The sequence below is a fragment of the Physella acuta genome, unplaced genomic scaffold (assembly GCF_028476545.2).
Source record: "Physella acuta isolate Inbredline_101_S28 unplaced genomic scaffold, ASM2847654v3 ptg000311l, whole genome shotgun sequence".
NCBI lineage: Eukaryota > Metazoa > Mollusca > Gastropoda > Physidae > Physella > Physella acuta.
In genome coordinates, this window is record NW_026731830.1 from 243496 (window position 1) to 315584 (window position 72089).

Here is a 72089-nt window from a genome sequence, read left to right on the forward strand (position 1 = left end):
GCCGACCCGCAGCGTATCATACGCCGCTATTTAGTTGTTTTATTTTCCACTTTTCAGTAATTCATAATTTGTGAATTCAACAGTACCAATGCTGCCACTGAAAATATTTGCTTTAAAACACTACCCCCCCCCCCCTTTCCCCTAAACCCCCCCCCCACCCCCCCACCCCCCCACACCCCCCCCCCCCCCCCCCCCCGTGAAAGCAGCCTCCTCTTAGTTATTTCTTAGTTACCTCCTGTAAGTTTAAAATCGAACTAAAGTATCTGCCCCTAATAGAAACCCGACTCTACGGCTCTACGATTTGTAAACATTTAGCTTTGTAAACATTTAGAGTGAACACCGCTCACCAGATAATGTGGGGGTGGGGTGGGGGTGGTAGTGATAGTGATAGAGAGAAAGAGAGGGGACTGCAAGGAGGCGCTTGCAGCTTGTTTTCTAACGGCTCCCAGAAGATAATTATATATATAGATGGTTACCCTCACTTGTTATTTTTGAGAGACACACAGGTACTTCTTACCTTTTTGTCTTAAGGTGTAGAGAGTTACATTTACAGTAAAAAAGTGGCATTTATGAGAACACAATAGATGTTTTATGTAATAAAATAAAATTGAATATGTGGCTCTTGATGGATGTCATCTTCATCTAATTTGTTGTCATCTCTATATTATTTCGGTAATAAGTTTGCTAGTGTGACTTAGTAGTAGATATCATCGTAATGGCCGTCGTCTCATACTTCAATGTACATTTCCACACTGTGTAGATTGGGCTTTTAGTTTGTAAAGAGACATGTATTGTAAAGTATGCTCTTGAATATCACAATGTCCTCGTGATGTATCACGTGATGAATAACCACTTTTAAATCATACTTTTCAATGTGAGAGCATTTTGTGCCTTTTGAATTAGCTTTGTTTTTGTATGTTACGTTGCCGTCTTGAAAAAAAAAAAACTTTTTTGCAACAAAACCAGCGATTTTTTTTTTCTACTAACGGTTGTTGGATTTGGTTGATGCTTATTTCGTTAGATGTTGTCGGTTTCACTGTGGTCGCCGCTGTTATTTTATACTGTATCTGGTTGTGTAGTTAAGGGAGCCGCTTTGTCTGGGGTTCATGTGTTGGCTGTGGTAATTTTAGACGTTATGGCTGTGCCGTCGTTGAGGTTTGACGTCAGTGCACTTGTGGTAGTTTTTTTTTTCTTTTTTCGTATACGAAGTTTAAAGGAGTATTGTAATCGTGCAAAATATCGAAATCGAGATTTTTACAAATATCGATGTTTAAGTCCTCCCTGTGTCGGAGAAAAATAATTTTGCAATCTTTTTAGTATGTCTGTGTTTGTGTGTGTGTGTGTGTGTATGTGTCTGTGTGTATATGTGTGTGTGTGTCTGTGTGTCTGTGATCACGCTAACTGGAGTACCCTTATTGATAGGTTGATGAAATGTCATACATAAGTATTACATCACACCTTAAGTACTGTATCAACTTTTCAGCGGTTTCCGGTAACAGAAGTGGAACTTAACTCTACTTTAGGTTGATGAAATGTCATACATAAGTATTACATCACATCTTAAGTACTGTATCAACTTTTCAGCGGTTTCCGGTAACAGAAGTGGAACTTAACTCTACTTTAGGTTGATGAAATGTCATACATAAGTATTACATCACATCTTAAGTACTGTATCAACTTTTCAGCGGTTTCCGGTAACAGAAGTGGAACTTAATTCTACTTTAGGTTGATGAAATGTCATACATAAGTATTACATCACATCTTAAGTACTGTATCAACTTTTCAGCGGTTTCCGGTAACAGAAGTGGAACTTAACTCTACTTTAGGTTGATGAAATGTCATACATAAGTATTACATCACATCTTAAGTACTGTATCAACTTTTCAGCGGTTTCCGGTAACAGAAGTGGAACTTAACTCTACTTTAGGTTGATGAAATGTCATACATAAGTATTACATCACATCTTAAGTACTGTATCAACTTTTCAGCGGTTTCCGGTAACAGAAGTGGAACTTAACTCTACTTTAGGTTGATGAAATGTCATACATAAGTATTATATCACATCTTAAGTATTGTATAAACTTTTCAGCGGTTTCCGGTAACAGAAGAGGAATTTAACCTTACTTTAGTTTTTTTTTCAAAAGCCTCTAACATGAGTCATGTTGCAGATAAAGACGAAATTTCACAAATGGGTAGAAGGAGTATATCTTTGCTTTCTTTCAATATTTGAGTAATTTAATCTCCTCTATAGGGGCACAAAAACAAACAATGATCAGATTATGGCTAGAGTAAAAAAAAAAAGAATAGAGTGGGACAAATACTTTTTACGTTACACATGCGATTTCAACTATTTCTTGAAAATGACGAAAAAGTTATAGATAGTTATCAAATACTAATACAACTCCCTTGAGTTAGACTCAAAACCTGCATATCTTTTTATTTGAATACAAAGCGCCTAATAATGTTTTGATTGCGCCATAGACGTGTTCTAATGTTATGTAAGACAGACAGTTTGAGATAAACATACATTCACTTATTGACAAAACAGCCATACACACTGGATACATCTACAGCTTTTCTACAGTACACGGTGTTTAGATTTTAATATACCCAACAACAGATTATACACATGTACATATTATATGTATGGAAGCTTATTAGGCTAGTTCGGAGTTTTCGCAATTACCTGCGTGGATGTGTAGGTTGTTAAAGCTGCAAACGTCCTTCTTCTTTTTTTTGTTCTTAATATTTAGTGTTGGGAGGGATCGAGCCTTATCTGCAAGAGGGTTGAATTCGAGACTTTTATTTTCGAATTTATCAACCATGAGCTTTTGCCGACATCACATTTAAGGATACGTGTCAAATGGTTATGCGCCATTGAGGCCATTGACTCCGATTTCAGCCTGCTTTTCTTTTTGGATTTGCTTCCATAGCCTTTGTTCAACCAAGAACAACCTACAAGGCAGCAGTTGTTTGATTTTGGAGTTGTCTCGCCTAGAAGAGTTGCTGTCCCCAGCTATCGAGCCTCATCTGCCCGAGGGTTGCAAACGTCCGAATGAGTTGATTTAAATGGAATTGTTTGTGTTAGGTACAGACGGGGGGAGTACACCTAGATGTGTAACGTAGAGATGGCTTCAAATGTGGCTTTCATTAACCTGCCCCTGATCTAGCACAACATTTGCTAGAGATAAGGAAGGTAGGCGTTACCAATGTTGACGTTCTTTACTATTACTTGCGATCGTTAAATAAGTACATGTATGTACGTTGCCCATGTTTTTTATAACTTCCAACTGCTCTACCTAACACATAGCAGATTGCGGTCATTATATACATTTGTTGAATCGTTTATATTAAACATACAATTACGTACAAAGAAATCAAAGAGTGACATAATTATTGTAGACACAAATAAGATTTCATGAAGGCGTGTTATTCGACCTTTGTTTTAATCAATGCTTTTTTTTTGTATGGTATTTAAAGTAGTTTGAGATTTCTTTTTATCAAAAATACAATAATCTTCACAACAAGAAGTGGACCCTCCCAATACAATCAAATTGACGAAATTTAAATTGAACAAATTTAATGTTATGTTTTATTTTGCGTCTGTCTAAAACAATAAGGATAATATAATAAAAAAAATACATTTTGTGCAAATTATTTATAACTTTAATTTTTTAAAATTATAATTAAAGTATAACAGTTAGTCTATTTATTGTTTACTTTTCTGACTTTTACGTGTACCTTACTTTTCTAATTATTTTAGACACTTTTTACTAGTTTGCTCCCTTGACAGGTTTACATTTTTTTATACAAACAGAAGTTTCTCGTTTGTCCTTTAACATGGGTTTTATATAACTTTTAATTCAGTGTAACAAACATTCATCTGGGATCTGTCCATTCTTTTCAGTATCTGCATTTTCACAAACCCTATTACGGCTTGAACCTTTTTAATAATTAGGTTAATTCTACCTATATATCATCCTCTCGAGTTTATCACTTTTTACTAATCTTATCTCTGAAAGATAAAGCTGTAATATTTTGCCTAGCAATTGAGCGTCTAGACTCGTATCTGCGTTAAAATTTTAGAATTCGTCAAAAGATTAGTCTTTGTAGTCGGCTTGTTTACAGTACATGCATGTCTACTTTAAATCCATAGTTTTATGTTTTGATTATTTTCATAGCAATGATATTAGTTTCCAGTTCCTACACCTTTATAGAGGTGCCAATATATGTTACAATCTACAGTTTTTGTTTGGTAGCTGTTGGTGGGGAAGGCGGCCTCAACGAGAGTCGGGACGCCAACAATGTAAACATTACATCCAGGCCCTATTAAGTGACAATCCAATGCACGCAGTTTGTGTTCTGTAATACAATTATAAGGTTAACTCCAAGAGTAGGCACTGTATTTGTAAAACTTAAAATGAATATATGACTTTTTATCTAAATAAGTACATAACAAATTAACCATTTAAGAAATATATCCAGAGAACTTATTGATAATAACCTATTGTCTTGAACCTTCGATCTAAAACCAGATAGTGGTGTAAAGCTAGGGGCTAGATGAAAGTGATATTATACTGTTCTGTTACTGGCTATTTATGATGGACTACCTGTTTCTAAATATATATATATATATATATATATATATATATATATATATATATATATATATATATATATATATATATATATGCATATATATATATATATATGTACATGTATACAATATACATGTACATATATGTATACACTAAATTATGATATACCGCATACACTATGCTCATTTATGCCTAATATCTACATTCGTACTCTTTGGCATTTTTATTTTTTTTTATTTTTTAATCAATATAAATAACAGCACCTATTTCAGATATATTGTGTAATAAGAAGTAAAAGTAAAAATATAAAAAAAAAACAACTGAACAACGCCTTTAGATTCTCAAACAAAACTTTAGGGAAGGCAACTTTGGTGTTCTTTTTGGTTGGTCAGCTGTTTGATTTTTTTTTTCCTTTACGGCCCTTTCACGTCTACATTAAAAAGATAAAATTCAGCTTTATTTAGATTTTCAAAACACTCAGGTTTGAGTAAAAGAGTTTTACAATGTAAGTAAGATAGGAAAATATGGGATACTTGCTTAAAAATGTTTGTAATGAAATTAGACAGGTTTTGGGGACTTAAAAAATGTGATAATTATTTGTTTTTCAAGTTAACAAAATATTAAAAAACACATTATATAAGTCAAATTGGCGCTCAGTCGGGCCGCAATGCTGACCAACTTTTACCTTATATGTACTGAATATTTTAACTTACATGCGTAATATTGGCTCTATGTAGAACAGTGTTGAAACTTCAAACAGTAAGTTATATTTAAATTTTCAACAAAATTCGTTCACCCACCAATATAAAGTATAATCCAATGAGCAATTCAACAATCCCGCTGCTGTCAGTAAATTAGCAAAACTGTTCTGGCGAAACATAAGAATGCACGTGTCTAAGATAATTAAATCAATGAATCGCTTCGATTATGTAATTAAATTGGCGATGTATTAAATATTTATAAATGGTCTAATTTCGACTGCACACAGTTAACTCCCATATAAATTCAATGTAAAAACAAACGCTTTTAAGGGGAATTAATTTAAGATTAAATTATCTAATCAATAAAATGTGTAAGCCTGTAGAAAGAATACAACGCAAAACAATTTAAATTTAGCTATTGTTAACGTTATAACAGTTTAAAATAAAGATTTTTTTTTTTTACTTTTACTTAAATATCAATATTACATTTGTAATATATTTTTTAAAGACACTATAGAAAATTTGAACAATTTTTTTGTATAAGTTAAATACCGACTTAATTTCTTTTGATTATACTGAAAAAAGCTGTTCTCGTTAAGTTAACGCATATTGTCTGTTCAGTTAAACCAGGGGTCGGCAACCTTTTGAGGCGGAATAGCCAAAAGTTACAATTTACAAAATTTCCCAGTTTTTAAAGAGCCACAAACATTTTTATTTCAATAATATATTTGATGAAGATTATATATATATATATATATATATATATATATATATATATATATATATATATATATATATATATATATATATATATATATATATAACATTTTAAATAAATAGCTTTAAATATGAAATATTATTTATTCATATCAAAACATACACATGTTTTGCAGAAAAAAGTATTTTATCTAGCTCTGCTAAAATAATAAAATCAGTAATCACATTATATAACTATAATTATTGAATTATATTTACAATAGTTTTGGCCTTGCGTGCCGTTTGAAAGTTCATTTAAACCTGGCTCATAACTTGTTTTCAATTTCAAACACCCATCTAGATTTTTATTTGTTGGCTTTTTACTTGTATGCAAGAAAACGCATGCTCGCATGAATATGTTGACCCGAAGATCATCAGCACTTCAAATGCCAACTTCTTCACCTTACTGTAGCATCATGGGAGACTATTCCATGCGTCACATAATAGGGCCTCAACTCGCGGCATTTATTTTAGAGCGTTTCAGTTGTGCAGCAAAACGTGCATGTTTTACTGGACCGCCAAATCTTTTAACTTGCTCTTGAATTCTGTGAAATGACCTCAACATGAAGTTGAATGTTTCAAATTGGGAAGGCAACTTTAATAGGAAGTCCATTGAAATAGGGAGTAGCTAAATATTCTGATACAATAGCAAGAGTTTATTATTTATGTTTATTATTATATCTTTCATTATCGAGTGCTGCAGAACAATATTTTTATGAGTTTTGGGGACTCTCCGTAAAAAAGAAGCCATCCTTTCGTAAAATATTTCTCACCAACAACGCAGCTTCACTATCTACACTGACAAGCCAGCAACCATCCCACGTTACATTGAACTATTACAATAAAGCAGTAAATATTCTAATCGCAAAAGCCTGGAGAAGAAAATCGCGTAAGACCTGCTCTTCCATTTTACACTGGACGAACCGCCACCATCTAACACACCCATCTATACAAAACATGGCATATCGACATCAATAACAACTGTAAACGTACCACCCACTCAAGAGAAATTTCTCTCAGAAAAGACAACTACAACAGGAACATGAAGTGCACTGAAGTCAAACCTCATTGACGGCAGAGACACAACGGTTCAAATAACCATAGCAAACACATAAACCCCAGATGAAGCGGCTCCCTTAATCACGCAACCACATACGGAAAAAATTAAAAGCAGTCACTACAGTGAAACTGACATCATCTAACGAAATTGGCATCAACCAAATCCACTAACCCTCAGCATAAATAATTGAGATCTGCAGGTTTTGTTACAAAATATTTAGAAATAACCGCGACTTCGTAACAAACAAAAACAAAGCTAATTAAAAAAGAACAAGATACACAGACTAATTTGTTGTCATCTCTGTATCATATCGGTTTTAAGTTTTCTGGTGTGACGTAGTAGTAATATTGACTGTCGTCGCCTACGTTATTGTACATTTCCACCCTGTGAAAATTCGGCACGTCCTTGTAAAAAGACATGCCGTGGTGCAAATTTAGCTCTTATGTATCACAATTTCTGTGTGCTTTATCACTTGATGCAGGAACATTCTATTTTGATTATATTTTTATGGTCATAACACGTTATGTTTATTTGTGTTTGTCAAAATAAAATAAAATATTATAATTTTTTTTTAAATAAAATATTATTATTTTTTTTTTAATTTTTTATGTGCTTTCATTAATTTTATTCAGTAAGTTTAAGTATACATAATGGGTGAAAATATTCTATAAACAATTTTTTATTAACGTGTGTACAAATTTCAGTTTAAAGTTCAAAATATTTGATTTTGGACAATTAGAAAGCTAGTGAAAAAACTCTATCAACTAAAATAGATGGGTATGCTCTCATTCGTAGCTTGTACAATCGTAGAGAAAATTGGTTTTTAAAATGCTACAACAAATTTCCAGCAGTTTGTGAGGTCAAAATAAAAATTATTTTATAACACTATTTAGTATTTGAGTGAAATATTTTAAATTCCAACTTTATTATAAACATATACTAAAAGAATAATTTTAAAAACTCGAATTACTTAAAAAGAACTTGCAGCAAATTAAAGCCTGTTTTGTGTGACAGTATGAGAACTGTGTATGCTTCGTTCAATTGATTCTGAGTATCTTGCATTGGACACTAAATAGATGTCAGATTTATAAAATATACCTTGCATTAAAAAACAACTTTACTTAAAATTCTGGAGAGCTAAAAAACTGAATATGATCTCAATACTTATTTGTAATCTGAAAAGCTAAGTTAATATAATTTCAAAACTAGAAGGTTCAATATTTGTATACACATATATAATGACTGTGATTTAAACCAGCAGAAAGTCAGTTACAAAATAAAGATAAATAAATGTCAACAAACTGCAAATGCCCAGTTGCATATGGGCTGTGGTTAATCAAGCATAATTACACTGCTGCTCGGGATATTTCTTGACTATCCCTAGCTTTCTTGGCATCATCTTCATTGTACCTATTACAGTTATACCAAGAGGATCCATGGGGTTCCCAGGGTCCAAGACAAACCCAGCAGAATACTGCCCTACAGTTCTGATTTTTACAGACCATGTGGTTGCAGCCGCCATCTTTCTCCATCGTAACGTGACATTTTGGGCATTCCTTTGTGTTTGCCGCTATCCAATTTGACGTTTCACTATCATCATCACATGTTTTAATCCATTGTTTTAGCCACTTGCAACGCACAGGATCATGCCAGTTTTCTCCGCACGAAAAACAAAAGGTATGGCTACATACACAGGTCACCGGCTTTGCATCATGGTGGGCCACCTTGACTGCATGTCCGCAGTCCGGGGCTGGACACCATCTCAATAACCTGTTACACTCTACAAAACCATTTGTTATTATTTGTTGATATTTCAATTTAACTTTTTGGTCTTTTAGTAACTCCATTACACTTTTGTCATCTACAAGAATATCACAGCCATAGGCAGCACAAGAAATGGTTTGTCCCATACCTTCATCCATTATTTTTGATGTGAGGTACTCAGCCCAACAATTGGCACAAAAACGATGACCACATTCAAGACCCTTCATATCATCCAATGCCTCAGAAAAGTAGCATATTTCGCAAAGAACGTTGTCTTCTTGAACACTGTTTCACACTTGACGCTTAGCACCCTTCCCCATATCACGCCGATGAGGACTAACAACATGAGCTTCAGAAAATAACTTGTCTTGATCACCATCATAATATCTTTCCATTTTTTTTTTTTTTTTTTTTTTTTTTTGCCGTCTGGCGTTTAATAGATTTCCTCACTTGCTGTCTACCCTGTTCGCGCAGGGAGGCAGCAAGAGTAGGTTGCATGATTATGTACATACATGAAATATTATACATATTTAAAACAATTTAATCCTTGCTTGTGTTATTTTTCTGTTTTCTTGATTCACTTCTGGTTTCGTATTTTCCATGTTTTCCTGTTTTCATTGATTCGCTTGTTTTTACTTCCGGTTTCTTAGTTCCTTTTTAAAATGACATAAAGTACATGAAAAAACATGATCGCTTCTCCGTTTTTGGTCGTGCTTCTTGTGATTAATACACTCTTGGTTTGATAGTGGTTGATTCTTAGTTGGTAGTTGTACTTGGTGAGAGTGAGTTTGGTGTCTTGTCGTTGATGGTGGAGTTGGTCGAATGGTGTAGAACTTGGAGAGGGTGGTTGAGGTAGTGTCCTTGCGTTAAGATGAGGTATGATGCGCTTGGTGGAAGGGCAAGTTTCGTATATTGTTGTTGGTAGTAGAGTTGTTCGATGACGTGAAGCTTGGAGAGAATAGTTGAGTTGAGGGGGTTCTTGTGTTGAGAGATCTTTCGAAGTGAGTTGCTTTGAAATATTGTTCATTGTGGTTTTGAAGAGGAGTAAAGTTGTGACGTAGTTAAGTAATTGAGTTGGGCGAGGTGACGTTGAAGAGTGAAGTTTTGCTGATGTTGCTGAGTCGAGGATTTTGAGCTTGGTGAAGTAGTTGAAGCGGTCGTTGGCGAGATTTGCGTGAGTTAGAGTAGTAGATTTGACCGCTCTCGGCCCCGGCAGCCAGCCCTAAAAAGGGCTGACCAACCAAATGGCTAAGAACCATGTAGATCCATAACAGATACTACACTTTGATCTTAGCCAAAAGGCCGAGAAGCCTTTCCATTAAATAATTATTTTTTTTTTTTTTTTTTTTTTCTTTTTTTGTCTGGCGTTTAATAGTCTTCCTTCCACACGTGGATAGGTTGCATGTTAAAACAATTACGATGTAATACATGGTATTGCATTAAAAAAGATTTACAATGTCTTAATATCCCTTCTGATTTCTTTGTTCCATGTTTCTTTGATTTCTTTGTTCCGATTTCTTGGTTCCATTTGTTTCTTTTGATTTCTTGATTTTGTTTCCGGTTTGCTATGACATAAAGTACAGGACAATACAACATGATCGCTTCTCTGTTTTTGGCCGTGCTTCTTGTGATTAATACAGTCTTGGTTGGGTAGTGGTAGATTCTTAGTTGGTAGTTGTAGTTTGAGAATGTCAATGGGAGATAATCTGTTGTTGAAAGGGCGAGCTTGTGTCTTGTCGTTGATCGAATGTTGTAGAACTTGGCAAAGGTTGACGAGAGTTTATGGATGATTACACGTGAGATGTTTTGAGTATTTGATCGTTGAGGGATGAAGAGATGACTTGGTACTGGATGTCGTTAATGGAGAGGAGCTTGAAGTGGGCGAGATGACGTAGAGGAATGATTAGTTTTCGTGGTATTGCTAAGTCGAGGCTTTGAGCTTGGTCTAGTAGTTGAAGTGGGTAGAGTGAAGGTGTTGATGATTGTTTGTTTGGGGCAGGGGTCGGCAACCTGCGGCTCGTGAGCCGCATGCGGCTCTTTTGATATCAAGATGCGGCTCTCCAGCTCCTTGCCCAAATACTAATAATCTTAATAAAAAATAAAATATTTGAAATAAAAAAAAATGTTAGTGGCTCTTTAAAACCAGGGAAATTTGTAAAATTGTAACTTTTGGCTCTTCCGCTTTAAAAGGTTGCCGACCCCTGGTTTGGGGTGAGTTGAGTTGGTATTGGATATATGGTTAGTTCGTTTGCTGGTATTTGACGGACCCTCCCACCTAAGATGTCTCCTATGTGGGTGTCGCCAAATTAGTGGCAAAGTATTTAGTAGCGATGTGTTTGCGTGGTTGATAGGTTGATTGGCTGGCGATCGTGACGGACCTCGCACCTAAGATTCCTCCTAGGTGGGTGTTGTCAGAGTGGTAGTGAGTTTGTTGGGAGCGAGGTAGTTGTGTTTGACGTAGTAGATGAGTTCGATTTGTTAGCGATTGTGACAGACCTCCCACCTAAGATTTCTCCTAGATGGGTGTCGTCAGGCTGAAAAATAGAAAATTGAAAGTTAGCCACTCGTACATTTGAAGCCACCCAATACAAGTACTGGGTGACTCATCTCGAGGGCATGTGCGTTCGAGGGATATGTGGGAGCAACCCCACAGCGGTCGTTGGCGAGATTTGCGTGAGTTAGAGTAGTAGATTTGACCGCTCTCGGCCCCGGCCGCCAGCCCTATAAAGGGCTGACCAACCAAATGGCTAAGAACCATGTAGATCCATAACAGATACTACACTTTGATCTTAGCCAAAAGGCCGAGAAGCCTTTCCATTAAATATATATATATATATTTTTTTTTTTTTTTTTTTTTTTTTTTAATACTTTTATTTGCGATTAAAACAAGTACATCAACATCAAATGTTTTAACATAATTTTGAACACCAAATGAAAACGAAAGGTTTTGCAAATGTACATAATGAATGTTTACATGATGTCATGTATTTGATTATAAAAAAAAAATTGCAAAGGATGACAGTAAAAGGGGTGAAGGTCAAATGAAAGTGTCAGAAGTCTGGGTGGGGAGAGGAAAGGAAATTTTTCAGAGAGGGTCAATGGGACAGTGAAGCATTTTCTATGTAGGGAAACAACTTAAGTTGACTAGTTGAAAGGGTGTTGTAGTGGTAGCATTGAGTTTTCAATTTTTTTTTTTTTTTTTTTTTTTTTTTTTTTTTTTTTTTTCTTTTTTTTTTTTTTTTTGCCTCAGACACGTAATTTATAGCGTCAGTTGTGTGTTCGCTTTAGTATTACAGTTTTCATCATCGGCTTGTGAGGACTGATACAGATTTACAATAGTAATATTTCTTTCTTACTTGTAGCCTGCTTTCATTCATTTAAGATGGTTTACTTATACATAGATCTAATACAAAACGTCTAAATATAAAGAAAAAATTAAAATTAAAAACCAACCTGAAACTGAATATGCTAATGTGTAATTAAATGATGATTCAAGGGATTTTTTTTCTCGGCGTGGTGGGCTGAGGGGACGAGGGGGGGAGAGGGGGAATTTGTTTTTTTTTTAAAGTAGAGCTAAAATGAAATTGGGATTACAGAGAATTAAAATGATACAAATTTTAAGCAATCGGAAAAGCAATGTTATTACAATGAGACACGTAAAAGCAAACACTCTTCCCTTTCAAACATCTATATCTATACAGTCCTCAATTAGTTTTTTTTTTCCTTTTTATTTTTTTATTTTTTTTATTATTTCAATTGTTTTAAACATTTAAATCAGTAAAAATTATTTATTTGATAGATTTTACACAGCATCAAAGACATGAACATCAAATGCATATATAATAATCAAATGGAGAAAATAAAATGGCATAAGAACTAGACTAAAATAAGGTGTGCAAACTAGGTTTCTCTCGACTGCTTAATTTACTGTGCTTTTTCCTTAGCTGAGGAGTCAAAAGTTCACATTGTAGCCATTCATGGACAGAAATAGAAACGACCGTGGGAGAAGTGTCTCTGCAGTACACATACTGATCTATCATTCCAAAACTTTCCATGACATAAAATTGACCCTTGGCAAAGAGGGCACGCTACCTTGAAAAATCCGCCAGTCCGGTTGAGTGGGGGGAAGTGTGTGTGTGTGTGTGGGGGGGGGGGTGAGGTGTGTATCTCTTTCTACCATTCAGGTTGTGCACTTTTAAAAACCTGGGAAACAGAAGACTGTTCTAATGTTAATTTACTTGAGGGCTGATCGAGTGATGTTTAGCTTGAGACTGTCGATATTAATTATGCATCTAGTTTATTTGCTTCTTCTGTAGTTCAAATGTTAGTTTCCTGGAAAAGTAGGATTTCAATATTGTGTTTATTTATTATGTTGTTTATATACTGTGTTTGTCCCTAGCCCCCCCTGATGTTCAATGTTGCCAGAGTTAGCATGAATTATTTGGGGTTTTCTTTCGAACATCTGTTTCTAGAGGGCTGGATGGTGGTGGTCTTTTAACGCCAAACTTTCCAGCCGCTGATTTGCTATCCCGTTGGGCCCTGGTCACGACCCTTTGAGGTGGCTTTACTGTAGGTAATTGATTTTTACTTGAACTGATTGCTTGACTATATGACAGTTGACCTGATACCTTTGTTGCTGATATACTTTGTGAGCTTTTAATTTCCTTTAGCGGTTTCGTTATGTTTTCTGAACTAGTGTTATCTTGAAGAATATCATTTATTGTTTCGTCGACAGCCTCCAAATTTTCTAGATTTCCATCTTTTTGAGACCCTGTTACTATGGAATTTCTGATCGCTATTGTCTCCATGGCTTCGGCCTCTATTGTGGTTTCTGTTACGCTTTCGTTAACTTGCTGTGATGCTGCAGTAGTATGATGTGCTTCAGTTTGGCCATCTACTCCAAAGGCATCTTCTACCTCTCTATGCCTTGCTTCTCTAAGCATTTCATTTTGTCTTTCTCCGTCAACATCATAACTGTCCCAATGCTTTAAGAAATTTCTATTGTTACTTAGATGCTCCCTAACTTCTTCTTTATCATTTGCATCACAAGGCTCAATTGCCCTGTACTGTCCGTCTACTAGCTGGACGCCGTCAAGAGCGCGAGTCCTCAAATGCTCACACATTTTAGGCAGGTGCCTGTCTGTGTTGCAGTGGCAACATTGCACCCTCCTCCCATTGAGGATTATAAGGACTCTGCTCTCCTTGTTGGCTTCATTTGTAAGTATAATATAGTGTGGGACACTCTCCACATCTTCTTTCTCCAGAGAGATGGTGAATTGGACCACATTTGATTGGTCTATTCTCTTAAACGTTGGTGTTGAGTCCTGACTGCTTATAGATTTCAGAATCGCCATTATATCATCGTCACTTGTCTTGGAAGGGAGCCATTTCAGAGTGCCCCTTTGCCCAGATTTATCGGCGTGGGTTATTGATATTCTCTGCACTCTGTATCTGGATGTTACCCCAGGTGGCAAATCTCTGTGAAATTCTTTTAGGTGCATTTTCTCATATAGTTCCTTTGATCTAATGGTGACATACCATTTACGCAGTGTCCCATAGTTATACAAACCCTCAAATTCAGCTGGTGATAGGCTACATAACATACATAGCTCTCTTTTTAGTTCGTCAGCTGTGAGGGTAGCTAAAGAAAAACCCTCTTCTATAAAAATCTCTAGAGTTTTTGGTGCATGTCCTGCCATGCCAAACTTAGGCCGGAATAGCCGTTTGATGTATTTTTCCGACATAGTTGTGCGTGAGGCCTACCCGGGGCCAGACAACACACACACGAAATAAAAAAGAAAAAAAGTACTTACAATGTATAAAATGTGAAGACAAAAAAAATAACACACACACACAAGGTTCCAAATGGAAATACACACGAGTTTAAATAAGTCTGTGAAAGGCAGATCAGTGATATTTTGTCATAGTTTACTTGATACGTTTCTCTATCCATTGAGTTTTCAAAAGGTTGCATTAAAATATTATAGAAGTTAAGAGCTCAAAAGATCTCTATTGTGTAAGCGAAGAAGATTAAATGTGACTGTTATTTATATGCATACGATGTGTAGCATCTTAAAGGTTCGCGTATAAACAAGACGATAAATATTTTATGCGACAACAAGTATAATTACAAACAATAAATTACTAAAAATAAATAAATATTTTGCAAAGTAAGCTGATACTATTTTATTTTTGGTTGTGATGTCTGTATGTTTTAAGGTTTATATTAATTTGATAAATATACTTGTAAGTTGTTTCCCTTTATAAACTATTTTATGAAATTGATTGTTCGATGTCATTTAATATGTGTTTAGCAGTTTCGAAAAATAGTTTCGAACAGAAGTAAAACCTTATTTTTGGATAACGTACTTGTTTTGTGTAACCTTTTTGTCACAAAAAAAATGGACTTTTATGCTCGCGTGCGAAATGGGGGTAGAGGGGGTGGGTGGGGTTCGGTTCATTGTAGATGTCCACATCTTGATTTTTTTTATCAAAAAAAAAAAAAAAAAAAAAAAAAAAACACACACTGCACGTAAACTGTATCTTACACAATAATAAATCGACAGTTCTCGTGTTGAATAAATACATCAGTAATGTAACTGTATATCAAACGCCTAAAAAAAACGGGAGATTTTTTTTTTCAATCGGGATGGGAGTGGGGAAGGGGCTGTGACCGCGGCAATTATCTAAAACATTTCACGATATTTCATTTTTATTTTTTAAACATTTCAAACAATTAAAGCATACGTTTAAAACCAATTTAAAAAAAACCCTCAATTTAGCCACTTTACAGTTAGATCTGTGGTTCCCAACCTTTTTCGAGTGTCGACCCCCTTTTATAAAAAGTAAGTGACCCGCGACCCCCATAGAATTAAAAAGCCGAAATTAATTTGGAAATTAATAAGCACTAAAATACGATTTTCTAGTAGACTTTCAATATGAACTACTCTTAATAACTGTTTTAATAGCATTAATAAAATTGCATACTATTCACTAAACCTTCGTGGTTAACTTTTTAATTATTTTTTTTTTGTTAACGCCAACCTCTGTCATTATAATTATCTTAATTGTGTTTTAATCGAAGAATAGTGTTGAAAATATATTCTCGAAAAGTCAATCAATTTTACGTGTCTGCAGTTTTTCATCTTACTCGAAATCACTTTGCAAATCAAAGAATTCATCTTGTAATTCATCGGGGATGCTGGCAACATCAAGGGAAGAAGAGAATAGGTAACAGGTAAATGTAGATTCTTCTTTTTTTTCAGCTCAGAGAAATAGCGATGCAGTTCGTTTTCAAGAGTTTCAAGATGCCCAGAAATCGCTTCTTTCAAAATTTTAATTATCTCACAATCAGATTCATCTACCACACCGCAGAGTTTCTCAAATATGCAATATTTCCAAGATTTATTTTCTTTATCGATTTTGCAGTTTTGATAAAAATGCCCCTAGATTATCATGGTAAGTTATGATATTCGTTCTTTTTCCCCGAAGCTCCAGGTTAAGCTTATCTTGATGTTCGAACACATCTGCTTGGTATGATACTCTCTCCAACCACTCTATGTCGTTTTAAGTATATCAAAAAGTCTTGTTTCCTTTGCACTTCTAAGAACAATTTGATTTCAGATTTCAATTCAAAAACACAATTAACAACATTTCGTTTGACGGCCAGCGTACTGTAGTGTAGAAGAGCAGAACCTCGTGATCTATAGTAATGTTTTTGCTCAGTTCTTTGAAGGCTCCAGATTTGATATAATTTACGACTTATACTAGCAATGGACTCTTGATGTCAATTGGTTAGGGCAATGGTTAGGGAGCTAAATCTTTTCTGTTTTCTGAAAGCCCGATTTTGAGCTAAAAATAGATGGCGCGCCATCCGTACAAACCCCCACAGCCGTACTAACCCATTTTAATCATCCAGTTTCAAAAAAGGTGTTTATTTTCTCCATGCTATCTTCACAAAAGAGCAACTCTTCTTTGCTATCATCCGCATGAATGTAGACACAGACCAGCAACTGCGAACACGAACTCACGTCTGTTGATTTATCAACTTGAAAAACAAATAATGGTGAAAGCTTAATTTTAATAAATGTGTTATTTAACATTTACGTACATGTAGCGTTTGATGAGATTTTCTCCTATCTATATATATACTTCTCTTCTTCGAGTTTCGAGCCGTTAGAAAACAAGCTGCAAACGCTCTCCCTACCTCCCCACCCCTACATGGTTTTAGTGAGCTGTGTTCACTCTAAATGTTTACATGCAGAGCCAACGATTTTAAACGTAGGGGGGGGGGAGGAGGGGGGGAGGGAAGGAAGGGGGGGGGGGGTTATGGTCCTTAACGAGCTACTTATAGTGTTTTAAAGAAATATTTTCAGTGTCAGCGTTGGTACTGTCGAATTCACAAATTATGAATTATTGAAAATTAGAAACAACTAAATAGCGGCGTATGTTATGCCGCGGGCCGGCTCGTCTATATATATAATTCTCTTCTTCGAGCCGTTAGAAAACAAGCTGCAAACGCTCTCCCTACCTCCCTACCCCTACATGGTTTTAGTGAGCTGTGTTCACTCAAAATGTTTACAAGCAGAGCCATCGATTTTAAACGTAGGGGGGGGGGAGGAGGGGGGGGGGGAAAGGAAGGGGGGGGGGGTTATGGTCCTTAACGAGCTACTTATAGTGTTTTAAAGAAATATTTTCAGTGTCAGCGTTGGTACTGTCGAATTCACAAATTATGAATTATTGAAAATTAGAAACAACTAAATAGCGGCGTATGTTATGCCGCGGGCCGGCTCGTTGTTTTTATTTTTACTTTTTTGCTTGGCATTTTCTATCGCGACTTCATTTGATGCTTGCACTAATGCTGGTGAAAACTTCCTGTTTGATCAAGTCTCTGGCATTTGCAACTAGCTTCTAACCGACGAAAGAACTCCATATATTTTGTTGTGTTCCGAATGACTCGTCTCAAATGACGTTTTAGTTTTGAAGATTTCATAGATTCGTGACTGAGAACAACTTTGTACAGTGCGCTTTGTTTCTTCTCTATAACAATTCCAGTGATGTTAATGAAGCCGAATTTCAAAAAATCTTCTAAATATTTATGTTTTGTTTCAAATTACTAAGGTTTAGTATACCAGTTGACGACCCCCCAGAAAGACCTTCGCGACAGGGGGGTCGCGACCCCCAGGTTGGGAACCCGTGAACTAGATGCTACAGTTGATTGCGTAACTATCTAATTGATATCGTTGATATTGTGACTATCTAGATCTTTGTTCTTCTTCTTATTTCTTAATTGTGTTGGAAAGTGTTGGAAAGGATCGAGCCTTATCTGCAAAGAAAGGGGTCGGCGTGGTCGAGTCGGTAAAGCTCATGGCTATGGAAGCAAATCCAAAAAGAATAGCAGGCCTCCGTTTACCTTACATTGTTCGTTTTAGTTTTATTTGCTAGATTTTACACAGCATCAAAGACATCAACATCAATTGCATATATAATAATCAAAGAGAGAAAAGAAATGGCATAAGAACTAGACTAAAATAAGGTGTGCAAACTAGGTTTCTCTTGACTGCTTAGTTTACTGTGCTCCGTCCTTAACTGCGGAGTCTAATGTTCACATTTTATCCACCCATGGACAGAAATAGAAATGACCGTGGGAGAAAAGACTTTCGAAAACGTCATGGAAAGTTTTATTCTTTTTTTATTTATTTTTTTTTTTAAGTTTTATTCAAAATATATTGTATCGGGTTGTTTATTGCAGTTACAGTGTCGTTTTCATAAAGTTTTCACTTATAAAAAAAAACAATTCAATTTTTGTTTAAGTTATCACTTATAGCATTTCTATTGAGATTATAATAAATATTTTAAAATACTGGCTAAGATTATAATGTGCACATTGTATTTTTGTTTATAAAAAGGAAATTTTATGAATAGTTTTGTATTTTCTTTTTATAGATATTTTTTTTTAATCTTTTAAAATTGTATACATATTTATTTTTAATTATTTCCCTTAAAACAAATATATCGTTTGATGAATACAACATGGGAGTTAATTCGCTGCAGTATAGGTTTGCAATATAATGAATACTTCATGTCAAAGCTTCTCCAGCTTAAGTTCAACTCTACAATTTCTATTTAAGGCGCCATGACAATGTTCCTCTTGCTTACCTTACATTTTAAACTTAAAGTGGGTTGGTTTTATCATGTTTAACACATTTTAACTCAATGATGGTTTTAGTTAAAAACGTCTTCTTCGGCTGGTCTAATTTTATAGCTCAAAGTTATTACATAACAGAAATGATAAGTATGATATTTAGACACATATCAACACAACACAATCAACATAATAAATTGTAAAATATAAAAACAAAGTTCATGGTAAAAAATATTTTATATTGTTTATTTTCCAGGATTAAACAACAATGTAAACAAGACTTTAAAAATAATTCATTATAAAGGAGTATTCGATACATTACTCTAAAAAAAACCCAACTATATTAGGTAAACAAAAGAACATGTATAGATCTACCTCTTATTGAACAAACCTGTGTAGTTGCATTTGAGATGATTTTCGAGTATATTATGTTTTCAGATGTTTCAGGTGGAAAAAGCCTACTATTTTACATTCATGCAGGTCTGTAAACAAAGTATATTCTGCATTTTTTATGAATGCTATTATGTACTGAGCATAGTGATATTTATTTGACAAATCATGAGAATTAAAATATAACACAACCGAAAAACTCTCATTTTGTAACACACAGTACTTGTATTTAAAAAAGAAAAACGTTAAATAGACCATATCACACAATAGGTGTTCATCTGTGTTTCTGTGTAGGGTAAAAAAAATAGTTATAGATGTAAACAAAAATTCTAGTTAGGACATTTGTAAGTTACAGGTGTGTGTATTAAGAGCGTGAACAATATTAGATAGTAGTGTCTATTTATGTTGTATTTATATACTAAATCAAACCATACGCTAAATTATGGCCAGGGGTATGTGCAGAACATGTGTCTATGTGAGTGATTTACCGGTTTTATCGGTTTGTGATGCGGATGTGTTCTTGTGTGAGTAGGTGTTTGAGTGTGAGTGTGTGCATTTACATAGAGAGCGACGCTTACACATGTTAGGCTGTGTGTGTTTACATAGAGAGGGACGCTTACATATGCGTGAATGTGTGTATTTACGTAAAGGGTGACCTTTACATATGTGTGAATGTATATATTACATAGAAAGTGACGCTTACATATTTTTGAATGTATATATTACATAGAAAGTGACGCTTACATATTTTAGAAAGTGTATATCACATAGAAAGTGACGCTTACATATGTATGGTTGCTGTGTATTTACGTAGAGACTGACTAAATGAGAAGCCATTACGACCAACCATACGAAATCATCCATGTTTTGGTTTAACACAAATAAAGGACAAAAATGCACACATTCTACTCACGTACTATTCGATCAATGGTTCTACATTGTGTGTGCCAGAGATCTGTAAAAACATGCTGTGACAGCGATGTGACGAGAATGTCGAGAACCAGATAATAAACTATTTGTAAATTATAATTAGTGAGTGATAAAAAAAGTAGATTATTTGTATTTAGTTTTATATATTGTCTAAACATTAGCACTGCTTTACTGCGTACGTCTTGATCTGTGCACCCTGCTTGAAGAAATGGATTATTTTGAAAAAAAAAATCATTTTGTTTTGTTGAAGACACGAAATAGCGATAAATTACTTAATCTCGATAAATTTGAAAAAAAAAATCGTTATGAAACCAATGCTACTATTAACATTAATTACTACAGCATTTCTATTTTATCAGGAATTGCATGTACACAAAACCTGTTTTACAAACAACTGCATACGTTCTACGCATGTTTTACCCGGAATTACGTGTGCCATAAATGCATTTAGCCAACATATACACGTATAGCCTACTAAATGTTTTTATGATTACAGTTAATTTTATGATGTGAGTTTGGATTAAAAACCAGACAGGTTAATACAAAACATACATAGGTCATTTTATTTTTGTAATATATTCAACTACAACGCTAGGTCGGATGTCAACCGCTGCTGCACCTCATATTTCCCCCCCCCCCCCCGTAAAAGCTTTAAAGTGTTCACATTGAGTACTTACGATGTTAATCTATGGTAGGTTGTTAATAAAGCTGGATGTAGCCTTGTTTTCTCGATAGACTGCATGTTTACGTCATGGTATCACACAACCCCCACATTGGGATCGTCACTATGTACTTACAATACTTTTTAACTATAATTATACATCTATTGAACTGGCAAAAAAAGATAATGCATTCTGTATATCTTGTCATTTTTTTTTGTTTACGTGTCATCAGGTGCGGTAAATCTTGAGATTTATAATGATTACTTATTATATAGTTTACTGGTTTAGGTACTTTGCTAACACGAGTGTAGTGTAATACTTCCTTGAGTGAAAAAATTACTTTATTTACGAATCATCCAAGAATTGATCTCATTTTTGAGAGTAGTTGAATAGTTTTCTAATACACAGAAGTCAAAAGTTTGTAGGGCTCTATCCGAAACGGAAATCTAAACGTCTGAACATATTTTATCGTAGATGATTGTAGTTCCTAAGGTGTCGTGCTATTGGTTTACCATAGGCTGCAAATAACATCACATTTAGGGTGCTTTTAAACACTTTTGAATGAGGGATTTATAAATCAGTAGTTCCCAAACTTTTTCGAGTGGCGACCCCCTTTTTATTTCTATGTTTTGTTTTTAATTGGAAAAGTGTTGAAAATCTATTTTCGCAAAGATATGAAGACACAATAGGAACTAAAACACGAAAGGCAATCAATTTCACGTTTGGGTATAAATGGTGCGTACTACACCAAAAATGTGAGCAGTTTTTCATATGACGCGGAGTCATTCCGGAGACATTCTGCAAATTTAAGAATTCATATTGTAATTCATCGGGAACGTTGACAACATAAAGGGACGCAGAGAATGGGTTACGTGTTAGTGCAGTTTCCCCTTCTTTCAGCTCAAACAAAGTAACGCCGCGGTTCGTTTTCTCCTGTTTCATTTTTTTTTAAATTTATCTCAAAATCAGATTCATCTACCACACAGCAGGGTTTCTCAAACATGGCAATATTTCCAAGATTTATTTTTCTTCGCCAATTTAGCAGCTCTGATATAAATATCCCTAGATTATCATGAAAAAAGATAATATTCGTTCATTTTGTATGTTGATGTTCGAATAGATCCGCTAGGTATGTTACTCACTCCAACCACACCATGTCGTTAAAGTATATCAAAAGGTCTTGTTCCCCTTGAACTGTCAAGAATAAATTGATTTCATCTTTCAATTAAAAAAACACAGCGTACTTTAATGTCTTAGCACAGTTCTTTAAACAGACAAGTGTTTAGGGAGGGCTCCAGATTTAATATAATGTACGACTTTTATTAGCAATGGAGTTGGAAGAGTCTTGCTGGCGAGGGCATACCGGTGAATCATGCAGTGGATTCTCCTTGGCTGAGAGCTAAATCTTTTACTGTTTTCTGTAAGCCCGATTTTGACCCGAACATAGATGGCCCACCATCCATACAAACCCCACAGCCGTTTTCTATATTTATCATCCAGTTTCAAAATAGCGTATTTATTTGCTACATAATAACTTCACAAAATAGCAACTCTTCTTTGCTATCATTGGAATACATATATTTCAAAAAGACAAGCAACCATTGTATGTTGATTTATCAACTTGAAACAATGGTGAAAGCTTAATTTCATTCTAAATGTGTTCTTTAACATCTACGGACATATCTGCTATAAGCCACTGAATATTATTATTTGACCGAGCTATTTGTTGCATCTTTACTGCACTGGAATGCCCAAGATATAATTTCACAATCTTCCACAAGCATGGTTTGATGAGATTTGCTCCTATTGTGTTGTTTTGCCTGGCAATTTCTAATGCGACTTCATTTTACGCTTGCACTAATGCTGTGTTAAGTCTCTGAAGTTTGCAACTAGATTCATGCCGACGAATGAACTCCAAATCTTTTTTGGTGTCTTCCAAAACACTTGTCTCAAAATGAAGTTTAAGTTTTGAAGGTATCATAGACCAGAGGTCGGCAACCTTTTGAGGCGGAAGAGCCAAAAATTACAATTTTCAAAATTTCCCAATTTGTTATTTCAATAATTTATTATTTTATTAAAAATAGGTAAATACATTTGATTTGTTATTTAAAATAAATCGCTTTAAATATGAAATAATATTTGTTTATATAAAAACAAACACTTGTTTCGCCAGAATAATGAAATTAGTAATAAAAAAATATAAATATAGGACTATTCAAATCCACTTTAGAAGCAGTTAACCTTTTTTTTTCTTTCTTTACGGATATCACCTTCTGAGGAGGTGTCTCCCATTAGCCAGGCATGTCTCAACACGACAAACTCCGACTAACTGGCTTAATAACAGTGTATCGGTCGCTTTTGTCCTTTGATTCTCACCAGGCTTATCTTTCACCCCACTGAACGCAGGGTAAACTCATACCCCACCGTCCAATACCCGGCTCAACAGTAGGAATCTATAATAATAACAACAAAAAAATTACGTCACTCACGTCAAATTAATGATTACTGACAGATAAGGAAACGCATTCTGAATAAAATAACATTCCACATTTAACGATATTCGAAAAAGTCGGATTTTGGCCAGTGGCAAGCATGGAATTGTTGCCACGGGGCTTTCCACAACACGGCTTTGGGGCTGGACCTGGTGCCCAAGCTACTATTAGCTGTCCGTTACTTTCTAGTGCACATATTCGCACTGTTCTCTAATGCGATTTTTTTTTTCTTGTTTAAACGCGTGTTTCTTTACAGTATAATTTTTTTTCAATGAGTTTTGAAAACTATTGATATTTGTACAAGGAGCTGGAGAGCCACACCTTGACATCAAAAGAGCCGCATGCGGCTCGCGAGCCGCAGGTTGCCGACCCCTGTCATAGACTCATGACTGAGTAAAACTTTGCATAGTACGCATTGTTGTTTCAGACATTCTTATAAGTATATATATTTTTTTTAAAGCTAGGGTTTAGTCTACCTGTTCGCGCCCCCCCCCCCCAATCCTTAAGAGGGGGGCCCTTCGCGTGGGGGTACAACCCCCAGTTTGGAAAGCCATGGTATAAATCAGGGGTCGGCAACCTGCGGCTCGCGAGCCGCATGCGGCTCTTTTGATATCAAGATGCGGCTCTCCAGCTCCTTGAACAAATACTAATAATCTTAATAAAAAATTAAAATATTTGATATTAAAAAAATGTTAGTGGCTCTTTAAAACCAGGGAAATTTTGAAAATTGTAACTTTTGGCTCTTCCGCTTCAAAAGGTTGCCGACCCCTGGTATAAATGATTTGATTATTTAAAAAAAAAAAATAAATTGAACAATAGCTATTATTTCCACTTGTAACGTTTTTTTCAATTACAAAATTTTAATTATAGAAAAAAAGAAGCTTTTTATTTAAAGTGTCTTAGATATAAACTGGAAATAAAAGTAAACTATTTTTTAAAATCATTTTTTGCACAAGTTAATTTTTTGTTTACTACATTAAGCATTTCTTTACAATTTTATATTTTTTTTTGTTAACATCAGATATGAACACTGAATTTTGCGAGTTTTTTGTTATAATATAGTTTTATTCTTAGTTAACTCCCTTGAAATACTATTTCATTTGTAACATCTTTACTTCGTTGCATCTTTACTGAACTGGAATGCCGAAGAAATCATTTCATAGTCTTCCACAAGCAGGGTTTGATGAGATTTGCTCCTATTGCGTTGTTTTGCCTGGCAATTTTTAATGCGACTTCATTTTACGCTTGCACTAATGATGTGTTTCCTTAAAGAATAATTCGTGTTCGATTAAGTAAAACTTTACACAGCGAGGTTTTTGTTATTATATAGTTTTATTCTCATTTAGCTCCCTTCAAATACTATTTCATTTGTAACATTAACATGGGAGGTAATTAATTGTAACAAAAGTTTGGTAATTTATAAAACAGCAACACAGGGTCGATTTCAAAATGTACAATCAATACACTTACTAACTAAGGCCCAGTGGTGGAACTACATTGACTCTAGAACCCTAAAACCATTTTAAAACAAGGAGCCTAAAAAGCGACTTGAACCATTTTAATCGTATATATCTTATTTGAAAAAAAATAATGATATTAAAATTGGTTATTTACTAATCTAATACCAGTTATATATTGTTATAAGAAAAATATGTTATTTTTTTACTCAATGTTTTAAGTGTCATAATGAATGTGTCATTAGTAAATATAGTGGGGGGGGGGGGGGGCGATCGTTGAGTTTGGTCGATTCGGGTTTTTTTTCGTACATGTCGAGACTGTAAGTGTATTGTCGGTTGGTTTTTCTTTGATTTTCCAGCGTGGTAACATCAAAGTCAGTTGAGCTAAAAAAAAACCACGTGCCAACCCTTCCGTAATTGTGTAATAGAATGGGCTGTTTGCTAATTAACTGCCTATTTACGTGGCCCTTAGGTATTCTTCATAGACTGAAGGGTGGGGCAGTCTAGATAACGGGTCGGCAACCTGCGTCAAAATGCGGCTCTCCAGTTCCATGCACAAAGATTTATAATTATATTTTTTATTTTCAAAACTTATTATAATATTATAAAGAAAACCAACTTTAAACGGGATAAAAACACTCACCAGAGAACAGAGGGATTAGGTGAGGTAGAAAGTACACGAACAGCTGACAGCCGCTTGGGCACCAGGCCCAGCCCCAAAGCAGTGATCTGACTAGCACAGTGGCGACGGTTCCATTCTTACCAATGCCGAAAAGCCGAACTTTTCGAATATAGTCAGACGGGGAATGTTATTTTATACAGAATGCATTTCTCTATCTGTCAGTATGCATACATTTGATCTGAGGGACGTCGTTTTTTAGTTATTAGCTCCCTACGTTTGAGCTGAGTACTGGACAAAGTTTACCCTGGGCTATGTGGGATGTAAGATAAACCCTGTGAGAACCAAAGGACAGAAGCGACTGATACAGTAATCAAACCGATACACAAGCCAGTTAGTCGGAGTTGGCCTAGCTGAGGGCTGCCTAGCTATGAGAGACACTTCCTAAGCTGGTCGTGTCGAAAAGAAAGAAAAGTAACAGTTATTGGCTTCTAAAGTGGATTGGGATCGGCCTAAAGTTATATTTTTTTATTACTAATTTTATCATAGCAGATCTAGCTAAAATACTTTAATATATCTTGTACGCATTATTAGTATATTATTTTAAGTATAAATACTACTTTATTTTTAAAGCTATTTATTTCAAATCAAAAATCAAATAATATATATATATATATATATATATATATATATATATATATATATATATATATATATATATATATATATCTAATCCTAATCAAATACCAAAATATTGATATGAAAGTGTTAGTGGCTCTTTAAAAACTGGGAGCTTTTATAAATTGTAACTTTTGGCTATTCCGGCTCAAAAGGTTGTCGACCCCTGGTCTAGATATATGTTTTCCTCATTCCAAAGTGTCTTATATGAACAGATAGCAACGGGTGCATGTTTGTGTATCACTGACGGTGTGTTGGTTTTGTGTTTGTGCCTCAGTGGTGTTGTGTTGTAAATTAGTCTATTTGCTAATTCCCTGTCTTTGGGTGTAAAGGATTTTTAAGATTGATGTTTACATATTGACCTGAATTGAGGCCTATACTACCATTACTGTGAATATTTGGGCAGTAAATCTTTGTTGTAAATGTAATCTTTGGTGGTTTAAATGGATAATCGGTAGGAAAATGAATGGCTAAAGAAAAAATACCATCTGCATATGACTATTCGGAGGTCCTTGAATCATTGCTTCTCACTGATATAAGTCATCTCCAACAGGACCAACAGAGCGGTCAGCAGCTGGATCTCAGTGTAAATTCTGAAGCTCCTTATTAATTCATTTCGTGGCCATCGCTACTGTACGTAGTGTGTATAATTCAGTATCCGTACTCGGTATTGTTGATCAACAAATTGTAAAGCAGCTCTTACTGCTGTTGATTATAAATAAATAAATAAAGCTAAATCTAGATATATTGAATAGATCGAAATCAATACACAATTCACTAGCAAACGTTTACTAAAGCGTAGATTCTAAGATTAGGCGAAATGTATACACTAGGACAGGGGTCGGCAACACGCGGCTCGCGAGCCGCATGCGGCTATTTTGGTGTCACGATGCGGCTCTCCAAGTCATTGCACAAATATTAATAGTTATGTTATTTCATTTTCAAAACTCATAACAAAGATTATACTGTAAAGATACACACGTTTAAACAGGATAAAAACACTCAGCCCTGTGACAACAATTCCATGCTTGCCACTGTCCAAATGCCGACTTTTTCGAATACCGTCAATTGGTAAATGTTAATTTAGAATGCATTTCCCTATCTGTCAGTAATAATTAATTTGACGTGAGTTACGTAGTTTTTGTTAGCTTCCTACAGTTGAGCCGGTTACTGGACTGTGGGGTACGAGTTTACCTCGGGCTATGTGGGATGGAAGATACGCCTGGTGAGAACCATAGGACAGAATTGACAGATATTCGGTAATAAAACCAATATCCATGCCAGTTGGTCGGAGTTTGCCGTGTTGAGGCATGCCTGGCTAATGGGAGACAAGTCCTGAGCTGGTGTTATCCGTACAAAAAAAAATTCAAAAAAATTAACAGCTTCTTAAGTGGATAAGGGAAGTCCTATATTTTTATTTTGTGATTACTAATTTTATTTTTCTGGTGAAACAAGTGTATGTTTTTATATGAATAATACTTATTTCATATTTAAATCTATTTATTTTAAATAACAAATCAGATGCATTTACCCAATTCTAATGAAATAATAAAATATTGAAATAAAAATGTCAGTGGCCATTTAAAAACTGCGAAATTTTGAACATTTGAACTTTTGGCTCTTCCGTCTCAAAAAGGTTGCCGACCTCTGCATTATACAATTGTGTAACGTTCTTACAAAAAAGTTAGTTACGTTAAAAACCTCTCTACAAACTTTGTTGGAAGCAGGGAGGGGGGGGGGGGCGCTTTCTTGCGAACAAAAATCTTAAGTATTTGTACTGGATTGGTGAGTAGATAACTCTCTTGACACTTAGTAAAGAAACCAAGTGTATTAACGCGTAATGTACAATTTCACTAGCCATTTATATGATTTGGTTTTTCTGTTGTGATGAATCTGCCCAAATCACTACTATTAGACGAATGCTACACTAGGAAAATAAAAGATATAATCATATTGTATACAAAGTCGACACGAAAATCAAACAGGATAAAACTTTGGAGAGATTTAAAACAATATATCAAACAAGCATCAATACAATTAGCAAGCCAATATACTGAAACATTTTTAATTTTGTAAATATAGTTACTTCAACTAATTTTGGTTTTCTGTTATCATGAATCTGCCCAAATTATGCCAGTCTGAAGAAAAAAAAAAAAAAAAAACATTTTACCATACAGGAAAATGGTCTAGATACATGTTAATAATTAACACAAAAACACCTCACCTATACCCATATACTTGTCAATTTGGGGGTCCCTCGTGCCGTCTCACTGGCCAACGCCTGTCCATCATGTGCTGTATATTTTAACTTAAATAAACATAGTACTGGCTCAATTTAGAACAGTGTTGAAACTGAAACGATAAGTTATATTTTTAGTTTATACACTAATATAAAGGAGAATCTAATGAAGAATTAAATAACACCGCTAATATCAGTAAATTAGCAAAACTGATCTGGCGAAACATAAGAAATAATGGGTCCTAGATAATTTGTCAGATGAAAAAAAAAACGTTAATTTGCATCGATTAAGAAATGAAATTGGCGTTGTATTCAATTTTTATAAATTGCCAAATTTCGACTGCACACAGTTAACTCCCATATATAAATCAATGTTAAAACAAAGGTCTGTAAGGGGAATTAATTTAAGGTAAAATTGTCTAATTAATAAAATGTGTAGCATATACGAAGAATACAATGTAAAACAATTACATTGATTTTCTTTTGTTGACATAATATAAATTCAAAATAGAAAGTGTATTTATTATTGCTTTTATTTAATTTTGGATATTACAAATGCACATGTTTTATTTTTAAACACTTTTAGAACGGTAAAACTACCTTTCGATAATTTAAATACCGACTGACAACTTTCGTTGTGATTAAGAGCGATGCTAATTCAATTGTTACCTTTATATTGTCTTTATCTTGAATAATTTAAACCTGTAGGCCAGGGTTCGGCAACCTGCGCCTCGCGAGCCGCATGTGGCTCTCCTGATGTCAAGGTGCGGCTCTCGAGTTCGATGCACAAATATTAAAAGTTATATTATTTCATGTTCAGATCTCATTAAAAACTATACTGCGAAGAAAAACAACTATAAACAGGATTAAAACACTTATCAGATAACAGTGAGAATAGGTAAGGTCGAAAGTATACGGACAACCGCTTGGGTACCAGTCCCAGCCACACAGCCGTGATGTAACCAGCTCCGTGGCGACTATTCTATGATTGCCACTTTCAAAGTGCCGCCTTTTTCGAATATAATGAAATGGGGAATGTTGTTTTTATACAGGATGCATTCCTAAACCTGTCAGTATGCATTAATTTGACATGAGTGACGAACTATTTTAATTATTAGTTTCCTACGTGTTTTTTTTTCTGTAGTAACTTTTAGATATAGAAAACTTGTTCATATTTTGAACATTTTTTGCACAAAGAGAAATGTTACCATAGTATCTTGTTTTATTGAAATTCCACATTTCATGTACTAGATTTTATGATACATGATTGTGCCACAAACATTTCTGTAAATTGTGTGGTAATTTCATTGTTGTACTCTTGCCCTCATTGTTCATTTATCAGAAGTTTTAATCATTAAACGTGTTAGAGCACAAAGGCCTGATCATTAAAAAAAAAAGTAAAAACAATTTTAATTGAATTGAGAGACCCATTATAAACGTCGTTAACTTCTGAAGTAGTTTAACGATACAATTGACTCAAACATTGTCAGATTTAACTCTAACGCTACACCTACATAAAGAATGTTCAGATTTGTTTCTGTGTGTAATGTGTAAGCACATTATGGTTATATAATGTAAAAAACATAGTATTTTTGTTTGGTTATATAATAAATATACTGAATGGAAAGTTTACCCATATTAAAATCTAGATATTACATATGCAAATGTGATATTTTATACACTTTAAGAAACGTAGAACAACATTTAAATAATGTTAATACCGACAACTTATTTCGCATTAAATAATTTTGCTAATTTTTACCCAATGGTTCGTACCCTTTATCTATCCACACGAACGTTGTGTTATTGATTGGAGAGAAATTTTACAAGCATCAGTAACTGCTCAAAAAATGTGACGATACAATAAACCCAAACACTTTAAGATTGAATGCCTCTACACCTACAGGTAGAATGTCCAGATAAGTTTTAGCTGCAAGACCCCCGCCTACAACGTAATTACTCTCCACAATTTGTATAGAACATAATACTTTTAACAGTGTCCACCAACAAACATTTCACGTGCCCCCCCCCCCCCCTCTCCTCCGGAGAAAATTCTGAAAGAAACAATACAGTGTAAAACAAATAATCTCATCAGCGACCTACACATTCGTTTTCCCAACTACGCCGAGCTGATACCTAGCACCCTTCCTTACAACTAAAGTAAAAATAGAATAGAGTGACACAAACTTTGACTGAACTGCTGAGGTAAAACGTGCACATTCAAGTATTTGTTTAAAATGTTGTGAAAGATAGAATATGTATTTGACATATACAGAAATGCCTCAAAACCTGCACATTTTTTATTATATATATAAAGCTAAATAATACTTTGATGTGCGATACACGTGTTCAGATGTTAGCCAAGATGAATAGATTCAGATACAATGCATTCAGTTAACTAATTGACTAATTATTTAATAGCTATACACACGGTACGTATCTACAGCTCTTCTATAGTGACCAAGCCATGGGTTAGACAACTAAATAAGACAACTATATATTACAGCTAGATAGTTAAACTAGATCAGACAACTACATATTATATTTAGATCAGATAGCTAGATAAGACAACTAAATAAGACAACTATATATTACAGCTAGATAAGAGAACTAGATAAGAGAACTAAATACGACAACTATATATTACAGCTAGATAAGACAAATAGATCAGACAATTAGATAAGACAACTAGAACAGACAACTAAATAAGACAACTTAATAAGCCAAAAAGATAAGACAACTATATATTACAGCTAGTTAAGACAACTAGATAAGAGACCTAGATAAGACAACTAGATAAGCCAACTAAATAAGAAAAATAGATCAGACGACTGAATCAGACAACTAGATTAGACAACTAGATAAGACTAAATAAGACAACTTTATATTACGACTAGATAAGACAACTATATCTGATAACTAGATAAGACAACTAGATAAGACAACTATATATTACAGCGATTTAAGACAACTAGATAAGACTACTAAATAAGATAACTATGTATAACAGCGAGATAATTCAACTAGATCAGTCAACTAGATCAGTCAACTAGATCAGACAATTAGATAAGACAACATAAAAGAGATCTATAAAATAGCCTGTAACATCACTTTAATCTAGCTCCAAGCTTTACACTTACATCTGGTTTTAAATAGCTGGTTGGAGACAATTGGTTCCGATTAGTAATTTGCTACTGTCTAGCTATTGACGTCTATATGATTAGGGTAAATTCGGGCAATCAACGTGACGTCATTATTTTACATTTACTCAACTTTACGCTACACGTGTTACCATAACAAACCACCTCTCCCCTTCCACTCCCCTTCCCCCCACATTTTTGTGTCAAAGTTTGCGCTGACCGTGAGCCCTGACCAAGCTAGTACATTATACATACGCTGTTATTTAAATACTTGAACAAAAGAATATCTAGGCGTTGACACAAATTAATAACTATAATTTTTATAGCATCTGAAAGGACGCTTAGTAGTTCGTGGTTTTCGCAATTGCATGTGTTGATGTGAGGATTGTTAAAGTTGCAAATGTCCGAATTAGTTGATTTGAATGGAATTGTTGTGTTGGGTACAGATGAGGTAAATGCACTTAGATGTGTAACTTTGAGACGTCTTCGATTGTGGCTTTCATTAAGCTGCCACTGATCGAGAATCAACATCATCTGCTAGAGATAAGGATGCTGGCGTTATCCCAGTGTTGATGTTGTTTATTATTACTTGCGACAGTTAAATAAATATATGTATGTAAGCTACACATGTTTTTTTTTATATAAATTACCACTGCTCTACCTAATACATAACATATTGCGGCCATTATAAAAATCTGTTGAACCATTTATATTAAACATACAATTAAGTAGGCCTACACAGAACTTGAGAATGTCGACACATCAACGAGTGACATAATTTTTGTAGACACATAACTTTTAGTGAAGGCGTGTTATCTGATCTCTCTTTAGGCAAAGCTTTTTTTTTTGCCTCAACCATGTAATGTACAGCGTCATTTTACCTTGCAATTTTTCCTTTAGTATTATTATTTTGTTTATCGCTGTAAGGGTTGGTACCGATTACCAACAGTAATCTGATAAGTACATGTATTTAAGGTGGTTTAATCTTACATAATATAATAAGTCTAATTACAATACTTTGTAACATGCACATACAAATGTGTAAATAAATGGTTATGGGCTTATAAGGGTGCGCGGACGTTTGACCACATGTGCTTTGACAAATAGGGGGTTTGACCACAGATGGGCTTTGACCATAACGGGGCTTTGACCATAGGGGGTTTGACCATAGGGGGTTTGACCATAGGTGTTTTCTCAGCAGACGGTCTGTGATCACAGGTGGTTTGTCAACGTTTGTTCTAGCTAGCAAATGCATTTCTATTTTGGCCTAGCAATTGAGCGTGTTGACTGTTGCATCTGCGATAGAGTTTTGGAATTCGCCATTACATTATTCTTTATAGTCGCCATGTAAGCAGCAAATGCATTTTTATCACTAATATGTCATTATTAAATTTAGGGGGTTGGGTGGGGGCGGCATCGTGTGGTTCTGTTGATTCTGGTCTTGTGGTATATGTAAGCTCCGTCCTCGTTGCATTTTTCTGCTTGGTTGCATCAAATTTAGTTAAGCTAAAAAATCAATGTACCAGCCCTTTCCGTAATTGCATAATGGAATGGACTTTTCGTTAGACCTGTCTAAGATGATTATAGTTCCTAAGGTGGCGTGCTATTGGTTTACAACAGGCTGCAGATAACATCACAATTGTGGCGCTTTTAATGGGCGTTTTATCCTAGATCTTATAAATCAGTGTTGTTACGTTCTGGGTTCATTTCAAATCAATAACAACGCTTCGTGTTTAACTTCACTACTTTTATTCGTCTCAATGCATTCAAGCGTACCAGAACAGCCCTCGTCCTAACCGCTACTAACCCGCTGACTGCCCCCACAATCGTTCACTCGCCCTTTTATACCCGCATTCGACCTTGGGATTACAAGACATAAACACACAAGGGTAACTACACAGTAAGGTGAACTCCACTCACACAGGCACTCTCCCCTAGTTCAAGACTATTCTAACCTATTCTAAACTAACCTACAACTGGCCCGTAACACTACCCCCCACCTAAGTATTTGTAGTAATAACTACAAATACTGACTAACAAATCCTAGCTAAATAAAAAAACACAAAGCCTTTCATACACATACACTAGTTAAAAAATATACATACACAAAAAACATACATAAAAACATACACAAGTTAAAAATATACATTCCGAAGAATGTATATGACAGATTGTATATACAATGAAATACATAATGACAACATACAGAACTGCTACAATTTCGAGCTAGCACAAATCATTCGTGTAACTAACAAAAAAAAAAAAATCATACACACCCAGTTGCATCGTACCGAATCTAAGAACTTTCCAGACCAAAGATTTTTTTGAGTCTACCCTGTGCGCTCTCTGGCTGCACTGGTTTATGACTCCTACCCATATCTCAACCATTCTACATCACAAAAATTTGAGTCTACCCTGTGCGCTCTATGGCTACACTGGTTTACGACTCCTACCTATATCTCAACCATTCTACATCACAAAAAATTTGAGTCTACCCTGAGCGCTCTATGGCTACACTGGTTTACGACTCCTACCTATATCTCAACCATTCTACATCACAAAAAATTTGAGTCAACCTGCGCTCTATGGCTACACTGCTTTACGACTCCTACTCATATCTCAACCATTCTACATCACAAAAATTTGAGTCTACCCTGTGCGCTCTATGGCTACACTGGTTTACGACTCCTACCTATATCTCAACCATTCTACCTCAAAATTTGAGTCAATATAATAATAATAATAATAATATAATGTACGACTTTTATTAGCAATGGAGTCGGAAGAGTCTTGCTGGCGAGGGCATTCCGGTGAATCATGCAGTGGATTCTCCTTGGCTGGGAGCTAAATCTTTTACTGTTTTCTGTAAGCCCGTTTTTATCCCAAACATACAGTGCACATCATCCATACAAACCCCACATCCGTTTTGTATATTAATCATCCAGTTCCAAAATAACGTATTTATTTGCTCCATAATATCTTCACAAAATAGCAACTCTTCTTTCCTATCATCGGAATAAATATGTTTCAAAAAGATTAATTTCATTCTAAATTTGTTTTTTAACATCTACGGAAATAAGCCATAAGCCGCTGAATAGTATTATTATACAGAGCTATGTTTTGTATCTTTACTGCGCTGGAATGCCCAAGAAATAAATTCACCATCTTCCATGTGCATGGTTTGATGAGATTGTGTTGTTTGTGCCTGGTAATTTCTAATGCGACTTCATTTTACGCTTGCACTAATGCTGTGTTTCCTTGAAAAAAAAATCGTGTTGGATTAAGTCTCTGATGTTTGCAACTAGCTTCATTCCGACGAAAGAACTCCATATCTTTTTGGTGTCTTCCGAATGACTCGTCTCAAAACGAAGTTAAAGTTTTGAAGGTTTCATAGACTCATGACTGAGTAAAACTTTGCACAGTAGGCATTGTTTTTCTCTATTTCATTTCCGGTGATGTTAGGAAAGCCGAATTGCAGATATTCTTCTAAATATATTCTATTTTATTTCCTGTGATGTTAGGAAAGCCGAATTTCAGATATTCTTCTAAATATATTTTTTTTTAATTACTAGGGTTTAGTCTACCATTTCGCGACTTCACCCCACCACCTCCCCCGATAGGGGGATCCTCGCGCGAGGGGTCGGATTCCCAGTTTTAGAACCCGTTTTAAATGATTTAATTATTTTAAAAAAATGTAAATACAATTTTTTTTTTTTTTTTTTTTTTTTCACATTTGTATTTTTTTTTTCACATTTGTATTTTTTTTTTTTAAATACCTTTATTTTCAATAGAAATAATTACATCAACATATAAAAATATGTGACTGCTTAGTATTTAACATAGTTCAAACATTAACAAAAATTATCATTACATGAACACAATGGTGAACATTGCTAAAAAAGATCAACAATTCAAATGAACATAATTAGAAATAAAGAAATTAAAGCATGTATTTTTTCACCATAATAGTAATAGACTTAAATGTTTTTATAGTTTTTAAATCATCTAATTATTTTTTATTTTTTTTTTTTATTTTTTTCTTCTTTTTTTTTTTATAAAACAAAATAAACTTTTTTTTTTTTTTTTTTTTTTTTTTTTTTTTTTTTTTTTTTTTTTTGTTATACTTTTATTTGCAATTAAAACAAGTACATCAACATCAAATTTTTTAACGTAATTTTGAACACCAAATGAAAACGAAAGGTTTTGCAAATGTACATAATGAATATTTACATGATGTCATGTACTTGATTATAAAAAATTGCAAAGGATGACAGTTAAAGGGGTGAAGGTCAAATGAAAGTATCAGAAGTCTGGGTGGGGAGAGGAAAGGAAATTTTTCAGTGAGGGTCAGTGGGACAGTGAAGCATTTTCTAATAGGTATTAAACAGTTATTCAGTTTGTCGTTCGATCGGCTAGCAAAGTTAAAAAATTTAAAAAATTTTATTATAGAAAAATAGAAGCTTTTTATTTAACGTTTCTTTAATATAAACTAGAATTTATAGTAAACTACCTGTTTTAAATATTTTATGAATAAGTTAAAATTGTTTATTCTATTTACATACCATAAACAATTTTAATACTGTTGTTAATATTATATTTAAATACAAAATTGTGCGAGTTTTTTTGTCATAATATATTTTTTTTCTAAATTAACTCCCTTGAAAAAGTACTTCTTTTGTAACATTAACATGGGAGTTAATTAAGTGTACCATAAGTTTGGTAATTTATAAAACAACAACACAGGGTCAATTTTATAATGTGGAATTACATTGAATCTGGAACCGTAAAATCATTTTAAAACTCTAGAAAACACATTTTAATTACTTTAAAGGAGCCTAAAAAGCTACTTGAATAATTTCAGTCGTATATTTCTTATTTAAAGAAAAAAAAAAGTATTAAAATTGGTTATTTACTAATCTAATACTTGTTACATATATTAAAAGAAAAAATATTTTATTGATTAACTTAATGTTCTAAGTGTCATAATGAATGCTTCATTAGTAAATATAGTGGGGGGGGGGGCAATTGTGGAGTCTGGTCGATTCGGATTTTGTCGCAAATGTCGAAAATGTAAGTGTATTGTCCGTCGGTTTTTCGTTGATTTTCCAGCGTGGTAACATCAAAGTCAGTTGAGCTAAAAAAAAACACGTGTCAGCCCTTCCCTAATTGCGTAATAGAACGGACTTTATGCTAATCAACTGCCTATTTACGTGGCCCTTAGGTTTCTTTATAGACTGAAGGGTGGGGTAGTCTAGATAACGGGTCGGCAACCTGCGGTTCGCGAGCCGCATGCGGCTCTTTTGACGTCAAAATGCGGCTCTCCAGTTCCATGCACAAACATTTATAATTATTTTTTCAAAACTTATTAAAATACTATAAAGAAAACCAACTTTAAACGGGATAAAAACACTCATCAGAGAACAGAGGGATTAGGTGAGGTAGAATGTATATGGACAGCTGACAGCCGCTTGGGCACCAGGCCCAGCCACACAGCCGTGCTGTGACTAGCACAGTGGTGACGGTTCCATTCTTACCAATGCCGAAAAGCCGACTTTTTAGAATATCGTCAGATGGGAAATGTTATTTTATACATAATGCATTTCTCTATCTGTCAGTATGCATACATTTGATCTGAGTGACGTAGTTTTTTTAGTTATTAGCTCCCTACGTTTCAGCTGAGTACTGGACAGTGGGGGTACAAGTTTACCCTGGACTATTTGGGATGAAAGATAAGCCCTGTGAGAACCGAAGGACAGAAGCGACCGATACAGTAATCAAACCGATACACAAGCCAGTTAGTCGGAGTTGGCCGTGCTGAGGGCTGCCTAGCTATGAGAGACACCTCCTAAGCTGGTGGTGTCGAAAAGAAAGAAAAGTAACAGTTATTGGCTTCTTAAGTGGATTGGGATCGGCATATAGTTATATTATTTAATTACTAATTTTATCATAGCAGATCTAGCTAAAATACTTTAATATGTTTTGTACGAATTATTAGTATGTTTTTTTAAGTATAAATACTACTTAATTTTTAAAGCTATTTATTTAAAATCAAAAATCAAATTTATATATATCTAATCCTAATCAAATACCAACATCTATATATATAATTCTCTTCTGGGAGTCGTTAGAAAACAAGCTGCAAGCGCGCCTTACAGTCCCCTCTCTTCCTCTCTATCGCTACCACCCCACACCCCCTCTCATGGTCTGGTGAGCTGTGGTTCACGCTGTTTACATTTGACAATCATAGAGACGGGTTTGGTGACGGCTATTAGGGGCAAATAATTTAGTTTGAATCGATTTTAAACTTAGAGGGGGTAACTAAGAGGAGGCTGCTTTCACGTGGGGAGGGGGGGGGGGAGGGGGGTTTAGTGTTTTTAAGAAAATATTTTAAGTGGCAGCATTAGTACTGCCGAATTCACAAATTATAAATTACTGAAAAGTATAAAAAAAAAAACAACTAAATAGCGGCGTATGATACGCAGCGGGTCGGCTCGTATTGATATAAAAGTGTTAGTGGCTCTTTAAAAACTGGAAACTTTTGTAAATTGTAACTTTTGGCTCTTCCGGCTTAAAAGGCTGTCGACCCCTGGTCTAGATATATGTTTTCCTCATTCCAAAGTGTCTTGTATGAACAAATAGCAACGAGATGCATGTTTGTGTATCACTGCCGGTGTGTTGGTTTTGTGTTTGTGCCTCAGTGGTGTTGTGTTGTAAATTAGTCTATATGCTATTTCCCTGTCTTTGGGTGTAAAGAATTTTAAGATGGATGTTTACATAGTGACCTGAATTGAGGCCTATACTACCATTACTGTGAATATTTGGGCAGTAAATCTTTGTTGTAAATGTAATCTTTGGTGGTTTAAATGGATAATCGGTAGGAAAATGAATGGCCAAAGAAAAAATACCATCTGCATATGACTATCCGGAGGTCTTTGAATCATTGCTTCCCACTGATATAAGTCATCTCCACAAACATGTTTATGTCATTAGTATGTTCTTTGAATAGGATTATATAAATATATATATATATATATATATATATATATATATATATATATATATATATATATATATATATATAACTATATCTCTCTCTCTCTATATGTATATATATATAACTATATATATATATATATATATATATATATATATATATATATATATATATATATATATATATATATAATTTAAAATAAATATATTAAATATATGAAATAATCTCATTTGTTTTTGTGTTGAAAGTGTCTACTATAAACATCAGACTACTTGAATTTGTTTTGAATTGCTCAAATCTCCCAGTGAATTCATCCCTTATTTTATTTATAGTAATGCTGAAGTGATTCATGTTAATAGTAGCATTGGTTTCATCACAATATTTTTTTTTCAGATTTTTCGTAATTAAGTAATTTGCCGCGCTTCATGTCTTTAAAAAATAGTTTTTTTTTCGAAACAAACAACTACTTGAAGCAAGGCAAAGGCTGGGTTTTCCTTTCCTGTCAGTTTTACACTTAGCTAGTTTAGTTTCTTTATGATATCCACAACGAAGTTGAATGTGTCATTTCAGATTGGACAATTTAATAATTTCATTGAAATATTGAGTAATTAAATAGTGAAATAGAGTAGAGAGTGTTGTTACTTATTTATGTTTATTAACATATCGATCATTACCGAGTGTTGCAGAACAATATTTGTATGGCGTTAAAGAGCCACAATTTGACATCAAAGCAGCCGCATGCGGCTCGAGAGCCGCATCTTGCTGATCCCTGACCTACACCAAATGACTAGTTTGAAAAAAACAATTCTTAATATGCAAATAGAGGAGATAAAGCATTGGCATCTTAGAGGGTCACAATTTCAATTATAGGAAAATAAAATTTATTTTTTTCAAAGTACCATAAAAATACACTGCCTCAAAATATAAATAATATTTTTATATTTCAAGTACTTATTTAATTATTTATTGTACAAAATTAAATTGTTTACAGTTTATGTATGCGTTTTTTTTATATTTTATTTAACAGTGAATGTTTTGAGTTTCTGTTTGTTTTAAAACGATGTACTTTTAGTTAACTCCCTTGAACATTATTTGAGATAATGTAACATAAACATGGGATTTACTAAAGTGTAATATAAGTTTGGTAATTTACAAAACGGCTATACACGACGATTTTCATACTATATTTTCAATACACTTACTAAATAAGGCCCAGTTGTGTAACTACATTGACTCTAGAACCCCTAAAACTATTTTAAACCTCTAGAAAACACATTTAAATTATTATCAATGGGCCTTTAAAGCTACTTGAATAATAAATTAAAAAACGTATATATATATATATATATATATATATATATATATATATATATATATATATATATATATATATTAGTGTCGACTCACACTTCAATAAGAAATATGACACGTACAAGAACCATAGCAAATTGGGGTCCCTCAGACCGTCTCACTGGCCGACGGCAACCCTCCTGTGCTGTATATTTTAACTTAAATACACATAGTATTGGCTCTATTTAGAACAATGTTGGAACTGAAAACAATAAGTTATATGTATATATTAAACAACAAAATTCGTTCACACACTAATATCAAGGATGAATCTAATAAGGAATTCAATAATATCGCTGCTGTCAGTTAATTAGCAAAACTGTTCTTGCAAAACATAAGTATATACGTGTCTTAGATAATTTGTCAGATGAATATATAAATATTTGCTTCGATTAAGACATGAGATTAGCGATGTATTAAATGTTTTTAAATTGTCCAATTTATACTACACACAATTAACTCCCATATATAAATCAATGTTATAACAAGATCCTGTAAGGGGAATTAATTTAAGATTAAATTATTTAAATAATAGAATGCGCAAGAACACATAAAGATTATAATGTAAAACATCTTAAGTTAATTTTTAGTTTTGTTTAATAAAAATACAAAACGGAGAGTATTTTTTTTTTGCTTTGATTTAAGTAATTGGTATAAATTATGCAAATGCTCATTTTGACACACTTTTAGAAACGCAGAACGACTTTTTTTATAATTAAAATACCGACTGCTTTGATGTATTTGTACTCTACCCAGTGTATACACGCATATAGTATTTTCTCTTTAAAAAAAAAGAAAACCAAAAAAAGGAGATCTAGTTCTAAATCTAAAAAATTAAAAATAAAAATAAATTCGAATTCAAAACAGACTAATTCACTCACACACATGACATGTTGTAATTTGTTTAAATTGAATATAACTTTTTTTTTCAGAAAAAAAAATATTTCCTCTTGAACTAGATCTATGTTTAATTGATCAAGTAGTTTAATGACTTAATGATACAAAAGTCCCAAATGTTTTCAGATTTAACTCTACACCTACATGAACAATGTCCAGATAAGTTTCAGCTGCAACATCCTCGACTACAATGCAAGTACTCACCACATCCAGAGAAAAACCTGATTGAAAGTTTAACAAATTAATTCATCAGCGACCAACACATTTAATTTTCAAATTAAGCAGAACTGATACTTGGCACCCCTCCTTACAACTAAAGTAAAAATAAAATAGAATAGAGTGAAGCAACTTTGACAGAACTTAGGAGGTAACACGTGCACTTTCATGTATTTCTATAAAATGAAAAGATGTAATATTCATTACGCGCATAATCACACTCCCTCGAGTTCGCCACAAAGCATAAATATTTTAATGATATATAAAGTGATAAATGACACTTTGATGCACGATATACGTGGTCCAACATTATCTAAGTCGAATAGTTTGAGATAAATTATATTCACTTATTGACTAAATAGCCATACACACTTGACCCATCTACAGCTCCTCTATAGTTCAGACAAAGTCCACAATGTTTAGATTTTAGACACATACGTAACATTTATTTGCCATGGACGATTACTAGTAAAATAATTTAGCCAAGTCAACATTTTATACGCCGATCTTCAATAATGAAAAGTTGTTAAAACTCACTGAGTACTTGAATAATTATAAAATCTATGTAATTGCTATGATTTAATTATTTTGGCATTACTTTACAATGTCTAACTAATCGTGTTTGGGTAATGTTCTGAGGTCCGTCCTATTGGAATCCAAATTTAAAATTTATACATTCTCTCTTCGTAGCAATCACCTGATTCAAAAAACTCTCTTCAGGCAAATTATAATGTTTTTTTGTTTTTTTTTTAATTTTCCTTTTAATTTTTGTAGCCGCGTCACATAGAAGACAATGACAGCGAATCGATAAGAAGAAAAATGAGAATTATTAAAATTTAGTATGTTAATGGAAAGCCTTTGTGGAAAGTACCGAATGATGAACGACCAACAGCTAACTAAAACTCGATTCAATGGATGCATTAAACAGATTCGGGACTTTGTCGCGTTACCTCAATGTTGATGTTGTTTATTATAAATTGTACTAGTTAAAAAAAATACATGTATGTTCGCTGCTCATGTTTTTATAACTTTCCACAGCTCTAATTCATACATAGCAGATTGCGGACATTATATACATGTTTTGAATCGTTTATATTAAACATATAATTACGTACACAAGACATAAGATACGTGGATGAATCAACAAGTGACATTCTTATTGTACACACATAAAATTTAATCTATTTTTACGCAAATATGTATTTATTTATTTTATTTTATTTGAAATTTTACAGCATAATTTTACCTGGCCATTTTCCTTTTTGTATCAGTTTATTGATCTGTGAGGGCTGGTACCGATTTACTATAGTAATACTTCTGTATAATATATGCATTTATTTATTTAAGATGGTTTACTTATACATACAATAAAAACGGTGATTCAACTATCTGAAAATAGAAATGTAGCCTACTTTTAATTTTTATTTTTCGGTGGGGTTGATTGGGTATGGGCTTATAAATAGAGCTGAAAGAAATTTAAGATTGAAGAATAATATTTTAAACGAGCTGAGCCGCGGAGTATCATACGGCGTATAATCCCTTCGATTCTTTCTCCCCCCACCTCCCCGCCTCCATGAAAGTAGCCGTCTGTGATAACAGTTTACAGACGACACTGAGAAGATCAAGCTCAACTTCTCACCTCTACTTAGTTTCCAATAGTTTAAAAGCTAATTCGACCGGCTCTACGATTGTAAACATTCGGGGAGAACCTTAGCTACCCAGAATGGTGGGGTGGTAGCAATATGCTATAAGCCACAAGAGCGGAGAAGTAACGGCTTGCCTTTACGTGGTAGTGTCTCGCATAGTCCCCATGAAGAGAATTATATATAAAACAAAACAAAAACAAAAATACTAAAATATATTGGGCTATTTATTTTTTTTTTTAATGTGGAAGGGTTGATGTTGGGTTATAAATACATTGAGGTTCTTTAATCATTTAAAATATATTACTGTTTCATTTGAAATACATAAACAATTACTCAATAAATATATACATCCCTTAATTAAAATATCTTAAACTTCTATTTGAATCTCCTGTTCTATTAACGCAAAAATAAAGATATAATAAAATGTTGCAGTGCAATAGTTTTATCTTTATTTTAAGTTTGGCACATAAGCAGTCTTTTTAATAAAATTCTATTTGTTGTCAAATATTCTGTTTCCTTATACAAGTAAAAAAAAAAATCTAGATACTTTTGTTGTTTGTTAGCTCCCTTCGAAAATAGTCCTTACCTCTCTTGAAATATATTTTCATGTTAAGTGATAAAAAATTCATAAAAACGTTTTAATAATGATATAATCAGTACTAATGCACTAAAAAGTAGAAAATAAATGAGTTTAAATATATAGACAACTATTTATATAACTATAAAGAAAAGCGTGTGTCACTTTATTATCTATTGGATACTTTTACTAGGAAGCGAGTCACGCTTTTCTTTGTAAGTAGATAAATAGTAGTCTATTATATTATTATAAATTTAAAGAAACTCATTAATTTTCAACTTTGTAGTGCATTAGTAGATAAAAGATTGCTATAAAAACGTTTCAACAAAACAGGTTGTTATGTGAAAACTTTTTTGTTTTTGATTTTGTCAATTCGATTGTTCAAAAGAAAAGCACTCCATATGTCAACTTCTTCACCTTACTCTAAGCATCCTGCAAGACTATTCCATGCGTGACATGATAGTGCCTCCACTCGCGGCAATTCTTTTAGAGCTGTCAAGTTGTGCAGCGTAACATGTATGTTTTACTGGACCTCCAACTATTTGTACTTGCTCTTGAGTTCAATGAACTTAAAGCAATTTAATTTGAAGCGAAACAACATCAATTCCATTCCAAATATATCAAAGTTAATTTCCTTTGTTTTTGTATTGAGATGATCTACTATGAACGTCAGAGTACTTACATTTGTTTTGAATTGCTCAAATCTCACAGTGAATCCATCCTTTATGTTGTTTAATGTAATGTTGAAATAATTCATGTTAATAGTTGCATTGGTATCATCACGATATTTTTTCAGATTTTCGAAATTATGTCATTTACCGCATTCCATGTTTTCAAATAAAGAATGCCATATTTTTATATATTTAGTTCATTTTCTTTTTTTTGTGATATCCACCATTAAGTTGAATGTTTAAGTTCGATATCAGAGTTTCTTCCAGGCGTCTCTTCGGGTACACCCCACCCCCCCCCCCCCCCCGAAGATGGTCTACCGCCACCGAACGAATGGAATTTATATAGAAAATATTTACTTTTAACAGTGCCCCCCCCCCCCAAATTTGAGTCCCTCCCCCTCCAAAAAAAGTTGGATGCCCCCCCCCCACCCGGAGAAAATAGTCTAGAAGAAACACTGTTCGGGATGGACAATTTAATAGGATGCCCGTTGAAATAAAGAGTAACTAAACATTCGAATAGAATAGCGAGTATGTATTGTTTATATTTACTTTTACATCGTTGTGAACAAAAAATATTTGTTTGAGTTTTGAAAATAAAATAATCTTTAATATGTGTGCATGATGCTGAAAAGCCGCATCTTGCTGTCAATGGAGGAGCATGCGGCTAGCGAGCAGCAGGTTGCCGATCCTTGCAATATCTAGATATACTAGTTATTATTAGGTACGATCAAAAATATTGAAATGAAATTCTCTACGATCTCAGCGAATAGATGTGGAAAAAATATTATTATAGAAAAAAAAGAAATGCATATAACGTGTCAGTTAAATACACTTCAACACAAAAAAAAAAATATGTGTTTATATTTCATATAAAATGTAAATATATTTTTTTATTAAATACATTATATATATATATAATATGTTATGATTATTTAAATACTATATTTAAAAATTGATTGCTGCGAGATTTTATTTTCTTAAAAATTATATTGATACTTATCTCCCTTGGAAGGGTCGGCGTGGTCGAGGCCGTAAAGCTCATGGTGCTAAACCGAAAAATCTCGAGTTCGAACCCTGGGCAATTGAGGCACGTTAGCTGGGGAAAGCCATTCTTCCAGGAGATACAACTCCAAAATCAAACAACTGCTGCCTTGTAGTTTGTTCTTGGTTGGACTAAGGCTATGGAAGCTAATCCAAAATAAAAAAGCAGGCTGAAATTTTAGTCAATGGCCTCAATGGCGAATAACTACTTGACACGTATCGTTAATTGTGATGGAGGCGTGGTCGAGTCGGCAGTAGCTCATGGTTGTTAAATTCGAAAAAAAGTCTCGAGTTCAAACCCGCTGGCAGATAATTCTCGATCCCTTCCAACACTAAAAATTAAGAACGAAGAAGAAGAATCTCCCTTGAACATATTTTTGATAGTGTGACCTCAACATGGACGTTAATTATGTGTAATAAAAGTTTGATAATTTATAAAATATAAATACACGAACGATTTTATAATATGCATTTAAAACACTTACTAACTAATGCCCATGAGTGTAACTCCAAGGGCACTAGAACCCTTAAAAAAATATTTTATAATTCTTAAAAACGCCTTTAACGTTTCGTTAAAGAGCCTATAAAGTATGATTCAAATACAGCCCCCAGGTTAGCTATTAGAGTGGTAAAATAGGTGTTTAGTACTCCACAGTATGCATGCTGCTGTAGAAAATACAATATGTTTAGAAAGTATGTATCAGGCAATATATAAACAACCTCCACCCCCTCCCCTCTTAAAAATGAGAGGCGACCTCTTTTTTTTTTTTATTAAAAAGCAAGTGAAACGCTCCCCGATATAATTAAAAAGTCGAAATTAGTTAGAAAATTTATAAGCACTAATATAAGATTTCCTAGTAAACTTTCAATTTAAAACATTCTTGATAACTGTTTGTATTCGCTGGGTGAAAGTGCATGCTATTCCCTAGCCTCAACATTCATGATTGAGTTCATGTCATTCTCATCTTTTAATTTTTTTTTTAATTGAAGAAGTGTTGAAAATCTACCCTCGCAAATATATGTAGAAGACACAAATAGAACTAAACTAGAGGTCGGCAACTTTTTGAGACAGAAGAGTCAAAAGTTACGAATTTACAAAATTTCCCAGTTTTTAAACAGCCACTAACATTTTATTTCAATATTATTATATTTGATAAGGCGCCTACGTTTGTTTAAAAAAAGGCTATACACTAGAGACACGAGCGACAACAATAACAGTTGACTTAATCGAATCATACGCGCTCTCCGGAACGGGGCGATTATGCGCCATGGGCTTACCCGTGAGCACCATGGCGCCTACGTTCATTTACGATACAATGTCGCTCACCAAATCGAATCAGAGGCGTCATCCGGCGTGTCCGCGGGGTGAAATTAGGCGCCCAGGGCTATCCCGCGAGCACTACGCGCCTACATTAGTTTTAAGGAGCACCCTACAATATTGATAACGCGCCACACAACATTCGATGATTAAACCGAGCTGGGGGCTGAACGTGGCGCCCCTGAGATAGTGTAATCAAGTTCACGAGAGCGCCACTTTTCGTCATCGACACTTAGGCGTTGAGTGATTAACTTACACTCAAGGCTTTCATACAACACGCCAAATGGCGTGCTGGGCCGTAGTGTAGGTAAACCCGTGCCCCGATAAATATGATCCAAGCACAGGCATTCTTTACATTTAAATAACTCAGTTTTAGAAAACAAGGAAGTACATTGAAAAATAAAGTAACGTAATATTCTAATAGAATAGCATGTGTTTATTGTTTGTATGTATTATTATATCCTTCATTACCGCGTGTTGCGGACTAATATTTTCATGGTTTAAAAAAAAAAAAAACTTATTAATATGTATGCACCGAGCTGAAGAGCCGTATCTTGACATCAGAAGAGCCGCATGCGGTTGCCATCCCCTGTAACTGGTTATTAGGGTAATAATGAATTTAAAATATTTTACAATTAATGAACGAATATAAACATGCTAGCGGGTAAAATTTAATTAAACATGATTTTTATTATAGGACAATAAAAGATATTTGTATAACGTGCAATACAAATTCACTGCCTCAAAATAGTAAATATTATTTTTATATTTCACGTACAAACATAATGTATTTGTTGTATAAACTTAATATTATATAAACTATGTCTATATGTTTCTTAATGTTAGATTTCAAATTGAATGCTTTGACTTTATTTGTCTTAAAATGTTTTTGTTTTAGTTAACTCCCTTTGACATATTTTGATTCGGTAACATCAGCATGGGGGTTTATTAAGTGTAATTTAAATCGTAATTTATAAAACAGCGGTCATTTGTATACTAACATATGCCCATTGGCGGAGCTACAATGATTTTATAACCCCTAAAACTATTATAAAACTCTAGAAAACACATTTAAATTATTATTAATTGGCGCATAAAGCTACTTAAATAATAAAAGAAAACGTATACATCTTGTTCGTAGAAATACAATTATCAAAACATATTTATTTACTAATGTAATATTAGTACTAGTAATCTTCTGTACACGAGAACATATTTCCATTAAAACAATAACTAATATCACAAGACGACTATTTAGGACCACCAGTTAATTATAGTACGCTCTGTGAAATAGTGTGTTGTATATAATTAAAAAGAAAACTTAACGTGTTTTAAATTTTACAAAGAAGACACATAAAAAATAGACATGCCATTAGTTTGCGAATAACATACGTAACATGTATCTGAATATTAAATAAAGGGAAGCAACCTTAACAAAAGTTAATTCAAATAAATCCACACGGTAGCCTTGTTTACTGTAATACTTTCTGAAACTTCATAACTATAATTAAACTACATTTAAATTAAAAATATAGAACTGGTTTCTGTCACGAAAGTATAACAACCTGAATTTGACCTAGCTAATGACAAAATTGTGTGCCGACTTACACTTAAACAAAAAATATAACATGTACATGAACCAGATTTAACCAGATTTAACCATGAAACTACAGCTATATATTAGATGCTATTTGAATGGTCAGTGAATATGTACCTTATTAATGTTCGAACTGTAAAAGTTTGAATGTAACACAAACTAATGTCACAATTAATCCAGCCACACCTGTTATAGAATATCACGCTATCCAAATTATGCGCAGGGCAGTTTATGAATACATTTATTTTAAACCGAATATTATTTGTTCATTTATTAATTTTGTAAATAAAGTTTTAGTTCAATAATTTTTTGTATATCTGTTCTTAAGAGAAAGAAAACATACTTTTACCATACAGGAAAGTGATCTACATGGCTACAGGACATTACCCCCCTGGATATTCCCCCCGGACATTCCCCCCCCCCGTATTTACCCCCCGGAGCAATTACCCCCATGTCAATTACCCCCTGTCAATTACCCCCTGTCAATTACCCCCCTGTCAATTACCCCCCGGGGAATTCCCCACTCCCCCTCTCAAGTTAAAATCCTAACTTTAACTAGAATTTTATACCTATATACTACTTTAATCCAAACCTTAAGAAAAAGACCAAAACCTAAGCATCCACCTTAGCCTAAAACTTCACACAAAACCAAAACCAAAGCTAGACACAACTCTAACCCTAACACTAGCTCTAACCCTAACCCTAACCCTAACCCTAACCCTAGCCCTAACCCTAACCCTACTCTTAACCCTAAACTTAACCCTAACCCTAGCCCTAACCCTAACCCTAATCCTAATCCTAACCCTAGCCTAGCCCTAGCCTTAGCCCTAGCCCTAGCCCTAGCCCTAGCCCTAGCCCTAGCCCTAGCCCTAGCCCTAGCCCTAAACCTAACCCTAGCCCTAAAACCTAACCCTAACCCTAACCCTAACCCTAACCCTAACCCTAACCCTAGCCCTAGCCCTAGCCCTAAACCTAAACCTAGCCCTAACCCTAACTCTAACCCTGTCCCGGGGGGGTAATGTCCTACTGGGCGGGGGGTAATTGACAGGGGGTAATTGACAGGGGGGTAATTGACAGGGGGGTAATTACTCTGGGGGTAATGTCGGGGGGGGGGGGGGAAATATCCGGGGGGTAATTGACAGGGGGGAAATGCCCACCTCTCCTATACCCATATATTAGTCGAATTGGAGTTCCCTCACGCCGTCTCACTGACACACGGCTACCCCTCATGTGCTGTATATTTTAACTTAAATATTATTAACACAATGTTGGAACTGCAAACAGAAAGTTATATTTAAATTTTCAACAAAATTCGTTCACACACCAATATAAAGTATAATCCCGCTGCTGTCAGTAAATGAGCAAAACTGTTCTGGCGAAACATAAGAATACCGTGTCTAAGATAATTGAATCAATGAATCGCATCGATTATGTAATTAAATTGGCGATGTATTAAATATTCATAAATGGTCGAATATCGATTGCACACAATTAACTCCCATATACAATTCAATGTAAAAACAATAGCCAATAAGGGTAATTTATTTAGGATTAAACTGTCTAATATATAAAATATGGAAGCCTATATAAAGAATATAATGGAAAACAATTTAAGTTAAGTTATTAATAAAATAATACTAATTCAAAATAAAAAATATATTTTGTTTACTTTTACGTACATGTCAATATTAAATATGTAATATTTTCATTTGAAAAAACTTTTAGAAAATATGAAAGATATATTGATGAATAGAATGCCGACTTTTTGTGATTGGTTCTATATACAGGAATTGTATTCGCAATAGTTACCTCACATTCTCTTTTCAGTTAAACTTTTTAAAATTTGATTTATAATACACGCTATAATCTTCAGTAACGGTTAAAGTAGTTGAATGACGATACAATTGACTCAAACATTTTCAAGTTTAACTACACTACATGAAGAATGTCCAGCTAAGTGTAAGCTGCAATAACCTCGCCACATTTAGAGAAAGACAAAACCTCAATGAATATATTATCATAAATTAATTCATTAGCGACCAACATATTTTTTTTTCCAAAATACTCAGAGCTGAAACCTGGTACATTTCCTCGGGCTGCTTTGATGTCAGCACATTGTACAACACGACGAAAACACCGTCTATAAACAATGCACTTCTCACTACATAAAAAAGACAAAACGAGACTCTTCGATGGGTACCTCCAAAACTCGTCAATGATACACTTATCCAAGCAGTAGGACTCTCCATAAAAAAGAAATCAACTAGTGCACTGAAGTCAAACCTCATGGACGGCAGAGACACAACGGTTCAAATAACCATAGCAAACACATAAACCCCAGATGAAGCGGCTCCCTTAATCACGCAACCAGATACGGTAAAAATTAAAAGCAGTCAACACAGTGAAACTGACATCATTTAATGAAATTGGCATCAACCAAATCCACTAACCCTCAGCAGAAATAATTTAGATCCGCAGGTTTCGTTACAAAATATTTAGAAATAACCGCGACTTCGTAACAAACAAAAACAAAGCTTATTCAAAAAGTACAACATACACTGACCAATTTGTTGTCATCTCTGTATAAAATTTTCTGTTCCTACAAAATTAGAATCGCCTATTAAGATAATGTTATGTGTTATTGTTTTTTTTTGTTTTTTTTTTTAACAATTCAACATACATTTAATGATAAAAACATTAATTAAACAAATTTGGAAAAGTATAATTTTTGGGATTTTTACATTTGTAGATTTGTCATCACTTTATAAGTGAGGTTTTAATAATTTTATGCATCATAAGTGACATTGTAATATTCATGAAAGTTGAATAACAGTCATTCTTTATATACAAATATTACACAAATATTTTATTACTTCACTTATTAAATAAAGGTAACAATATATAATAATAGTTATATGAGCTCAATTAAGAAGGCATCTCTGAGCTTTTAGAAGACAAAACAAGAAGAGAAATGTTTGTTTTTCAGTCAAATCAGCTTGAAATCCACTACTAAGTTAAGTTTTCAGCTGAATGAAGTAAAAAAAAAATGCTCCTGTTTTATTCTAAATATGTGCAAAACTGTTTCATCAAGATGTGAATCTGTCATATTGTCACCTCACATCTCTTGAGTTAAATGCAAGACACATAAGAAATGGAGAAGCCTGGAGAACTCTTAATGCACATCTTCTCTTCGCTGGAGTTGTCCCGTAAAGTGTCAGTGATGCCCAAATCTTCTTAGCTTTACTGCTTGGAACTCTAACCAAAGCCATGCCACTGTCCATAACTCTTATAAGATCAACAGTAGTGGCAGCACCTATCTGCTCTGAAGTTTCTGTAACAGCTTGCATAATTAAATATTCGTACTGTGTATGTGTTAACATTTTCATCATCTATTGTCAACTGAAGTCTTAAGTAAAAGTAGGGATGCTTTTTATCCACTTTTAACAAAGATGACTGGCTGTGTTCATGTGATTCCATCTTAATTAATAAATAATTTGATCTAGGCCTAAACAGAAGTTTTATAAATTGCCGAGAAAAAAACAAAAGAAAAAAAGAATGAAGCCAAAAGTAGGTCACCAACCAGTTCTACGGCTCAATAAAGCCATATTGTTTTCGCCACAGATATGTACTTTACAGCCTCCGTTTATCTTACCATGTTTGTTTTAGTATTAGTTCAAATCATCGGATTATGAGGAGTGATATGATTAACAATAATATTTCTTTCTTACATGTTCTTTTATTCATTATTTAAGATAGTTTATTTATACATACAACAAAACGTCTAATTAAAGTTGTATTTCTAAACCAGAAAATGCAAATGTGTAATTGAATGGTGATTCACCGATCTAAAAATATAAGGGTATATATTTTTGTTTTCGATGGAGTGGTTGATGGGGTATGTGCTTATAAGTAGAGCTGAAATAAATTTAGGAGTAAAGAAAAATAATTAAATCAGTCTCGATGTATTGAGTCCAGGGTCGGCAACCTTTTGAGACTGAAGCGCCAAAAAAATGTCAAAATTTCCCAGTTTTTAAAGAGCCACTATCTTTTTATTTCAATATTTTATTATTTGTTAAGGAATAGGTAAATAGATGTGATTTGTTATTTAAAAAAAAAGCGTTAAAAAATATTATTTATTCATATAAAATCATGCACCTGTTTCGCCATAATAATAAACTTAGTAATCAAATATAATTATAGGACAATCGTCACTATCCCAATCCGCTTTAGAAGCTGCTGACTTTATTTTTTCTTTCTTTACGGATATCACGGGCTCAGGAGGTGTCTGCCATTAGCCATGCAGTACTATAACTATTAATATTTGTGCAAGGAGCTGGAGAGATGCATATTGACTTCCAAAGAGCCACAGGTTGCTGACCCCTTGTTAAGTCCAATGATACAAAGTTAATTAAAAACAGTTTATCTTTTTCTTTTTTTTTTTTTTTTTTTTTTTTTTTTCTAGGTTAATAGTCTTCCTTCCACATGTGGATAGGTTGCATGAACATGATAAAATAGATACAATACATAGCATTGCATAAAGAGAAAAATGTACAATGTGATTTTCTTGATTTCCTTCTGTTTTCTTGGTTCCATTTTCCATGTTCTTCTGATTTCTTGTTTTTCATTTCCGGTTTATTTACATGTAACATAGAGTACAGGACAATACATGATCGCTTCTCCGTTTTTGGCCGTGCTTCTTGCGATTAATACAATCTTGGTTGGGTAGTGGTTGATTCTTAGTTGGTAGTTGTAGTTTGAGAATGTCAATGAGAGATATTATGTTGTTGAAAGGGCGAGTCTGTGTCTTGTCGTTTATGGTAGAGTTGATCGAATGTTGTAGAACTTGGAGATGGTTGACGAGAGTTTAGGGATGATTACACGTGAGATGTTTTAAGTATTTGATCGTTGAGGGATGACGAGATGACTTGGTACTGGATGCCGTTAATAGGTGGTGGCGTTGGTCGAATGGAGTGGGGCTTAAAGTGGGCGAGATGACGTAGAGGAATGATTAGTTTTCGTGATATTGCTGAGTCGAGGATTGTAGATGTGAAGGATTTGAGCTTGGTCTAGTAGCTGAGATGGGTAGAGTGAAGGTGTTGACGATTGTTTATTTTGGGTGAGTTGAGCTGGTATTTGAGAGATTGTTAGTTCGTTTGCTGGTATTTGACGGAACCTCCCACCTAAGACGTCTCCTAGGTGGGTGTCGCCAAAGTAGTGGCAAAGTTGTTAGTATCGATGTGTTTGCGTGGTTGATAGGTTGATTGGCTGGCGATCGTGACGGACCTCCCACCTAAGATTTCTCCTAGATGGGAGTCGTCAGGCTGAAAAATAGAAGACTGAAAGTTAGCCACTCGTACATTTTAAGCCACCCAATACAAGTACTGGGTGACTCATCTCGATGGCATGTGCACTTCGAGGGATGTGTGGGCGCAACCCCACAGCGGTCGTTGGCGATAGTTGCAATAGCGTGAGTAGTTGAGTTATCGAATGTTCTCGAATGTTCTCGAATGTTATCGAATGACCGCCTCTCGGCCCCGGCAGCCAGCCCTAAAAAGGGATGACCAACCAAATGGCTAAGATCCATGTAGATCCATAGCATTACTATTAATATTATAATAAATAAAAAAAAATTACTGGCTAAGATTATAATGTGCACATTATATTTTTATTTATAAAAAGGAGATTTTATGTGTAGTTTTGTATTTTCTATTTATAGATATTGTTTAAGTCTATTATAATAGTTTACATATTTTTTTTTTAATTATCTCCCTTGAAAGATGTATATCGTTAAATAAAAATAACATGGGAGTTAATTCGCTGCAGTAAAACTGTGCAATATAATGAACTAGCCGTCCCGGCCAGGCCCTGTCCTGGCTTCTGTAAAAAACCTTTCTGTTAAAGACCATTACCTGTGTGTTTAGTAATCATCATAAACCCGGCATTGCCCACCCAAACCACAACCAACCAAAACAACAAAACGCAAACATAACGCTAACACAATTACAAATACAAACGAAAACAAAAACCTAACAACAAACCCAACCACAACCACAAACACCAATACAAACACAAAGAAAAAACAAACAAAAAAGCAAACGAAAACAAAAACCTAACAACAAACCCAACCACAAACACCAATACCAACAAAAAAAAACAACGAAAAAGCAAACGAAAACAAACCAAATCCAAACGCAAAACCAACCAAAAACACAAATACAAACCCAAAGGAAAAAAACACAAACAAAAACGAAAAAAGAAAGAACAAAAACGAACCAAATCAAAACGCAACCACTAACGCAAACCCACCTAAACACAAAGAAAACACTAACGCGAACATAAACGCCCGGGGCGGAATCACCTGTTTTAGCTTAATGAACGACTATAGTACCCCAACTTATTCATAGTCTTTTGCACTCACTTAAACGAACGCGCCTGTTTCAATTTGATGAACAATTATAATACTCCAAGTTTATCCGTAAAATACCTACAACATTTGCACTTGATCAATCCCCGCTAATTATGTAATTATTTTTTTTCCCAACACCAAAACAAAGTAATTAAAAAGTAAATTATTTTCCACAAAATGCAATGGTTTTATAAAAGGAAGTAATTGTGTTTTCCTAATTTATCAAAGGGAAGTAAGTGCTATAGGACTAAATAAAGACATAATTAGAATTTTTGAAAAAGATGATATTTTTTTAAAACGTGTGTTCAATGAACATGCCGACAATTATTACTATAATTTGAAAAATGAAAATGATTTCCCAACACTTTCAATAGTAATTTTTTAACTCATAAATTTAGAAAAATGCGCACGATAATTGTCTAACACTTAAATCCATCCAAGACCAACGACAAACATATGCGTTACATACAGAACTGAGCTTTATATATTAGATACTTCATGTCAAAGCTTCTCCAGCTTAAGTTCAACTCTTCAATTTCTATTTAAGGCGCCATGACAATGTTCCTCTAGCTTACCTTATATTTTAAACTTAAAGTGGGTTGGTTTTATCATGTTTAACACATTTTAACTCTATAATCGTTATAGTAAAAAACGTCTTTTTCGGCTCGTCTAATTTTATAACTCAAAGTTATTACATAACAGAAATGATAAGTATGATATTTAAACACATATCAACACAACACAACAACATAATAAATTGTAAAAAAAACAAAGTTCATGGTAAAAACATATTTTATATTGTTTATTTACCAGCATTAAACAACAAAGTAAACAAGACTTTTAAAACAATTAATTATAAAGAAGTATTCAATACATTACTCTGAAAAACAAACAAAACTAATTTAGGTAATTAAAATGACATGTATACCTCTTATTGAACAAACGTGTGTAGTTGTATTTGAGATGAATTTCAAGTATATTATGTTTTCAGATGATTCAGAAAAAAAAGCATAATATTTTACATTCATGCAGGTCTGTAAACAAAGTATATTCTGCATACTTGATATATGTTATTATATAGTGATATTTAGTTCACAAATCATGAGAATTAAAATATAACAAATAACTGAAAAACTCACAATTTGAAACACACTGTATTTGTATTAAAAAAAACAACGTTAAATAGACCATATCACACAATAGGTGTTCATCTGTGTTTCTGTGTAGGGTAAAAAAAATAGTTATAGATGTAAACAAAAAGGATAGTTAGGACAGTTGTAAGTTACAGGTGTGTGTATTAAGAGCGTGAACAATATTAGATAGTAGTGTCTATTTATGCTGTATTTATATACAAAATCAAACCATACGCTAAATTATGGCCAGGGGTATGTGCAGAACATGTGTCTATGTGAGTGATTTACTGGTTTTATCGGTTTGTGATGCGGATGTGTTCTTGTGTGAGTAGGTGTTTGGTTAAATGTGTGAGTGTGTGCATTTACATAGAGAGCGACGCTTACACATGGTAGGCTGTGTGTGTTTACATAGAGAGGGACGCGTATATATGCGTGAATGTGTGTATTTTCGTAAATGGTGACCTTTACATATGTGTGAATGTGTATATTACATAGAAAGTGACGCTTACATATTTTTGAATGTGTATAATACATAGAAAGTGACGCTTACATATGTATGGTTTCTGTGTATTTACGTAGAGGCTGACTAAATGAGAAGCCATTACGACCAACCATACGAAATCTTCCAAGTTTTGGTTAAACACAAATAAAGGACAAAAATGCAAAAATTCCACTCACGTACTATTCGATCAATGGTTCTATATTTTGTGTGCTAGAGATCTGTAACAACAGGCTGTGACAGCGAGGTGACGCGAATGTCGAGAACCAGATAATAAACTGTTTGTAAATCATAATTTTTTGTATTTACCTTTATTTATTGTTTAAACATAGGCACTGCTTTACGCTTGATAAAGTTTACGATGAACACCTCGATTTTAATTTCAATTATATGTAATTAATAAAAGTTAACAGTAGTTATTTATGTATTTTTATTTTATCGTATATATAAAGTATAGAGAAAGTCTTGTAATCGTGCAAAAAAAAGAGATTTTTGCATATCTCGACGTTTTACACCTCCCTGAGTCGGAAAAACATAGTTTTGCAATCTTGTCCGTATGTCTGTGTGTGTGTGTGTGTGTATTGTATTTGTGTCTGTGTGTGTGTAAACACGATAACTTGAGTACCGTTACAGCTAGGTTGATGAAATTTTAAATATAAGTATTTTATCAAAATCGTAGATCCGTTTCAACTTTTGAGCGATTTCCGTTAACCGATAGATGAATGAAATTTCACATAGAAGTAAAAGATCTAATTATCTACCTTATGTTGAATTTTGAGTAATTTCCATTGACCGGAAGTACTCATTTTCACTCTTTCCGATTTCTCAAAAACGCATGTGAATTTATAAAGTACTAATAATATTCCGCACTATTATAAACATCTTTATTAGGCGCTCACTTGGTGCGCAATTCTTTTTTCTATGAGATTCTATTCTATTTTAAAAAGTTTAAGGATTTAAAATGGATTAAAAATCATAACTATATCCCGAGATCCCATCCCCTGTTGTTTTATATAAGAATATTCGAGAAAGTTTAGGGGATATTACTCCCGGTTTATTTTTAGAGTAGTTGGATAGTTTTCTTATACACAGAAGTCAACAGTTTGTAGGGCTCTATCCGAAAAGGAAATCTAAACGTCTGAACAGATTTGATCTAAGATGATTGTAGTTTCTAAGGTGTCGTGCTATTGGTTTACAATAGGCTGCAGATACACTTTCTAAACACTTTCGAATGGGGGATTTAGCCTAGATCTTATAAATCAGTGGTTCCCAAACTTTTTCGAGTGGCGACCCCCATTTACAGAAAGTAAGTGACCCGCGACTCTCATGGAAAGAAAAATTCAAAATTAATAAGGACGTTTATAAGGACTAAAGTAAGATTTTCTTGTAGACTTTCTAAATGAATAAATATTGATAACTGTTTTAATACGATGAGTAAAATGTTGTGCTATTAACTAGCCTCAACATTTGCAGTTTAGTTTTTGTGAACGCCAATCTCATGTCATTTTTATCATTTAATTTATTTCTATGTTTTGTTTTTAATTGGACAAGTGTTGAAAATCTATTCTCGCAAAGATATGTAGATACAATAGGAACTAAAACACGAAAAGCTATCAATTTCACGTTTAGATAAAAATGGTGCGTACTACACCAAAAATGTGAGCAGTTTTTCATATGACGCGGAGTCATTCCGGAGTCATTCCGCAAGCTTACTAATTCATCTTGTAATTCATCGGGAACGTTGGCAACATAAAGGGACGCAGAGAATGGGTTACGTGTCAGTGTAGTTTCCCCTTCTTTCAGCTCAGACAAAGTAACGCCGCGGTTCGTTTTCTCCTGTTTCATTTTTTTTATTTATCTCAAAATCAGATTTATCTACCACACAGCAGAGTTTCTCAAACATGGTCATATTTCCAAGATTAATTTTTCTTCGCCAATTTAGCAGCTCTGATATGAATATCCCTAGATTATCATGAAAATAGATAATATTCGTTCATTTTGTATGTTGATGTTCGAATATATCTGCTAGGTATGATACTCTCTCTAACCACACCAAGTGGTTAAAGTATATCAAAAGCTCTTGTTTCCCTTGAACTTTAAAAAATAAATTGATTTCATCTTTCAATTAAAAAAAAAAAGCGCACTGCAGTGACTTGACAGTTCTTTAAACAGACAAGTGTTTAGGGAGGGCTACAGATTTAATATAATGTACGACTTTTATTAGCAAGGGAGTCGGAAGAGTCTTGCTGGCGAGGGCATACGGTGAATCATGCAGTGGATTCCCCTTGGCTGGGAGCTAAATCTTTTACTGTTTTCTGTAAGCCCGATTTTGACCCGAACATAGAGTGCACATCATCCATACAAACCCCGCATCCGTTTTGTATATTAATTATCCAGTTACAAAAGAACGTATTTATTTGCTCCATAATATCTTCACAAAATAGCAACTCTTCTTTGCTATCATCGGAATACATATATTTCAATAGGACAAGCAACAATTGTATGTTGATTCATCAACTTGAAACAATGGTGAAAGCTTAATTAATTTCATTCTAAATTTGTTCTTTAACATCTACGGACATGTCTGCTATAAGCCGCTGAATAGTATTATTTGACCGAGCTATTTGCTGCATCTTCACTGCACTTTACTGCACTGGAATGCCCAAGAAATAATTTCACCATCTTCCACGTGCATGGTTTGATGCGATTTGCTCCTATTGTGTTGTTTTGCCTGGCAATTTCTAATGCGACTTAATTTTACGCTTGCACTAATGCTGTGTTTCCTTGAAAAAAAAATTGTGTTCGATTAAGTCTCTGATGTTTGCAACTAGCTTCATGCCGACGAAAGAACTCCATATCTTTTATGGTGTCTTCCGAATGACTCGTCTCAAAACGAAGTTAAAATTTAAAGGTTTCATAGACTCATGACTGAGTAAAACTTTGCACAGTACGCATTGTTTTTTCTCTATTTCATTACATGTTATGTTAGGAAAGCCGAATTGCAGATATTCTTCTAAATATTTTTTTTTTAATTACTAGGGTTAGTCTACCATTTCGCGACTTCACCCCCCCCCCCTCTCCTCCCCCGATAAGGGAATCTTCGCGTGAGGGGTCGGATCCCCAGTTTTAGAACCCGTTTATAATGATTTAATTACTTAAAAAAAAATTAAACAAAAATATAGGTATCAAACAGCGTTTCAGTTAGTCCGTTCATCGATTATCAATGTTCAAAATTTAAATTATATAAAAATAGAAACTATTTATTTAACGTTTCTTTAATATAAACTAAAATTTATAGTAAGCTACTTGTTTTAAATATTTTATGAATAAGTTAAAACTGTTTACTCTATTTACATACTATAAACAATTTTTAATACTTTTGTTAATATTGTATTTAAATACAAAATTTTGCGAGTTTTTTTGTTATAATCTGTTTTTTTTTTAACTTAACTCCCTTGAAAAAGTATTTCTTTTGTAACATAAACATGGAAGTTAATTAAGTGTAACATAAGTTTGGTAATTTATAATACAACAACACAGGGTCAATTTTATAATGTACATTCAATACGCTTAACAACTAAGGCTAAGTGGTGGAATTACATTGAATCTGGAACCGTCAAACCATTTTAAAACTCTAGAAAACACATTTAAATTAATTTAAAGGAGCCTAAAAAGCTACTTGAATAATTTCAGTCGTATATTTCTTATTTAAAGAAAAAAAAAGTAAAGAAAAGAAAAAAAAAAGTAAAGAAAAAAAAATAAAATTGGTTATTTACTAATCTAATACTTGTTACAAATATTAAAAGAAATAAAAAATATTGATTAACTTAATGTTCTAAGTGTCATAATGAATGCTTGATTAATAAATATATTGGGGGTTGGGGGGGGGGGGGGTCAATTGTGGAGTTTGGTCGATTCGAGTTTTGTTGTACATGTCGAAACTGTAAGAGTATTGTCCGTAATTGCAAAATAGAATGGACTTTATGCTAATCAACTGCCTATTTACGTGGCCCTTAGGTTTCTTCATAGACTGAAGGGTGGGGGAGTCTAGATAACGGGTCGGCAACCTGCGGTTCGCGAGCCGCATGCGGCTCTTTTGACGTCAAAATACGGCTCTCCAGTTCCATGCACAAACATTTATAGTTATATTTTTTTATGTTCAAAACTTATTATAATATTATAAAGCAAACCAACTTTAAATGGGATAAAAACACTCATCAGAGAACAGAGGGATTAGGTGAGGTAGAATGTATATGGACAGCTGACAGCCGCTTGGACACCAGGCCCAGCCCCACAGCCGTGCTGTGACCAACACAGTGGCGACGGTTCCATTCTTGCCAATGCCGAAAAGCCGACTTTTTCGAATATCGCCAGATGGGGAATGTTATTTTATACAGAATGCATTTCTCTATCTGTCAGTATGCATACATTTGATCTGAGGGACGTCGTTTTTTAGTTATTAGCTCCCTAAGTTTGAGCTGAGTACTGGACAAAGTTTATCCTGGGCAATGTGGGATGTAAGATAAACCCTGTGAGAACCAAAGGACAGAAGCGACCGATACAGTAATCAAACCGATACACAAGCCAGTTAGTCGGAGTTGGCCGTGCTGAGGGCTGCCTAGCTATGAGAGACACCTCCTAAGCTGGTGGTGTCGAAAGGACAGAAAAGTTAAAGTTATTTGCTTCTAAATTGGATTGGGATCGGCCTATAGTTATATTATTTAATTACTAATTTTATCATAGCAGGTCTAGCTAAAATACTGTAATATGTTTTGTACGAATTATTAGTATGTTTTTTAAAGTATAAATATTATTTTATTTTTAAAGCTATGCATTTAAATTAAAAAACCAAATTTATATATATCTAACCCTAATCAAATACTAAAATATTGATTTGAAAGTGTTAGTGACTCTTTAAAAACTGGGAACTATTGTAAATTATAACTTTTGGCTCTTCCGGCTCAAAAGGTTGTCGACCCCTGGTCTAGATATATGTTTTCCTCATTCCAAAGTGTCTTGTATGAACAAATAGCAACGAGATGCATGTTTGTGTATCACTGACGGTGTGTTGGTTTTGTTTTTGTGCCTCAGTAGTGCTGTGTTGTAAATTAGTCTATATGCTATTTCCCTGTCTTTGGGTGTAAAGGATTTTTAAGATGGATGTTTACATAGTGACCTGAATCGAGGCCTATACTACCATTACTGTGAATGTTTGGGTGGTAAATCTTTGTTGTAAATGTAATCTTTGGTGGTTTAGTTAATAGATGGGTAATCGGTAGAAACATGAATGGCCAAAGAAAAAAACACCATCTGCATATGACTATATGGAGGCCCTTAAATCATTGCTTCCCACAGATATAAGTCAACTCCACAAACATGTTTATGTCATTAGTATTATCTTTGAATAGGATTATATATATATATATATATATATATATATATATATATATATATATATATATATATTATTTAAAAAAATATCTTAAGGCAAAGGCTGGGTTTTCCTTTCCTGTCAGTTTTACATTTAGCTCGTTTAGCTTCTTTATGATATCCACCACGAAGTTGAATGTGTAATTTCAGATTGGACAATTTAATAAGTTCATTGAAATATTGAGTAATTAAATAGTGAAATAGAGTAGAGAGTGTTACTTATTTATGTTTATTAACATATCGATCATTACCGAGTGTTGCAGAACAATATTTGTATAGCGTTAAAGAGCCGCAATTTAACATCAAAGCAGCCGCATGCGGCTCGAGAGCCGCATTTTGCTGACCCCTGACCTACACCAAATGACTAGTATGAAAAACACAATTCTTAATATGTAAACAGAACAGATAAAGTTAATGCGTCTTAAAGGTTTCAATTTTAATTATAGAAAAATAAAAAAAATTTTTTTCAAAGTACCGTAAAAATACTCTGCCTCAAAATATAAATATTATTTTTATATTTCAAGTACTTATTTAATTACTTGTTGTACAAACCTAATTTGTTTACAGTTTATGTATGCGATTTTTTTATATTTTATTTAACAGTGAATGTTTTGAGTTTCTGTTTGTTTTAAAATGATGTACTTTTAGTTAACTCCCTTGAACATAATTTTTGATAATGTAACATAAACATGGGATTTACTAAAGTGTAATATAAGTTTGGTAATTTATAAAACGGCAATACACGACAATTTTCATACTATATTTTCAATACACTTACTAAATAAGGCCCAGTGGTTTAACTACATTGACTCTAGAACCCCTAAAACTATTTTAAAACTCTAGAAAACACATTTAAATTATTATTAAGGGGGCCTTTAAAGCTACTTGAACAATAAAAGAAACCGTATATATATATATATATATATATATATATATATATATATATATATATATATATATATATATATATATATATATATATATATATGCTTATATTTTATTGGTAGAAATTAAAGGATCGAAAAATGTTTATTTACTAATCTAAAACTAGTACTAGTAATCATCTGTACACGAGTAAACATTTTCATTAAAACAATAACTAATATCACAAGATGTCTTTTTTGGGACCACCAGTTTGTTATAGTACGCCCTGTGAACTAGTGTGATGTATTTAATAAAAAAAGGAAAACTTAATGTGTTTTAAATTTTACAAAACAGACACATTGAAAAGTAGGTATACCATTAATTTGCGAATAACATACGTAACATGGGTCTACATTTGAATATAACATGAAGGGAAGCAACCTCAACAAAAGTTAATTCAAATAAATCCACACGGTAGCCTTGTTTACAGTAAAAAATCCCTAAACTTCTTAACTATACTATAATTAAATATCATTAATTGCATTTAAATTAAAAATATAGAATGGGTTTACGTCACGAAAGTATAACAACCTGATTTTGACCTAACTGATGACAAATGTTAGTGTCGACGTACACTTCAACAAGAAATTGGACTTGTACAAGAACTAGATTTAACCATAAAACTACAGCTACATATTCAAACTATGTGCAGGGCTATTTATGAATACATTTATTTTAAACCGATTATTATTTACTTATCTAATAATTTTGTAAATAAAGTTACTTCAGTTATTTTTGTATATCTGTTGTAATGAATCTGCCAAAATCATGCCATTCTTAAGAGAAAAAAAACTAATTTTACCATACAGGAAAGTGATCTACATAAATGTTACAAATTAACAAAGAACGACCACCTCTCCTATACCCATATATTAGTCGAATTGGAGTTCCCTCACGCCGTCTCACTGACCCACGGCTACCCCTCGTGTGCTGTATATTTTAACTTAAATATTATTAACACAATGTTGGAACTGCAAACAGTAAGTTATATTTCAATATTCAACAAAATTCGTTCACACACCAATGTAAAGTATAATCTAATGAGCAATTCAACAATCCCGCTGCTGTCAGTAAATTAACAAAACTGTTCTGGCGAAACATAAGAATATACGTGTCTAAGATAATTGAATCAATAAATCGCATCGATTATGTAATTAAATTGGCGATGTATTAAATATTTATAAATGGCCAAATTTCGACTGCACACAATTAACTCCCATATAAAAGTCAATGTAAAAACAAAGACCTGTAAGGGGAATTAATTTAAAATTAAATAGTCTAAATTAATAAAATATGTACGCCTATATGAAGAATACAACGTAGAACAATTTAAGTTTAGTTGATTTTGACATATAAAAAATGTTTTAAAAAATGTCCTTTTTAAATTTTACTTAAATATCAATATTACATATGTACTATTTCTATTTTAAAACACTTTTAGAAAATTTGAACATCCTTTTGATAACACAAATACCGACTTTTATTAACCTTTGTAGGTCGTTCACAGTTTGTTCGCGATAGTTACCGCATATTGTCTGTTCAGTTGAACTGACGCTATAAATTAAGTGTCAGACGCGAAAAAAGAAAAAAAAGTCTGTTCAGTTGAACTTTTAAAAATTTGATTTGAAATACACGCTATAATTTATCAGAAACGGTTAAAGTAGTTGAATTATACAACTGACCCAAACTTTTTCAGATTTAACTCCTAACTCAACAACTAGCCTACATGAAGAATGTCCAGCAAAGCTTAAGATGCAATAACTTCGCCACATCAAGAGGAAGACAAAACCTCAATGAATATATTATCATAAATTAATTCATTAGCGACCAACATATTTTTTTTTCCCAAAATACACAGAGCTGAAACCTGGTACATTTCCTCGGGCTGCTTTGATGTCAGCACATTGTACAACACGACGAAAACACCGTCTATAAACAATGCACTTCTCACTACATAAAAAAGACACAACGAGACTCTTCGATGGGCCCCTGCAAAAACGTCAATGATATACTTATCCAAGCAGTAGGACTCTCCGCAAAAAAGAAGCCATCCCTTCGTAAAATGTTTCACACCAACAACCGCAGCTTCACTATCTACACTGACAAGCCAGCAACCATCCCACGTTACATTGAACTATTAAAATAAAGCAGCAAATATTCTAATCGCAAACGGCATGAGGAGAAAATAGCGTAAGACATGCTCTTCCATTTTACACTGGGCGAACCGTCACCATCTAACACATCCATCTATACAAAACATGGCATATCGACATCAATAACAACTGTGAACGTGCCACCCACTCAAGGGAAATCACTCTCAGAAAAGACAACTACAACAGGAACAACAAGTGCATTGAAGTCAAACCTCATTGACGGCAGAGACACAACGGCTCAAATAACCAAAGCAAACACATGAACCCCAGATGAAGCGGCTCCCTTAATCACACAACCAGATACGGTAAAAATTAAAAGCAATCACTACAGTGAAACGTACATCATGTAACGCATGGGTTCCCAACCTGGAGGTCACGACCCCACGGGGGTCGCGAAGGGCAAAAAAATTGTGTAGAATATCTATAATTCGGATTTATGGAATAGAGAAGAAACAATGCTTAATGTGCAAAGCTGTTCTCAGTCATGAGTCTATAAAATCTTCAAACCTAAAACGTCATTTTGAGACGAGTTATTCGGAACACACCTACAAAGGTATGAAGTTCTTTTGTTTTTGGCATGAAGCTAGTTGCAAACGTTCGAGATTTGATCGAACAAAAAATTTTCAACAAGGAAACACGGCTTTAGTACAAGCATCATATGGCGTCGCATCTCATTAGTAGGTGCGCGGACATTTGACCACATGTGCTTTGACCATAGGGGGTTTGACCATAGGGGGTTTGACCACAACGGAGCTTTGACCATAGGGGGTTTGACCATAGGGGGTTTGACCACAGCGGTGCTTTGACCATAACGGTAGTAGTAATATTGACTGTCGTCGCCTACTTTATTGTACATTTCCACCCTGTGAAGATTCGGCACCTCCTTGTAAAAAGACATGCCGTGGTGCAAATTTAGCTCTTATGTATCACAATTTCTGTGTTCTTTATCACTTGATGCAGGAACATTTTAAGTTGATTATATTCTTATGGTCATAATTTGGCGTTAGTCTAATAGTAGTAAGTTGTAACGTTTCCAGTAAGTGTTACGATTTTGTTTGTAATGTGTTTGTTAATTGTTAAGTGTTGTCTAGACAGTTCTCTCATCACTATATTGAAGAGTTTGAGATAGGTATTCCACTCTGTTGATTTTCCTGTCAGTTGGGGCGTAGATTCTGTCTAGTCTGAATTCATAATTTTGCCTCCGAGGGTTGTCTGTCTATTGTATGGATAGCGTGTTCTGTAGACGTCGGCTAGTTTAAAGTGCGTTTTTTATGTTGATACTAAAAACTGCGTAAAGTTTGTCCGCGGCCAATAGAATAACATTTTCTGTTCCTACAAAATTAGAATCCCCAGCTAAGATAATGTTATGTGTTATTGTTGTTGTTTTTTTTAACAATTCAACATGCATTTAATGATAAAAACATTAAACAAATTTGGAAAAGTAAAACTTTTAGGATTTTCACACTTGATGAGTTAGTTTGTCATCACTTTATAGGTGAGCCTCAGAACCTTCAATAAACTTAATGCACCAACTAAACCAGCTGTCATGAATTTATCATTGTTAGAAAAACGGTAGCCCATGACATACGTTTAAACAATAGAAATCACAAAGGATAATGTGAAATTTTTGGGTTCTTGGCTCGTCTGAAATGCTCCATACATCATCAGTGTACCGCAAGCAACATTCATTGCTAAAGAAGGAACACTACCAGCCTTTATATATCCAACAATGCCACCAGCAGCTATAGTAGCAGCATAAGCTGGCGTTATTAAATCCAGAGGAAAAGACATTGTTGTCTTAAGTCTAATAATATAATATATAATATACCAGATAATTGATAATACTTATAATATGTATAGTGACTCTAGGCTTACACTGTCGACAGCTTTGTTATTGTATTGTGCATAGTTAAAACATAAACACGTTATGTTTATTTGTGTTTGTCAAAATAAAATAAAACATTATATTTTTTTTTTAAATAAAATATTATAGAAGTTGAGAGCTCAAAAGATCTCTATTGTGCAAACGAAGTATGATAAATGTGACTGTTATTTATATGCATAGAATGTGTAGCATCTTAAAGGTTGGCGTATAAACAAGACGATGAATATTTTATGCGACAACAAGTATAATTACAAACAATAAAAATACTAAATATAACTAAATAGTATGCAAAGTAAACTGATACTATTTTATTTTTGGTTGTGATGTTTGTATGTTTTAAGGTTTAGATTAATTTAATCAATATATACTTGTAAGTTGTTTCCCTTTATAAACTATTTTATGAAATTGATTGTTCGATGTCATTTAATATGTGTTTAGCAGTTTCGAAAAATAGTTTCGAACAGAAGTAAAACCTTATTTTTGGATAACGTACTTGTTTTGTGTAACATTTTTGTCACAAAAAATCGACTTTTATGCTCGCGTGCGAAATGGGGGTAGAGGGGGTGGGTGGGGTTCGGTTCATTGTAGATGTCCACATCTTGAATTTTTTTATCAACAAAAAAAAAACACAGTACGTAAAATGGAGCTTACACAATAATAAATCGACAGTTCTCGTGTTGAATAAATGCATCAGGAATGTAAATGTATATCAAACGCCAAAAAAAAAAAAACGGAGATTTTTTTTTTCAATCGGGATGGGAGTGGGAGAGGAGCAGTGACCGCGGCAGTTATCTAAATCATTTCACGATATTTCATTTTTATTTTTTAAACATTTTAAGCAATTAAAGCATACGGTTGAAATCAACTAAAAAAACTCAAGTTAAGCACGTTTCAGTTAGATATTTAAATAGCATCGTATGTATAGTGTACTAGCTTGGTCAGGTGTATAGGTCTTACGGTCAGCGAAAAATTTGACACAAATGGGGGGGGGGGGGGTGAGAGGTGGTTTATTATGGGAATTCGTGTAGGGTCAAGTTGAGTAAATGTAATATAATGACGTCACGTTGATTGACCGAATTCACTCTAACCATATAGACGTCAATAGCTAGACAGCAGCAAATTACTAATCGGAACCAATTGTCTCCAACCGGCCATTTAAAACCAGATGTAAGTGTAAAGCTTAGAGTTAAATTAAAGTGATGTTACGGGCTATTTTATTATCTCTGTTATGTTATATTATCTAGTTGTCTGATATAGTCGTCTTATCTAGCTGTCTGATCTAGTTGTTATATATAGTTGTCTTATCTAGTTTTCTTATCTAGCTGTCTGATCTAGTTGTTATAATTACATAGTTGTCCATTCTAGTTTTCATATCTAGTTGTTTGTTCCAGCTGCCTTATCTAGCTGTAATATATAGTTGTCTGATCTAATTGTCTGGTCTAGTTGTCTTATCTAGTCGTAATATATAATTGTCTTATTTAGTTTTCGAACCCAGGATTTGGTCATCATAGAATAGCTGTAGATACGTATGGCTATTTAATCAATAAGTGAAAGTAATTTAACTCAATTTATTCTTCTTGGTTAACATTTAAACATGTCTATCGCACATCAGAGTATTATTTGGTTTTTTATTTTGTAATGAACAATATAAAGCATTTTTTTAGGCTAACCCGAGGAGGTTTGTGTATGTGTTTAATAGCCTACATATTCTATCTTTTATGACATATTAAAGAAATACACGAAAGTGAACATGTTAGCTCAGAAGTTCTATCAAAGTTTGTTTCACTCTATTCTATTTTTTAGATTAGTTGTAAGGAAGGGTAGCAGGTATCAACTCGGCGTAATTTGAAAAAAAAAATGAATGTGTAGGTCGCTGATGAGTGTATTTGTTTTACCCTTTTCTTCGGGTGAGGGGGGGTGGGGGGCACTTGAAATGTTCGGGGTAATATCGAAATTTAAATAAAGATATAATAAATACACTTTTTCTTTTGTATATATATTATGGTAAAAAATAACTTAAATTGTTTTACATTGTTTTGTTTCTTGATGATTACATACATATTTTGTTAATTAGAGAATTTAGCCTTAAATTAATTCCCCTTACAGGATTTTGCTTTATCATTGATTTATAAATGGGAGTTAACTGTGTCGAAATTTTACAAGTTCTCCTTCTATTGAGTCAATTTTTTTTTTTTTATTATTTCCGGAGTAAACTAATGTGTCTTTCTATTTTAGATTCGATGCGTCCTTTACGCTATTTATGCTGCTTGTTATTTAGATTGACGACTGATATCTTGTTTTAAGTCTTCCCAATGTTCTATATTGTTTGTTTTTGGTGTCAACTGTGTATAACATTGTTTTATAAATTGTATTGCCCTACTGTGGCGTTCGTGAAATAGTAGTGAGTTGTTAAATTTCCAGTACGTGTTACGTTTGTGTTTGTTGTTTGTTTGCTCATTATAAAAGGTTGTAAACACATTATGTGTGTGATTACTATATTAAAGAGTTTGAGATAGGGTTCTACTCTGTTGATTTTTTGGGTCTGTCTAGTTTGAATTTATTATCTGATGTTTTGCCTCTGTATGGATATTGTGTTATATAGATGTCGGCTAGTTTAAAGTGTACTTTTATATCGATACTTAAATCTTCGTAAATTTTGTCCTCGACGAGTCGAATAACGTCCTCTGTTCCTACAATATTTACAAAATTATAATCCCCCGCTGAAATAGTTCTTTTCTGTATATTTCTTTTTCACAATCAAGTTGTTGTTGTTTTGTTCTCAAGTTAATTTGTAGGATAAAGTGGCTTTTTTAAAATATTCGAAATTAGATGAATGACTGTTATTTATTGGCTTCAACATATAAATTGATGAACGTTTTTTTTTTTTTTTAATTAAACAGGGTGATTCAGATTTTATTCGTCAAGGACTATATCTGCAAATATATTCTAGACTGAAAACAGTTTACAATTTAGCAAAAATAACAATTACTGTTATATTTTTAGTATGTTGACTGTTAATATGTCTTTTAATATGTGTTTACTAGTTGCGGAAAATAGTTTTGATCAGAAGTAAAACCTTACTTTTTTCTTTCGTGCTTGTTTTGTGAAACAACAAATATATTTACATTTTGTCAAAATAATCTTACCGTCAACTACCATCGTTTTCAATTTCTCCGTCAGTTAAATAAAGCGGGAGTGATCTGCCCTAGAGATGTGTGTGACTATCTAGAACAGGGGTCGGCAACATATTGAGACGGAACAGCCAAAAGTTGCAATTTACAAAATTTCCCAATTTTGAAAGGGCTACTAACATTAGCATGTGCACTTCAGTACTGGAAAGCAAGGAACTATTGCCACAAGGCTGGCCACAGCACAGTTGTCAGTTGTGGGGGCTGGGCATAATGCCTAGCTGCTGTCGGCTGTTCATATACGCTCTACTCCACCTATTCTCTTTGTTGTTGTTTTTTAGATTCAAGTTATTTTCTTTTTAACAGTATAATATTTTTTGATTTTTGAAAATAAAATAAAATAATTATTATGGAACTGGAGAGCCACATTTCGGCATCAAAAAGAGCCGCATGCGGCTAGCGAGCCACAGATTGCCGACTCTTGATCTAGATGATACTGTTGATTGTGTGACTATCTAAACGACTCTGTTGATTGTGTGGCTATCTAAATTTAACTGTTGGTTATTTGACTATCTAGCTAGATCAGTGGTTCCCAAACTTATTCGAGTTGCAACCCCCTTTTTAAAAACGTAAGTGACCCGTAAACCCCATATAATGAAAAAGTCGACATTAGTAAGGACATTAATAAGCAATAAAATATGAGTTTCTAGTATACTTTCAATATGATTTATCCTGACAACTCTATTTATACGATGAGTAAAATTACATGCCTTTAACTAGCCTCAACATTCGCGGTTGAGTTTTTGTTACGCCGCAGTTCGTTTTTAAGAGATTTAAGATGCTCACAATCCTCTTTCAAATATTTATTTATCTCACAATCAGATCCATCTACCACACTGCAGAGTTTCTCAGTCATGGCATTATGTCCAATATTTTTGTTCTCACCAGTTCTGCAGTTTTGATAAAAATGCCCCAAGATTATCACGAAAAGAGATAATCTTCGTTAATTTTCCCTAAAGCTTCATATTAAGCTTATGTTGATGTTCGAATATATCTGCTAGCGTGATACTCTCTCAAACCACTATTTGTCGTTTAAATATACCAAAAGGTCTTGTTTTTTTACTAGCACTTCCAAGAACAACTTGATTTCATCTTTCAATTCAAAAACACGACATTTCCTTTTGACAATCAGCGTACTGTAGTGTAGAAAAGCATAACATCGTAATCAGAATTCGTACCTTTGCACAGTTCTTTAAATAGACGGGTGTTTAAGGTAGCTGATTTAATAAAATTTACGACTTTTATTAGTACCGGAGTCGCAAGAGTCTTGCTGACGATGGCATACCGGTAAATCATTCTGTGGATTCCCCTTGGTTAGCGAGCTAAATCTTTTTTTCTTTTTTTCTGAAAGCCCGATTTTGATCCAAACTTGTGTACAAGCCCCACAGCCGTTTTCCCATTTTGATAATCCAGTTTAAAGAAACGTATTTATATTCTGCGTGATATCTTCACAAAATAGCAACACTTCTTTGCTATTATCTGAATGAATATATTTCACAGAGATAAGCATCTGCGAACACGCTAGTGGTGGGGTGATGGAGGCATCGTTCGGAAGGGGGTGGGGATCGTTTGGGTGTGGCGAACCAGGCACTAGGAAAGATGTTGCGTGAACTTATTATTGTGGTGTTTTGTTTATAGTTCGTGTTTTCGTGTGTTTTCCTTATTGAGACGTCTTCCAATATCGGGTCTAAGGTCTGTCTAGTGAACCACCATTTAGCCCTAGGGAATAAGACTGCTGGATCAAGATTTATTACATATGGAGGATTTTTCTTGGCATGGGGATGTGCTGTCATTCCCTGTACAAAACATGTTTTACCAGAACCAGCCATTCCAAGCACAATAATACATGTTAGTTTTTTAGAAGTTTCTGAACCACCAGATTCAGACCTTTGTGGATTTCTTTCCACGGGGTCACTTTTCACTCGAACTCTGTCTGATTCTATTTTCTCCTGTGATATTTCAGGTTCATCTGCAGAGACGCGCGCCGTCATTTTCAGATTTCTGTAATATTTTTATTTATTTATTTTTATTTATTTATTTATTTATTTTTATTTTATTTATTTTTTTAGATTTCTTTAATTTTTTTTTTTTTAGCCGAGTCCTGCCAGGCGGTGAAACCGCACAAGCAGCATCGAGGACATAGGTATATTTTAAAGTCAATATTGATACAGCAATTTTAAATGGAAGTAATCGTTAGATTTCTTTAATAAATATGTCAAAAAAGCAATAGAAAACACAAATTGAAATCTCATTGACGAACTTTGTTTTAACTTCAAATTAAACAAATGTAATGTTTTGTTTCTGTTTCGTTTCCATGTTACACAATATGGATAATATAAATTTAAGAAAATAGATTTTATGCAAAGTCTTTATAAAAGTAGATTTAATTCAAAAAATGTAGCATAAAATAATAGCCTATTTTTTATATATATTTTGTTTCCCACGTGCACGTTGTTTTTTAAATTATTTAGAGTCTTTATATAGGTTTGCTCCCTTGGCACTTTTAAATTTGTACAGATTTTTAAAAATACAAA

At 33.8% G+C, this 72089-nt stretch overlaps 3 pseudogenes; all 3 read right to left on the minus strand.

Annotated features, from left to right (window-relative positions):
- Nucleotides 1-8461: 8461 nt before the first annotated feature.
- LOC131940179 (E3 ubiquitin-protein ligase arih1-like) lies at nt 8462-51284 on the minus strand (annotated as a pseudogene).
- LOC131940210 (uncharacterized) lies at nt 10026-10193 on the minus strand (annotated as a pseudogene).
- Nucleotides 11606-11692, minus strand: LOC131940207 (uncharacterized; annotated as a pseudogene).
- Nucleotides 51285-72089: the final 20805 nt, after the last annotated feature.